General features: G+C 40.1%; 1 protein-coding gene across 1 annotated transcript; it reads left to right on the top strand.

Annotated features, from left to right (window-relative positions):
- The first annotated feature begins 23,309 nt into the window (after positions 1 to 23,309).
- Positions 23,310 to 49,721, top strand: LOC150077264 (ADP/ATP translocase 1-like). The gene is made up of 2 exons (XM_090386406.1): positions 23,310 to 23,534; positions 48,587 to 49,721. Exons 1-2 carry the CDS (start codon positions 23,375 to 23,377, stop codon positions 49,327 to 49,329), a joined length of 903 nt encoding a protein of 300 aa, XP_090242532.1. The 5' UTR covers positions 23,310 to 23,374; the 3' UTR covers positions 49,330 to 49,721.
- The last annotated feature ends 22,368 nt before the right edge of the window (positions 49,722 to 72,089 follow it).

Here is a 72,089-nt window from a genome sequence, read left to right as displayed (position 1 = left end):
TTACCTGTATGACCTTTTCAGCAGTTTGCCATGGACAAACAACATTTTACATGTAACATAGCTGCAGCATTGCGCCCACCTCGTGAATAGCTGAGAGGCTCTTGCTGTGGTGAAAGCAGGTTTTTCTTGTTTAAGTTTGTCAATTTATTAATTTTTTTATGGCAACAAGAGTAGTTAGCTAAATATGTAATATGCTGGTGTTTCAAAATTATTACTTTAACATTGTTTAAGAGTGCTTAATTAAATTAAACTGTTTGTTTATTCGTAAATATACCATGTAAACTTTATTTTTCCTTTTCTTATCTGAAATCTCCTCTCTCTGAAGCAAACTTAACATAAATTAATGGAGGCACTGGTTAAAGAAGCACTGCAGGATCATCTGGACAAGAATTCAGTTATAGCTCAGACACAGCATGGTTTTGTTAAGGGCAGGTCTTGTCTGACCAATTTGATTGGATACTATGATGTAGTCACAAAAGAACTGGATGCAGGGAATAACTTTGATATTATATATTTGGATCTTAGAAAGGCTTTTGATACTGTTGCGCATGGAAGACTGCTGCACAAATTGGAGAAGTGTGGCATTGGAGGCAAATTGCTGCTATGGATAAAGGGATGATTGAGTGGCAGAAGACAGAGAGTGGTAATCAATGGACACTGCTCAACGTGGACTAATGTTATTAGTGGAGTTCCTCAGGGTTCAGTGTTGGGTCCATTGTTGTTTTCTGTATTTATAAATGATATTGATGATGGTGTATCAGGCTTAATGTCCAAGTTTGCAGACGATACCAAGGTTGGCAGGGTTGTTAAGGACACTACTGATACTATGCTACTGCAACAGGATCTGGAAAGGTTGAGCAGATGGGCTGAGAGGTGGCAAATGAAGTTTAACATTGACAAATGTAAAGTACTACATATGGGAAACAGTAACCCCAGATCAACGTATCAACTCTGTGGTACTACGCTGACAGTGGTAGAGAATGAAAAGGACCTGGGGGTAATTGTGCAGGCAGATATGAAGTTCTCTGAGCAGTGCAGACGAGCTGCAAGAGTAGCTCATGGTGTCTTGTCAATGATATACAGGAATTTTTCTAGCAGGGATAAGGATGTGATTATTCCCTTGTATAAGGCATTGGTCAGGCCACACCTTGAGTACTGTATACAGGTCTGGAGGCCTCATTTCAAGAAGGATGTAGAGCTGCTCGAACGAGTACAGAGAAGGGCAACAAGATTAGTGAATGGAACAAAGGGTTGCTCTTACGAAGAAAGGCTTAAGTTTTGCAAATTACAGAGCCTGGAGACTAGGCATCGGCGAGGTGATCTGATAGAGGTGTATAAGGCTTTGAATGGCTTGATCATGCTCAATGCCGATGGGATTCTTCCTCTTGCTCAGAATAATCACCTGAGAGGGCATAAATTCAAATTGAGGAAGGACGGATGTCGGATAGATATACAGGAATTTTTCTAGCAGGGATAAGGATGTGATTATTCCCTTGTATAAGGCATTGGGCAGGCCACACCTTGAGTACTGTATACAGGTCTGGAGGCCTCATTTCAAGAAGGATGTAGAGCTGCTCGAATGAGTACAGAGAAGGGCAACAAGATTAGTGAATGGAACAAAGGGTTGCTCTTACGAAGAAAGGCTTAAGTTTTGCAAATTACAGAGCCTGGAGACTAGGCATCGGCGAGGTGATCTGATAGAGGTGTATAAGGCTTTGAATGGCTTGATCATGCTCAATGCCGATGGGATTCTTCCTCTTGCTCAGAATAATCACCTGAGAGGGCATAAATTCAAATTGAGGAAGGACGGATGTCGGATAGATGTGCGGAAATTTGCCTTTAGCCAGCGGGCAGTTGGTTTGTGGAATAGACTCCCATCGCTTGTTGTTGAAGTTGATAGCCTAAATAAATTTAAGGCTCAGCTGGACAGGTATTTCGAACGAACGGAGGGGTGAAATGGGAGTAGTGGTTGTTTTTTTTTTTTTTTTTTTTTTGGCTGATGCTGAATAAGCTTGCTTTCTTGCATCATATGCCTCTACTAATGCTAATGCTAGATTGGACCACTTAACATAGATGGGTTGACTATCGATGATCATGCTCAGGTAGCTGATAAACTGAATGAGTATTTTGCATCTACATTCACACATGAGGAGTTATTCAATGAGGGGCATGCCAGATGTTTATCAAACGCTAACAGGGAGCTAAGTTATTTTGTAATAACTGAGAGCAAAGTGGAGCAGAAATTTTTGAAGTTAAACTTAAGGAAGGCACCTGAGGTTGATGGTATCTATCCAGTTATATTAAAGGAGGCAGCAAAGGAAGAAAGCAAACCCACAGCCATAATTATGAGAGCTTTCTTGGATTCAGGGGAGGTCACCATGGACTGGAGGTGTGCAAATGTATCACCAATTCACAAAGGGGGTTAAAAAGGTGACATAAGTAACTATAGACCTGTTAGTTTAACTTGTGTTCCTGGGAAAATAATGGAGTCACTAGTTAAAGAAGCATTGCAGGATCATCTAGACAAGGCTGCAGTAATAGTTAAGACAACATGGGTTTGTTAAAGGGAGGTCTTGTCTGACAAATTTGATTGGATACTATTATGTGGTCACAAAAGAACGGAATGTCAAAAATAATTTTGATATCATATACTTGGATTTCAGGAAAGCTTTTGATACTGTTGCACATGGAAGACTGCTGTTCAAATTGGAGATGTATGGCATTAAGGGTAGGTTGCTACAATGGATAAAGAGATGGTTGAATGGGAGACAACAGAGAGTGGTAATCAATGGACACTGCTCTTCGTGGACAAATGTTATTAGTGGAGTTCCCCACAGTTTGGTGCTGGGCCCATTGTTGTTTTCCTCAATGATATTGATGAAGGTATATCTGGATTAATGTCCAAGTTTGCAGATGATACAAAGGTTGGCAGAGTTGGTAAAGACAGTATGTACTCCAACTGGATCTAGGCAAATGGGCTGAGAAGTGGCAACTGAAGTTTAACATTGATAAATGCAAAGTACTGTATGGGTAGCAATAACCCAAGAGAAACATACCAACTGTTTTGTAGTACACTCTGGAAAGTGAAAAAGACCTGGGGGTAATTGTGCAGTCAAATGTGACGTTTGATGAGCAGTGATGACTGGTGCCAGGGCAGGTCATGTAGTCTTGTCAATGATATAGAGGAATTTTGCTAGCAGGGACAGGGTGGTGATTATCCCATTGTACAAGGCAATGGTCAGGCCACACCTAGAGTACTGTGTACAGGTCTGGAGGCCTCATTTTAGGAAGGATGTAGAGTTGCTAGAACGAGTACAAAGAAGGGCAACAAGATTGGTGAAGGGAACAAAGGGGTACTCTTAACAAGAAAGGCTTAAGTTCTGCAAATTGCAGTGCCTGGAGAGTAGGCACCTGTGAAGTGATCTGTTTGAGATGTATAAGAACTTGAATGGGTTGAGGAAGCTGAATGCTGATGGGATTCTTCCTCTTGCTCAGATTAAGAACCTGAGGGGGCATAGATTCAAATTGAGTAAAGACAGTTGTAGAATTGATGTGTGGAAATTTGCCTTTAGTCAGCGGGTAGTTGATCGGTGGAACAGACTTCAATCTTTTGTTGTGGAAGTTGATAGCATAAATAAATTTAAGGCTGAGCTGGACAGGCATTTGGAACGAATGGAGGGGTGAAATGGGAGGGTTTTTTTTTTGGCTAATGCTGCATAAGCTTGCTTTCTTTCCTCTACTAATGCTAATGCTAACTTCTTTATATTAGTAATTATCTATATCTTGTTGTTCTTTGCTACCTCTTCCAGCAGAGTCACAGATTTTCTGAAATGAGTGCTCGAAATCTGTATACAGTACTTAAATTATTTGTGGCCTAATAAGCCTTTATATAGTTGAATAATTACTTATTCGTTCCTGCCCACAAAGTTTCTTAACATCACAGATAAAATGTCACACACTATCTTGGCAAATCATCTGCACTGTTCAGAGAACTTCATGTCTGATTGCACAATAACCCCTAGGTCTTTTTCATTCTTCTCCACTATGCTGAGTGTAGTACCACACAGTTGGTACATTACTCTTGGGTTACTGCTACCCATATCCAGTATATACTGTACTTTGCATTTGTGAATGTTAAACTTCAGTGCCACTGCTCAGCCCATCTGCTCAACTTTTCTAGATCCTCTTGCAGTAGCGTACCATCATTATTGTATTTAACAACCCTGCCAACCTTCGTATTGTCTGCAAATGTGGTCATTAGGCCTGATATACCTTCATCAATATCAGTGATAAATACAGAAAAGAAAATGTACCCCTGGGGGACTGCACTAACAATATTCGTCCACGAAGAGCAGTGTCCATTGATTACCACTCTGTCTTCTCCCACTGAGCCATCCCTTTATCCATAGCAGCAACTTGCACTTAATGCTATACTGCTGCAATTTGTACAGCAGTCTTTTATGTGTAAAAGTATCCAAAGCTTTCTTGAAATCCAAGTATATTATATCAAAATTATTTTTGCCTCTAGTTCCTTTTCGACCACATCATAGTATCCAATGAAATTGATTAGACAAGACTTCCTCGTAACAAATGCATGCTGTATCTCAGCTATAATTGCAGTCTTGTCTAGATGATCCTGCAATGCTTCTTTAACCAGTGACTCCATTATTTTCCCCAGAACAGAAGTTAAACCAACAGGTCTGTAATTGCTCGTGTCACCCTTCGATCCCACATTGTGAATTGGGGACACATTTGCACATCTCTAGTCTATTGGGATCTCCCCTGAATCCAGAGATGTTCTCATAATAATGGCTAATAGTTTGCTTGCTTCCTTTAATATAACTGTATAGAACCCATCCACCCCAGGTGCCTTTTTTTAGGTTTAACTTCTACAAATTCTCCTCCACTTTGCTCTCAGTTATTACAAAATCTTTTAGCTCCTTGTCAGAGTTTGAGAAACTTCTGGTATTCCCCTCCTTAAATAACTCCTTATGTGTGAATGTAGATGCAAAATACTCATTCAGTTTGTCAACCACCTGAGCAGGATCATCAACAGTCGAACCATTGATATCAACTGGACTAATCTGATTCATCCCCTTCCTTCTAGAGTTTACCCAAAGAAGTCTTTGCTGTTCCTATTTGCATCCTCTGCCAAAGATTTCTCTTAATCTGCCTTCGCTTGCTTAACCTTCTTTATATATCCCACATGGTCTAGTGGTTAGGGTACCTGGCTCTCACCCAGGAGGCCTGGGTTTGATTCCTGGCATAGGAATTTATATTTATTTTTAAACCCAGGGGCTTATATCTAGTGAGGTGAATATGGGCTTGGCACACCCAGGGTCCTGAGCTGGATATCATCATTCTTCTCTTTTATTTGCTTTCTTGGTCATTCCCATCTACTTCTGACTCTCTCTCTCTCTCTCTGGGTAACTAAGGATTTTTTTTTTTTTTTTTCAGCTGGCGCAGTAAAAGCCTCAGGCTTTCTTGCACCGTATAGCTAATGATAAGAAATATAAATTATCAGATGATATAGACAACTACAAGTAGATATAAACTAGTCTGTAATCAGTTCACAAAGGAAGTTAGGCAAGATAAGGCAGATTATGAGAAGTCTCTGGAAAAGAAAAGCAGCAAAGATGTCTTTATTTATGTACGCTAGAAGAAAGGGGATGAATGACATTGGTCAACTAAATATGAGCCGACCGGGCTAGCCGAGTGGGTAAAGTACCTGCCCGGCAACCCAAAGGTCGCGGGTTCGATTCCCGCCTCGGGCTTGGATCAAAGTACTGCAAAAACCTTGGGAGGTGCAATATGGCCACAGAAGCCGATGCGCCAACAACTACCAAATCAAAAAAAAAAAAAAAAAAAAAAACTAAATATGAATGGTTTAATTGTTGATGTCCCTGCTCTAGTTGCTGACAAACTTAATAGGTATTTTGCATTTGCATTCAAATATGAGGAATTATTTGTGGTGGTGATGCCAGAAATTTTTCAAATTCTATCTGAGAGCTGAACAATTCTGAGATAACTAAGAGGAAGGTGGAAGAAAAATTGTTGAGGTTAAAAAGCCACCTGGGGTTGATGGGATATGTCCAATTATATTAAGGGAGGCAGCAAAGTAGGTAAGAAAACCTTTAGCCTTAAAAAATTTGTGAGCACCATGATTTCAAGAGGGAGACTCCTTCAGACTGAAGATGTGAGAATGTATCCTCAGTTAACAAAGGAGGATCAAAGGGTGACATGAGTAATTATAGGCTTGTTAGCTTGACCTCTGTTCCAGGGAAAATAATGGATTTGCTGGTTGAAGAAATAATTCAAGTCAGTCTAGAAAGAAATGCAGTTATAATGCAGTCGCAACATGGGTTTGTTAAGGGGCGAACTTGTCTGACCAATCTGATTGAATACTGTGATGCAGTAACAAAGGAATTGTATGCAATACATAATTTTGACATATACTGGAATTTCAGAAATTCTCTTGATACTGTTGCACATAAAAGACTGCAGTACAAATTGGAGCAGTGTAGCATTAGGGAAAGTTACTGCTATGTATAAAGGGGATGGTTGAGAGAGAGAGATTATCAATGGACACTAACGTTGGTGAAGTCCAGCAGAGTTCACTGCTTGGCTCATTGTTGTTTTCTATATTTATTATTATTTTTTTTTTTTTTTTATGTGAACCCCAAACATGAGAGGTATTAGAACCTATAGTACTTAGTACCGTGCTTGGGTTAGGGTTGAAGGAGAAGTATGGGGGGAGGGGGATGCCGGAAACTTTGCTCTAGAGACTAAACATGGGTTTCACCACTTCAAGCCTCCAATAAGCAAAGTGGTGATATTTCACCAGTTGATGAAAGTCATGGATGCCCTTTGAGTTTTTGCTGCATAATTTAATAAAAGAATTTGTCTGCGTAGTTGCAAGGGTGTTTCATATGCTTCGGCGTATAGGCTCTGAACCAGTGACGTGCAGTATGCCCCCAGTGCAGGACAAAGAGCACTGTGGTGTACAGGATCAAGCCAACATAAGGTGCTTGGATCTAGCAGAGCTATAAGACTACAGAACCATAGTCCAAACATGACCATATTAATGCATGGTACAGATGTATTAGTGTGTAACGGTCAGCTCCCCATGTCTTGCCAGACAGAACTCTTAAGATGTTAAGCTTTTTAAGACAGGAAATCCGGAGCGATTTTATATATTCAAGGAAGGTGAGTTTGTGGTCAAATATCATGACTTATTCACAAGTCACACTGGTATGACTTGATTTGCTAGTCGAAGTTTTGGATGTGGATGTAGGTTACACTTCTTACAGAAGCATATTCCAATTGTTTTTTGGTGCAAGAGACGAAAGCATTGTTTTGGGACTATTTAGCTATTTTGTTGATGGCACATTGCAACTGTCTTTCTATCATTCGCATGTTAGGCAAATGGCAGGCGATAGTGAAGTCATCAGCGTGCAGGGTAGTAGATATTGTTTGTGGTAGTTCATCTGTTATTGAATTCATTATTATATTAAAGAGAGTGGCACTTAGTACTGACCCTTGTGGTACTCCTTTTCCTGGATAAATTTTGAGGATAATTGATTGTGAACTCTGACTTGAAATAAGAAATGAGTGGTGGTGTAGGAAATTTCTGATAAACTGTAGTAGGTATCTGTGTAATCCCAGATTGTATAGATTTCACATTATACCATTCTCCAAGTAGTGTCAAAGGCTTTTTCAATGTCAAAGAGGACCATGGCAAGGTGTTCTTTCCGTATGAAGGCATCATGGATGTTCATTTCTGTCTTAATCAAAAGGTTGAGAGTGGATCTACCTTCATGGAAGCCACACTGCACTGGATTTATAAGGTCATTTTGAGCTAGAAACCAGGATAGCCGGGTGTTGACCATTTTCTCTATGACCCTGCACATACAGCTGGTGAGTGCAATTGGTCAATAGTGCTGCGGATTTGTAGGGTCTTATCCTGGTTTCGGAAATGTAGCATAAGCCAAAAAAAAATTCACACAACCATTCCCTCTAAAAGTTTGTTTGTTTGAGGATGAATTAGTTCTTCAACTAATTCAGACACTGTACGATGGTCCAATTCTGTGATGATGCCTTTTGACGAATTTAAGGTATTGTGGGGAGTAACAGATACTGGCAACCTACCAAATGTCGTTGTCTTTAATAGCCACTCAGAATGTTTGGAGGTGGCTGTTTCAACGAGGAGGTCTCTGAATTGCATTCTCTTTATTTTTGGTGACCCAGCAATAGTTTCCAAATGTTTTTGGATCATAAATGGCTATAACTTGCCCACAGGCTGGGTGGAGAGAGAGTGTATAACTAGAAAGTTAGATATGTCAAGAGACTGTTGTTCTCTTCGAAGCCTTTTAGGGTGACTGGATTCATTGTCAAGAGATTCAGGTCTTGAGCTTGAAGGCTCTAATGGTGGAAAAGAGATAAGATCCATGATGGCTCCTTTTGGCCCTTGGGGTTTGTCTTTACCACCCAGGTTACCGGCCCCACCGCGGGGAAGCAGGAGCGTGTGTGTGTGTGTGTGTGTGTGTTATGGGGGTTTAATGTCGCACGAGCTACTGAGGGTATAGTGGGGGCCTATTCATAGAAATTTTTTATTAGAGATGTTTTAAAATTTATGATAGATTCCAATTTTTTTTTGAAAAAGAGAAAAATTCACTGATGTTTGCATCGTCACCAATAATACGTTTTAATGTCATCGGTTCTTGAAGATTTGTTAGGGAATGGAGGATGGATGTTCTGTCCTGATGATAGTGAGGGCAGTCAATGAGAATGTGTTTGACTGTTAAATGTGAGGAACAGCGTGGACATTGAGGAGGTTCCTCTCCTGTAAGTAGATGAAGGTGAGTCAGGTATGTATGTCCTATCCATGCTCGTGCAAGCACTATTTCTTCTCTTCGTACTGTTTTGGTGCTAGAGCACCAAAGCTGTGGATCTTGTTTCAACTGATAAAGTTTATTATTGGTTTGGGTGTGCCATAGCTCTTTCCACTGTGCAAGACATGTTGTTTCTATGATATGATTATAATCAGAGATTGGAATAGGAGTGACGGTTAGATCATAATTTGACGAATTTTTGGCAGTTTTGTCAGCAAGTTCATTCCCCTTTATCCCCGAATGGGCTGGAATCCAGCAAAAGGTCACTGATTGATGACGTTCCTCAATTTTTAATAAGAGACTTCTGATTTGGTTTAACATAGGATGAACCTTGTAAGAAAAGTTAGTTTTCTTTGCTGTAACGGGAAGCAGCAGCAGTGCCATGAGGTGACCAAGTGGCTGTTAGTTGTCTTAGTGATAAATGAAAAAGAAACAGAAAGGTGACTTCCCTTTCTGGGCCTTTGCCTACTTCTTGTAGAATGAAAGAGCTATTGCGATATAAAATGAGGAAAAAACCAGTATTCAGAAAAAAACAGAATCTGTACTGGCAAAAACTCTTTGGATAGTTCGCTTTGATAAACGCACTGAGATCACTTGGCCACGAAATGCTTGGCACCTGGGGCCATAAATGCTATAATTAAACAAACTGCCTCAAGAAAGAAATTCATTTTATCTCTTTCAAACATGAGACATTCTTTAAACACTATGAAAATTGCAAGTCAAAAAAAAAAACAAAAAAACTATCTAAAAACAAAAAAGTTTTTTGTTCTTATATCATGAGAAGATAGTATCTTCTCATGATATAAGTTAAATACAAGGAAGGTTCAAAAAAGTGCAGGAGCAAATTTTTATAGTTAATGATATTAATGAAAGCATATATCTGGCTTAATGTCTAAGTTTTCAGATAACACAAAAAGGTTGGCAGAGACATTAATGCCAGTAATCAGGATATGCTACTACAATGGGAGCTAGAAAAAGTAAGCAGATTGGCTGAGAACAGCCAACACATAGACACTCAGGATAGTGGAATATGAAATTACACATTGTACCAAACTGCACACTGCCTTGAGTGTGGTACCACACAGACACTCAGGGTAGTGGAGAACAAAAAAGACTTGTGGGTAATTATGCAGCTAGATATAAAGTTCTCTGAAAGTGCAGATAGGCTGCCAGAATAACTCATGGTGGTGTTTTGTCAATGATAAACAGGAATTTTGCTAGCAGGGATAAAGTCATGATTATCCTGTTGTATAATGTAATGGTAAGGCTATATCTTGAAAATCAGATCTGGAAGCCTCATTATAGGAAGGATAGAGATCTGTTGGAATGAGTGAAGAGAAGAGCAACAAGATTAGTCAGAGGAACAAAAGGGTGCTCTTACCAGGAAGGGCTGCGGTTCTGCAAATTGCATTGCAATGTCTGCAGACTATGGATCTGCAAAGAGATACATTTGAGGTGTTTAATGCTTTGAATGGAATTCTTCCTTGTTAATCCTTTTTCTGGCATAAATTCAAATTGAGGAAGAATGGTGTAAGGATAGATATGGAAGTTTGCCTTCAGCCATAGGGTAGAACAAACTGGTGTTGTAGAAGCACATAGTTTGAATAAATTCAAGGAAGAACTAGCATACTATTGGAGGGAATGGACAGGTGATATGGAAAGTGTTTTTTCCTTTGCTAATGCTGTATAAGCTTGCTTTCTTGCATCATTTCTATGGATACTATTTCTGCCACCTTTTGCTAACTTTCAAATACCATTTTTGATTAAGTTTTGTTGTGTTGTCAATCTCAATTTCCCAATTCGATGACTCCATTATTTTGAATTTTTTTAATCTATCAAGAGCATCTTTCCACATCCTTTCTAAAATGAAGCTACCAGACCTGTATTCAGTACTCAAGATGTGGCATGACCATTGCCTTATACAATGGGGTAATCACCTCCTTATCCCTGCTAGCAAAGAATTTCTGTATATCATAGACAAACCCATAATAAATAATTGAAATAAATTATAATTAGAAGGTGTTAAGTCTGGACTAGTACTTCTAAGAGATCTGAAAAGTGGAGTGGGGAAGCACCTCCCTTTTCAGATCTCTCAGGCCCCACTAGGGGCCTGGCGGTCAATAAGCCAGACAAACAATGGGCACAACATATCAAACTGCACAGACATGGCCTACACACTTTCAAGTCTCTGGCTTGGCAGTGTACTGTCCTCGATACAGCAAAACACATACAGAGATGAGAGAAATCCCAGGTGCTGTCTGACACGAACATACTTTATACCTTCAGATCTCTCAGAAGTTTCATTGTCACCGCAGTTGTCTGAAACTGGTATTGCCTTGGTGTAAATTAGATGCTTCTGAACGTTGATCTCTACATTTATCATAAAATCAATGTACTTTACACTTTTTGCATCCAAATTATCAGATATTCTTGGTCATTGAGAGTAGTTCATTTGTCATATTTTCACAATATTCGTTGAATGTTTTGCACCATGTATACCCATTTGACTCTGAAAAACATTCATTGCCATAATGAGCTTTAATTCTGGTAACAAATTTCATTCGGTTTTAATTCAAGAATTTTATAATAGTGTACTGAGCCACAGAACTTAGCTTCCATTTCAAACATGATGCTGAGCAATGAATAAACTAAGATTTATTTATTTATTGCCACACCTACTATACTGTAAGTAACAGTTATCTGCTCTTCAAAATGATGTTACTGTAATTATTTCTATTCCTGTATTTCTTAATAAGGCAATAATAATGCAATTCTCGTTCACATGTGAACCATTATTTAGTATCTGCAAAAAGTAAAAATGTTGTAAGTACAAGTCCTAGTATCAGTTCAATACAAAACCAAAAACATTTCAAGAGAAATAAAAACTAGTTGAGCTGAAAAAGATACTTTCAAATAAAAGGCAACCAAACTCCTTAGTTAGAAAAAGTCTAACAAAGAAATGTATCCAGCAGGTTTTTATTAAGACATAGGTAGCAGATAGGACAGTTCAAACACCTACCAAAGCTATGGCAGTATTGGTGCTGAACCATTGTGTGCAGTCAGCATAACACAGAATACACAAAACTTTATAATTGTCCTATTGATATTTGGCACTGTTCATCTCTACAAGGAAAGTCTCAACTTTGCACAGACTGGATGTTGGCAGGTACTTAATCACCTTTGCTGTAGCTGCATTGGCAATGGCAAATAATACAAGAAAGCAAGCTTGTACAGCCTCAGCCAAAAAAAAAAAAAAAACGACACCTCTTGTCTCACGTATTCATTCCCTGTAATAGTTTATCTAGTTCTTCCTTGAATTTATTTAACCTATCAAATTCTATAACAATAGATGGAACTTTGTTCCATCAAGCTTAATGTCCAAATTTGCAGACGATACAAAGGTTGGCAGGGTTGTTAAGGACACTACTGACACTATGTTGCTGCAACAGGATCTGGAACGGTTGAGCAGATGGGCTGAGAGGTGGCAAATGAAGTTTAACATCGACAAATGTAAAGTACTACATATGGGAAACAGCAACCCCAGAGCAACGTATCAACACTGACAGTGGTAGAGAATGAAAAGGACCTGGGGGTAATTGGGCAGGCAGATATGAAGTTCTCTGAGCAGTGCAAGAGTAGCTGATGGTGTCTTATCAATGATATACAGGAATTTTTCTTGCAGGGATAAGGAGGTGATTATTCCCTTGTATAAGGCAATGGTCAGGCCACACCTTGAGTACTGTATACAGGTCTGGAGGCCTCATTTCAAGAAGGATGTAGAGCTGCTGGAACGAGTACAGAGAAGGGCAACAAGATTAGTGAATGGAACAAAGGGTTTCTCTTACGAAGAAAGGCTAAAGTTTTGCAAATTACAGTGTCTGGAGACTAGGCACCGGCGAGGTGATCTGATAGAGGTGTATAAAGCCTTGAATGGTTTGAGCATGCTCAATGCTGATGGGATTCTTCCTCTTGCTCAGAATAATCACCTGTGAGGGCATAAACTCAAATTGAGGAAAGACAGATGTAGGATAGATGTGCAGAAATTTGCTTTTAGCCAGCAGGTAGTTGGTTGGTGGAACAGACTTCCATCCCTTGTTGTGAAAGTTGATAGCATAAATAAATTTAAGGCTCAGCTGGACAGGTATTTGGAATGAACGGAGGGGTGAAGTGGAAGTTTTTTTTTTTTGGCTGATGCTGCTTGCTTTCTTGCATCATATGCCTCTACTAATGCTAAGGCTAAATCAACTACCCACTAGCTAAAGTCAAACTTTCGCACATCTGTTCTGCAACCATCTTTCTTCAATTTAAATATGTGACCCCCCCCATGTGTGTGTGTGTGTGTGTGTGTGTGGTATGAGCCGAGAAAGACTCCCATCAGAATTTTGCTTGCTCAATCCATTCAAACCCTTAAACACCTTGATCCAATCACTTCACAGGTGACAAGACTCCAAACACTGCAATTTGCAGAACTGAAGCCCTTTCTTGGTAAGAGCACCCCTTTGTTCCCCTCACCAATCTCATTGCTCTTATATAATTTCATTCCAGCTGCTCCACATCCTTCCTAAAATGAAGCTGCCAGACCTGTATTTAGTACTCAAGATGTGGCATTACCATTGCCTTATACAATGGGATAATCACCTCCATATCACTGCTAGCAGAATTTCTGCATATCATTGACATACCCATAAGCTCTCCTGGCAGCTTGTCTGCTGCTGTTATAGTAGGATTTTAGGAGTATTAGTAAGTAAAGCCATATTTCTCCATGTATACTGTCTGTACATTGCATGTGTTCTATGGTCGATTTTCTGCTTGCAGGATGAAAAACTTGAGATTCTGTGAGGAAAAAAACCCCTAACCTGCAGTCGATTAACTCAGCCACGTTGTAAAAAAGGCCCACAAAAATTCCTCGTGTCATCGACGGGATTCAAACTTAGGTCACTTCAACCTGGTGTGAGGAGGACAACGATTTTACCAACTGCGCTACCCACAAGGGCAGCCTGTCTGCTCAAATTGAGCTTGCTCAAACCATTCAAAACCTTAACCTTGTTCAGATAATCTTGCAGGAGCCTAGTCTCCCTACACTGCAATTTTTCAGAACTTTAGACTTTCTTAATAACAGCTAAGGGCAATCCTTTGTATCCCTCACCAATCTCGTCTTTCTCTGTACTCATTCCAGCAGCTCTACACCCTGCCTAAAATGAAGCCTCCAAACTTCTGTGCAGCACTCAAGGTGTAGCCCGATCATTGCCTTATACAATGGGATAATCACTTCCATATTCCTGGTAGCAAAATTCTTGTATATGTTCTTGTGGTTTTTACACCGACACAACTACTAGATCAGCAGAGTTTACAATAACTCGTCAATACAAACATTAATCGTATATAATAGTCAAAGGCTTGATCCCCGGCTTGCTCAAAGAATGCATGCTACTGCAATTGCGCTCCTGACCACTTGGCTATATCAGGCCTCTTCATTGAAAAGACCTGATGAGCTGCTCTGTCAGCCTGTGCACTGCTCAGAAAACTTCATATATGACTGCACAATTGACCGGGTCTTTTTCCTTCTCCACTAACCTGAGTATAGTACCGCACAGTTGGTATGTTACTCTGGTGTTACTACTACCCATATGCAGTACTTTGCATTTGTTAATGTTAAACTTCAGTTTCCATCTCTCAGCCCATCTGCCAAACTTTTTTAGATCCTGTTGCAGTAGTATACTGTTATTATTATCATTAACAACCCTGACAACCTTCATATCGTCTGCAAACTTCGACATTAAGTCTAATACACCCTCATCAATATCATTGAAAAATATAGAAAACAATAATGGGCCCAATACCGAACCCTGGGGGAACTCCAATAATAACATTAGCCCACAAAAAGCAGTGTCCATTGATTGGCACCCTCTGTCTTCTCACACTCAACCATCCCTTTATACCATAGCAGAAACTTGCCTCCAATGCCATACTGCTGTAATGTGTACAGCAGTTTTCTGTGTGCAACAGTATCAAAAGCTTTCCTGAAATCCAAGTATATGATATCAAAATTATTTTTTGCATCCAGCTCATTTGTGACCTCATCATAGTATCCAATCAAATTTGTCACAGAAAACTTCCCCTTAACAAACCCATGCTCTGTTTGAATTATTACCGCAGTCTTGTCTAGATGATCCTGCAATGCTTCTTTAACCAGGGACTCCATTATATTCCCCGGAACAAAAGTTAAACTAACAGGTTTGTAATTACTGATGTCACCCTTGGATCCCTCTTTGTGAATTGGGGATACATTTGCAATCTCCAGTCTGTGGGTCCTTCTCTGAGTCCAAAGATGCTCTCATAATTATGGCTAACGGTTTGCTTATTTCCTTTGCTGTCTCCTTTAATATAACTCGATAGATCCCATCTATCCCAGGTGCCTTTTGTATGTTTAACTTCAACAATTTCTCCTCCATTTTGCTCTCAGTTATTATTATTATTATTATTATTATTAGTTAAATGGTGCAAGGAAGCCTGAGACTTATGCTGCACCAGCCAAAAAAAAAAATCCCGACTTACCCTGAGAGAGAGAGGAAGTAGAAGGGAATCGCCAAGAAAGGGAAGAGTGATGGAGAGATAAATGAAGAGAGCTGGACCTTAGCACACCCAGGGTCCTGAGCTGGACCCTGGATGTGCCAAGCCCATGCTGACCAGATGTGAGCCCTTGGGTTTCTGGGGGACATTTACTACACAGTAAATGGATTCTCAGTAAATGGGGATCATTTAATACCAAGTTCCTTGCCTTATTCAGGGAATTTGAACCCGTGCCTTTTTTGGTTGGAGGATGGTGATTTTAACCAGTGTGTTAATCACGAATACTCAATATTTTGGACATAGTGGCATATTTGACAATGAAAATAAATATTAACCACATTTTATTAGTTACGCAAGCTCGAAATACAGTCAACTCAGACGAGTGCATTACTGCAATCTGGTGCTAGCCACTCAGTATGTTCTGAGCTCTGACAACTGACATATGTCACTAAAGGAACCCAGAATATACTGGAAAGCTGGTCCAGTTTGTTACCCACACCCTTAACAACACGTGCATACTCGATGATTTAATGTAAGATATTTTATTAACAAGCATCTCATTTCGATCTGTTGTCGCCTTCACATCAAATCAAACAATTGAGAAGAAAATTCTTGAAGGTGGCTAACTCACTGCTTTTAGAACAATGTTTATAACAATGTTTTTGGCATATTAATTATTCATTAATTGGAGCAGGAACGTGCTGACGTTGGTGGTGAAGATGAAGGGAAGTGACAGTTCCCCCTCACCTAATGGCATATCATCATGAGCTAGAGTCTTGATCAAACATTAATTTTTATATAACTGCTCTTTTCTTTCCCCCCTTTCCACAATGAGATCACGGCTCTTAATGCAGCTGCACCAGTGAATTATACAACACTAATTCTAACTCTTTATGGGGGACCATTTACTTCTGCTTTATCTTTAATCCTAGATGCTTTTCTTTGAAAGAATAGTAGAGTTGCCAACCATCTGGTTTGTTTGGTACCTTTTCATGTTTTTATACTTTTGGCCTTTTTCCTGACTCACAAGTGGTATGAGTCAGGTAAATCTGCAGTAATCCTTCAAGTTAGCTATTGCCATTATCTGTTGCTAGATGAGGTCTGTCAGTCCCCTTCCTCCCTCTTTACAAGCTATTGTCAGTCTCGGGTGGTTGGTGTTGGTGGCTCTTGATTATCATTATTCTTGCCTTTCTCCTGATATCCTTCAACTTGGTATTAATCTAATTATGATCCTGAAAGGGTATGTTAGCACTGCATAGGTGTTTATGGCTTTAACTGTGTTCCTTCCTTTCAGCTTTGCTTTGAACAGGCTCCTGAGTCTGTGATGGTATTTTTCATTCAGGCAGGCCTTGATCTCCTTGTGCTTTAACTACTGAGCCTGTATCATCCCCAGGTATTTGTAGTTCGCTCCCCCTGTTCATGACTTTGCTCTCTTTACCAGTTTATAGCTGGTAGTTTCAGCCGACTAATTTCTCCTGATGTAATCCGTTGGTCTTGCATTTGTCTAGAGATCGTTATATCATTGCTGAATTCTTTGCTGATTCTGAGTAGTGTTGGAGTTGCTTCTCGGTCGGCGCGTACAGCTTGATATCATCCCTGTGCATCAGGTGGGAGAGTGTGTACAGGTTTTTCCTTTCTTCCTTAGGCTTATAACCATATTTGTTATTGTGGAAGATGGATAACGGGTTAAGTTCTCGACAGAAACATAATGGTTTTTTTTTTTTTTTTTTTTTTAGGCCACCCGAATAATTAAATTCATCTGCTGTGCTCTGTGTCATATGTCTGTTAATTTCGTGTGTTGTATAGTCGATTTGTCTGTTTTGCTGGACGAAAAACCCCAGATTCTGGGGGGAACCTTGCTATTTATGCCTGAGACTGACTAACTCAGCCACGGAGTGAAAAAAGCCCATTAAAGTTCCTCGCGTCATCGACGGGATTTGAACCTGGGCCTTTTCCATCCGGTGTGGGGAGGACGGTGACCGTACCACCATGCTACCCATGCAGAACATAGTCGGCTGTGGACAGCTCCCTGAAAAATTTCTCTCCTGATAGAGATTGGTCTGGTTGTGATATTCTCGACCTTTGTGATGGTACTCCATTTCGTCATCACTGCTTCTAGAAAGTTTGTTACTGTCCGATTGACTTTGTAGCTCTTCAGTATCTCTATTAGTAGCTATGAGGAACAGAGTCTAAGGCCTTGCGGTAATTGATGTCGGCCGTGTACACGTTGCAGTGCTTCTTGTAGGCTTGCCCTTTAATTGGGGCGCCTCCGCAGCCAGGTGGGAAGGAGCAGCAGTGCGTAGCACACGCTTCTTGATTAGACCGGGGTTCGAGCCCGTCACCACCAAATACGGAGGATGCGGAAAGATCAAGGGAATGACCACCGCATATTCCTGGAGCAATATGGCCTTAGTTGCTAATTCTCCTAAAAACCAAATAACAAACAACAAAACAAGCCCTTTAATTGTGGCATCAATTCTTAATTACTCTTTACATCCTTTGCTCATCTGCTCTTCATCCATGATGTTCTGCCTCTCCTGATATCTTCTTAGTTATGTACTTGGTTATGTAAGTGGTCTGATATCTTCTTAGTTATGTAGTTGGTCAGAATCTTGTGCATTGTTGGGAGACAAGGATCGATCTTTTTTTTTTTGGGGGGGTTTCTTGTATCTCGGTCTTTAGCCTTCAGATATGTGATTCATTGAGTAAGAAACTCTGGGATTGTCTCTGTGTGACCTATCATTTGGCTGAACTGCTATGCTAGTGGCTTGTGTGCGTGCGCACAAGTGAGCTTCTTGTACCAGTAGTTGTGAACGTTATATGTTCCTGGGGTTTGCCAGTTGTGGGACTTCCTGATCGACTGTTGTACTTCTTTCCCCTGATTTTCCCATGCTGTCAAATTCTGTACATCCTTGATTTTTTTCCGTTCTAGTTTTATTGAGCAACTCAGCTGTTATGTCTTACTTCACTGTTCCATATGTTACCCCAGGACCCCTCGATCATCTTCTTATGGGATTGTCCGTTTCCGTCTTTCCTGTCTCGTCCGATACTCCTTTAGAATTCTCTTTAGTTTTCATCGAAGTTTCGGTTGTTTATTTTCCTCTGGGAGCTCCCTTTGAATCGGTGTAGTCTCTTGCTGAATGCGAGGAGGTTCTGGTTCAGTGTGTCTTGGTATTCTATTTTCTGATTTTTGTTCTCGTGTTTGCTGTGGATGTTGTCTCTCTTGATAATGCTGTTTACTTTTCCAGTCAATTTCCTACTTCTATTAACCCGTTAAAATAGGCTAATTGGCCTATCTGGACTCTTAATTCTTCTATCTTCTGCTGGGGTTTTCTTTCCCAAGCTGATGGTTCCTTGTTTTTTTTTTTTTCGATTCTTTTGTTGCTGGTCTCTCGTTTCTCTACCATTAATCCTAGTGACTTCTACGGCAGCACAGTACACGGCTGTGTGGATGGTCTCTAGTGTTGCACTGTTGTCGTAGGGGTAATGTGGTGGTCGCAGATTGAGATGGTTTGTGATGCTTCACATGATTCTGTTGGGTCTTTGCTTCGGTATCATATGGGTGTATGTGGGTCCATTCCATCGAATTCTGTTTGGGCCTTCTTCCGGTTGTTTTCTGTTCTGGATGTCGTAACCTCCTGTATTTTCACTTCAGTTGCTCTGGGATGTATTTCTTTTTGCTCTTCCTCCTCTGGTTCCATGTTGTCCATATTCTTTGTTCTGTGTAATTAGTCGCTCACTTCCTGCTTTGCTTGATTTTTTTCCCCAAGATTGCAGGAGCTATCAGGTTCTTTTTGACAATGGTCCTTCTCTCTTCCGCTATTCGCTGACCTGAATATCCGGGAAAGGGACCACCAGAAGTGCATTGCTAAAAAAAATACTACTAGGACGCTCGTTCTCCAGAAGACTATATGATAACGCAACATCGACTCTACAATAACTGAACCAGATTTCAGACTCAGGGTTCATAGAACAACCAGTTCTGGCGTTCAGCTCATGGCGAATCAAAATGCAGCGTTCGTACGCATCACAGTATATCTCATGCTTTGGATCTCTTTATCTAACACATTGTACTTTAGTAAGAAACGTTCAAGTTTCATTGCAAAATTTATATTTTTGTTTTATAAAATTTTAAAGAAATCTATTAATTTTAAAGATTACTATTAGTATAAATTTTTAGCAATGGGTAAAATAGATATTTCTCCCTCCCCTTTGATTATGCCATTGTTTCATAATATTAGGTGTATAAATTTCATGATTTTCTATTATGACATTTTTAAAAAAGTACCGGAACGTCGTTCCGGTCGCTCCACTTCACGCGTTGTCGTTTTCTTCCTGAGTGGTCGCTAGCGCGATTGCACAGGAAGCACTTCTAGTTGGTTGGGTTGGATGGTCTTGCCCTTACTTTGTAGTCATATGGTGGGACAGAGCCACTTTCTCCACCGTCTTCCTCATTTCTCACTTAATGCTGCTTGAGTCTGCGAGGGTAGCACAGTGGTATCGTCACCGTCCTCCTCACACCGGGTGAAAAGGTCCGGGTTCGAATCCCATCGATGACGCGAGGAACTTTAATGGGCTCTTTTCACTTCGTGGCTGAGTTATTCGGTCTCAGGCGTAGATAGCAAGGTTCCCCCCCCCCTTCAGAAACTGGCGTTTTTCTTCCAGCAAAACAGGCAAATCGACCAGAGAACACACGCAATTTAGAGATACAAAACACATGGGTAGATGTAATCAATTACACGTAACCCTACTAAATAATTTGATTTAATGCTGCTTGAAACAGTAACTTGATATTTAAAAAATAGTATTATAATTCTAACGCGTACTGTGGTCCGTCTTGAAATATTCCTTTTTGAAATTATAGGAATTTAATTTTAAAAAGAAATATAATTATTATTGTTATATTATTTCTCCCTGATTGGGGTTTCCACCTCGTGACGGGTATTGCTACCGAGTACACAGGATGGTTGTTGTTATGTCTGGTGATTTGAGTGCTGATGAATGCTGTAAGCAATATTGTGGAGCACAATACCAACAGTTTTCTACTACACATTCTTCAAAGATGCATTCAAGCAATCATTACCTACAACGATGAGCCAATACACTGTTAATTTATTTGAATAAATGCATGTTTTTGCCATAACTAAAAGTTTTCCATGACTTTTGGTCAGATTTACGTATTGAATTGGTTCCAATGCTATTGTTCAGGGTGAAAATGGATTTTCATAATATCTAGTTGTATGCACTTCTCAGAACTGGATGGACGCTTTATTTGCGTAGTTTTAAAAAGATACACCCAAATCCTTGTACACTAACAGACGGCCACAAAAGCTTTAGAACTAGGGGGGGGGACAGCATCACCCACACATTTTCAGGAGGGGGCCGCAAATTAATATTTCAATAAATATCGTACACTGGTATGCAAAACTTAAGGATCAACAAAGGTTACCACCACAAATTCAAACGAAACAGCCTGTGGCGATTTGCATAACTGTGGCCGTTTAGTAGAAAGCTGGTGCACATGCAGAAATTTGAATCGTGATGAGAGGGTTCACATAAACAGATAAAAGCAGCAGTTCAGCAGTTATGAGCAAATTACCGAATAGTGAGCACGATTGTTACAGACGTTCGACTGGTTTCATACAGTGCTAGAGACAACGAAATGGCCAGTAGACAACATCTGGATGACTTTTCCTGGGGTCGAATAATTGGGAAGTTCGAGGAAGGTTGAAGTGCCAGGAGTGCAGCTGCAGAGTTCGATATCGCCCGTAGCATCGTCTCACGTGCGTGGTCGGCCTTCAGAACGAGAGGTACAGCTGTTCGAAGGACCACTGGTTGTCGTCCACGGAAAACAACGCCCAATGATGACCGCTATGTATTCCTACAGCCAAGAGGGACTGACAACACATAGCTGGATCCATTCTTGGATCCCTCTATGTGTTGTCAGTCTCAAACCAGCTGCACAGGACGCAGGATATCGCAGTTTACTATGGCCAGGCGACTCCACAAAGGTGAACTGTTTGCCCGATGGCCAGTACGCTGTGTCCCTTTAACACCTTACCATCGGAGACACAGTTTACAGTGATGCATCGGACACAAGGACTGGACAACAGCGTAATGGGGTAAGGTATTCTTTACTGATGAGAATAGATTCAGTCTCAGCAGCGATTCTAGACGTCAGCTAGATGTTGGCACACGGTATCACCCCGCAGATATCACTGAAAGGGATCGATATGGCGGTCGAGGTGTTCTCGTCTGGGGAGGCGTTACCTTGGATGGACGTACACGACTCCAGATAGAAGGCGGTACTGTAACCGGTGCACGCTTCTGTATTGAGGTAATCCTTCCTCATATGCGTCTGTTCCGAGGCGACATTGGCCCAGATTTCGTATGTATGGATGATAACGCCATACCTCTTCGCACTGCAGCTGTTGATATGGTTTTGGAAAGTGAGGACATTCTTCGTATGGATTGGCCTGCTCGTTTCAACGTTCTAAATCCCGTCAAACACATATGGGCGCTTTGGGGAGACTCCTAGCAGAACGTCCACACCCACCAGAAAATGTTCACTAGCTGAAGATGGCGCTGACAGAGGAATGGACGATGTTACCGCAAGAAGTTATCAACAACATTGTTCTAAGTATGTACAGGCGGTGCAAAGCCTGCATCGACGTTAGGGGTGGCCATATCTCCTACTGAGGACCACCACTTTCCTTTGTTCCATCTTTGGCCGTGATGCATCTGTATCATGGCAGCCAGTGCTATGTTGCCATTTTTGAATGAAGTCCCTCTGTACCGTTTGGTTTCCGTTGTTGTATCGGTTTTTGGCATTTCCTTCATCATTTCTGTATCTCACGAGGTTCCTTTGGTATGCTTTTCCCATATCCAGGCCACTCCTATGAGAAGCTACAGGTGAAAACCTGACTGGTCCTTAAGTTTTGCACACCAGTGTAATTGGGTAGCACAGTGGTATCGTCACCGTCCTCCTCACACCGGGTGAAAAGGTCCGGGTTCGAATCCCATCGATGACGCGAGGAACTTTAATGGGCTCTTTTCACTTCGTGGCTGAGTTATTCGGTCTCATTTTATTTCACAAGAGCGGTTACGATTCTCCGTGGTAGCTCAGTCACCGTCCTTCTTTCACCGGGTGGAAAAAGTCTGGGTTGAAAGCATGTCAATGACGTGAGGAATTTCTATGGACTTTTTCACTCCGTGGTTGAGTTAGTTAGCCTAAGGCCTAATTAGCAAGCAATTTCTCCCAGAGATTCGGTATTTTCATCTAACAGGGAACACACGCAATCAGGAATTGCATGCGTTCATTTGGACAGTTGAATTGATATTCTGGGTTGCTGGAATATCAATTCATCAATTTATTTACTAGTGTTTCAAACGAATAACAACATATCACACCCTTTTTCAACAAACAATATAACTTAATTCATCTATGCTAAGGTACTGGGTTTCAGATAATTTGAACTATCAAATAACTAATGACAATTTTGATGACGTTGCACAGGTTTTCATATTAGAACAGGTGTACTTGTGACGCATTTTTGGCACTATGACGTTTAAGAAGAGAAGACGAATGGGAAGAGCCGTTTTGTCTATTACCTCATATCCTGAAGTCTCTCCTCTCACTTTGAATAATATAATTGGTCGATATTTTATATTAAATATATGAAAAGTTTTATGAAAAATTATGGTTCGTATATTGTGTGAGAATTCTTTTGAAATTTTTTAAAAAATTTAGAATTTGTATTAGTAATAGATAATTGCGATTGAGAATTTTTAAGTATCCTGGACATTTGCTGCGGTCCTAACTGTCTTTCATAGAGAACCAATAAAGATTGTGGTGTTGCTTTCGCTAGTCTTTCTGGTACCGGTTCGTGTAAAGGAACAAGTATATTGTAGCAATGGCATCGTTTGATCCTGTGTCTTTTATGAAAGATTTTGTTGCTGGTGGAATAGCCGCCGCAATTTCAAAAACAGCTGTAGCACCTATCGAACGAGTTAAGCTTCTCTTACAAGTCCAACATGCGTCAAAGCAGATAACTGCAGAGCAGCAGTATAAAGGTAAGTTGAGAGCAATTTGTTATATGTGTATCCAGCAACAGTAGAATATCGTTTCGCAGTCCGCCATCTTGTCAGATGTATTTCAAGAGGTTTTAACCTATTGTTTTTTTTTTTAAATTAAACGTAAAACTTTTTAGTTTTGATTGTTTTGTCGATCATCTAAGTAAGGTGATCAATTCGATGACAAACATGTAAGTTTTCAATTTTTTTTTTTTTTTTTTGTTTCAAAATTCTGGAATTAAGCAAAAGCTTTCCAGATTTTTTTAGCTATACAGCCGTCTTGTGCATGCAGCGTGAATTTGTTTAACGTATTCGATTTCATTGGAAAATATAAAGACGTTAAAAAAAATCTTAATTAGCATGTTTCCAGCAGACACTGGGTTTATGATTGTAGAAATGGGGATTTATAGGGGTCTTCGAAACAGATGAATCAACGATTATAAAAGCGCCTGGGAAAATTTTTACATTTTTCTGTGGAGAGGCGAAAATGATATGGTAATTGCCGCACAGATCTTTATCGACTAGATCAACGTTTCACAGAGTGGTACGTGAGAGGATTTCACGCGGAAGAAAATAAATTGCTAAAAAACATTCCGGAGTTCTGTCTTGTCGGATGAACCCTGATTTAAACCAAACTGAATGTCATTTTTTGATTTGATCAGAAAATGGGCAGTACAGCGTCTTTTAATAAATGGTCTTAAATTCAGTCTAGGCTGGATGACAAGATAATCATGAACCATTATTTTTGTTGACATCCTTACTAATGACAACACAGTTTACTCCCAAATTATCATTATCCAAGGCGGCTGGAAAATTGCCTGGATAATTCGCCTAAAGAAAGAACTAGTAAAGGTGACATAAATGGAAATTTATTTACTGGTATACTGTATTCGTTTGTTTAGAAGTAGGTTATGGCATAAGACAAAATGTGGCAAAAGATTTGACATCAAATATGCGTATTTAAGAAAAAAAAAAAAAAAAAAAAAAAAAAAGTTAAACGATAAATTTCCATTTTTTCCCCTGCAAATTGTACTAAGTAAATTTAGAAGCAACAAGATGGTGCTTCGAAATTTACGTCAGCGAGAACGGCGTCTCTTTGTGAATTATTGTCCAAGAGAGACTCATTTGCACTATCACCTTTTTCGTTATTGATCAGCTTGAGTTTTTTTCCCCTCCCAGTACAAAGAACTTTGCCACTGGACCTGTATGTTGCACTTAGTCCTACATTTACTTAGTCCATTGCACTCGATCCTCAAATTGATCCCCAAACTGAATGAACCAGAGGCTGGAATTTATTGCCTGACATTTGGCAGAAAGATGGAATTCTAAAGAAAAAGTAGCAATTACCAGAAAAATTCGTTCCCAATGTAATTACAGTGCTTCCATTAACCACCAGAAAATGGTTTTCCTGTCACTGTTTACCTCTATATACTGAACTGGACATGGTTTGCTTAATACAAAACTTTACTAATTTAGACTTTCTAATACTGTCTTCTGTTAATGCGGGCTACTTGAAGACTCTTCTCAAGACCTTTTTGAATGACATCTTTGAGGATGTAAGTCCCACAGTTCCAAACTTGCCTTCTGAATGTGAGGAGCAACCCCCCAATGTTAAGGAAAGCAATTGAATTGAAAACACATCATAAATTTTATGTAAATTCGACTTGTTGCCTTGTTTGTCGTATTGATGACCTGAACAAACTTTTTTCGGGTTTCTAACTGATATGTTTCTCTGGCTCTTTCTTTATTAAAAATCTCCACAACTCATTTCTCCTGTACATTAATATTGTCATCACTAGTGACTTCTGATACTCCAGATTAACAGATTTATATTTAGAACTTGTTTTTGGATAATTTTACTGCTGTTGTTTAATTGAATAATTTTACCCTTTGGGTAGTGCCGAATAAGGTGCAGCATGGTCATGCAGTATCCTTTTTAGTATTTCAATTTTTTTTTCCCCTTTATGCTGTTTTCCTTTTGGTTTTGTCCTGTCCTAAGTGAAAGGGAATGTGTGTGTACTCATGGGATTCTTTTGAATGGTTCCAAACTCATTTTGGACATTCAATAGTGATAGTAGAGGTTGGCTGAAGGACATGTGTAGTTGGGCCACTCTCCTCGTGTAGAAAGGGCATTGGGTAGGCTTTCCTGGTGGCTAAATGGCTAAACAACTCTTATACTGCGCACACAAACCATTACATGCATTTCTGGCCATTTACAGCATTTTCTATTCATCACAGTATACGAAATTGGAACTGAGTTGCCCTACATAATTCTTCTTCTTCTTCTTCTTGGTCCTTAGCTGGCAGCTGGGGGAGGCGGTTGGCCACGCAACCAGTATGCTGCTGTAGGTGCCGCAGGGTTTCGGACTTGCTCTGTGATGTTCTTCCATACTTTACGATCCATGGCGTCAGTCCTGGCCTGGTTAAGGTCGAGACGTCGGCTCTTCAAGTCATTTTCCGCTTGCTTGGCCCTCGTTTTCCTAGGCGCGATCCATTGGATGCCCCATTGGGTGGGTCGTTGTCTCCAAAGGAGTGTGGATGGTATTCTGTTCGTGCCCATTCTACATACGTGGCCAAACCATCTAAGCCTTCGCTTCTGGATTTAGTCGGCAATGGTTGGTTGCTGTTGGCATCTGGTGCGGATGATATCATTAGTGATGCGGTCACGAAGTGAGATTCCCAAAATCGCCGCAGGCATCGCATTTGGAATACCTCAAGTTTGTTTAAATCTAGCTTGAGACAAATCCATGTTTCTGATCCGTAAAGGAGAATGGGCAGGATCAAAGTCCGGAAGAGTCGGATTTTAGTCTTTGAGGAAATGTTGGTCCTCTTCCACAGACACCACTTGAGCGAGGCGAACGCAGTGGCCGCCTGTCCAATTCTGCTGTGGATTTCCATGGCGGATGCAACTTTCTTCTCCTGGACCAGCGACCCCAGGTATTTAAAGTCCTGCACTTGCTCGATCTTGGACGCCTTCGAGATAGATGGTGGCTTGCGACCCATCTGTTGTCAGGGCCTTTGTCTTATCAGCATTGATCTTCAAACCGTATGGCCGGGCAATGCGGGCAGTGTCGTAGAGGATGTCCGTGGCTTCAGAGTCGTTACCAGCAAAGATAGCACTATCATAGGCAAACATCAGGTCAGTCACATAGTGATCTTTGTCATATTGTATGCCCCGTCTGTTTCTGAATGCTTGCCTCATAATGGCGTCGACCACGATGTTGAAAAGTAACGGGGAGGCTACATCCCCTTGGCGGACTCCAGTTTGGATGGTAAATTCCTCAGATAAATCGTTCTGGAAGCGCACCTGGCTGGTTAAACCGTTGTATGCAGTTTGGAGGAGTGTGATGACTTTTCGAGGTACTTGTTCGACCTCTAGTAGTTTCCATAAGGCAGGCCGATGGACACAGTCGAAAGCAGACTTAAAGTCAATGAAAACAATGACGGTTCGCTGTTCACACTGGATCCTCTCCTCCATCAGCTGACGGATGGCAAAGATTTGATCACAGCATCCTCGCCCGGGTCTAAATCCCGCCTGTTCTTCTCGACTGGTTTGCTCGCGATGTTTTTGCAGCCTTGACTGGATGATCTTCATAAAGACCTTTCTGATGATGGAAAGGAGGCTGATGCCACGGTATTTCTTGCAATCCCGGTTAATTACTATAAATAATGGTAAGAAGAACGATCATTTTCTCTTAACGTGATGGGCATATAAAAGCTCAAATAAAGTGTTAATCATGCAGTAGTGATATTGAAGGATCAGAGGAATTAGGCAGAAAGCAAAGGTGGCCATGGGGTTTCTGAGAAATTCAAGTCTTGTATACAAGAACATTTTGAAATGTAAGCAAATCTGAAATGGATTTGGATTTCACATTTTTTTTTTTTTTTGTAATCCCACTTAGACTGAATTCTACTCCCATGTTAGAAACCCACAGCCATGGTTAATCTGCATCTGGATAATTGAGAATTTGTTGTATTTTTGATTCATGTTTTTGGCCATTTTACATTCACTCAATTTCTGTGTTTAAAAATGCTTTGTGGGGGTTACCTGGTTCATTGGTTACCTGGTACAGCACCTAGGTGGTTTGACTGATTTATGATATTAGTCGAAATTGTCAAGTAGTTGCAAGTTTAAAAACAATATATTCCACTAAATATTTTTATTGTTGTGCCCCTGTCTGTCTGTCCTTTATTTGTGTGGTAGGATGTAAATGTATTCAATAAAAAAAAAAAAAAAAAACTTAAGTGCAGATTTGTTAGAAAGAAAACCATGCCTGATTAGCTGCTCTAAGGTTGCTACAAAGGAGCTGGATGCAATTAATAATATTTACGTTAGTTTTAGTATTGGCAGTATGGTGAAAGGAAGCCTGTTGCTTTTGCTCAGGCTTCCTTGAAAATAGTAAATAAAATAAACCAACTATATGAATGTTAGCCTCCTCCACCCACCCTTGGAGTAATTAGCAACTTGTTGGCAAAAGAAAACTTCTTACAGTCCAGTCCAAACCTCTTGCCCCATAATTTGAATTTATGGCTTCTAGCTATGGAATCATAGCGTGAACATTTCATTTTACTTTCTACTCAGTCTTCTTCACCCCAGTCAGGTCTCTCTGCTGAGGTGCCTAGTTCCCAAACTTTGCAGCTCATATATTCAAAATCCTTTCTGATATGAATGCCCCTTTGCTGTTCTCACCAGGCATGTTGCCTGTCTTTGGACCTCTTGCTTGATGTCATTTTTAGGGTCCATAGTCTAATGAAGGACCCTTATAATGAATGTCATTCGGTTGTCTGTCTGTCACAGCATTGTATCTCTGGAACTACTCAATCTACTGACTTGAAATTTTGTATGGGTTTGCACATCATGTGGGCCAACGTAACACCATATTGATTGTTGTTGACAAAAATGTTTCAGAAATGGGGGTAAAATGTATGGGGGGATAAAATGATGTCGACAACCCATAGCTTATTATACACTGCTGGAAAGAGCTCAATGAGTAGGTTTAAAATATTTTTTTTAAATTAAAAATGGTGCTGCCAGACAAGAAAATGAGTAATTTTTGTGTCCCCCCCCACTATTTCCATCGCTAATTGATAAAAATTTAAAAATCACATTAGCTATGTGTTATTTGATGCTTATCAAGGGAAAACTATTACAATTGAAATCTATCATTTACTTTTTTGTGTTAAAATTAAAAAAAAAACAATTTTTTATTGCCCTTCGATACCACACTACTTTGTACTATGTAACTCTCCTTTGGTGACAAAAAGGTTGCTAAATAGTTAATAATTCTATAAAGGTCATTTATAAATTTTGCGACAAGAAGTATTTTTTAACAAATTTCAAAGTTGGAGTTGTACCGGCAAGGAGATAACTCAGAGAGCCAGTCTTGAGGCAGCAGTGGTGGGGAGTCCTGTACAGAGGCCTGTATGGCCCTTGCCTGCCAGTCACTTCTCTCCAAGACTTTAATAGCTTCTCCAGGAAGAAGTTTAATTCCTTCTCCCACCCTTATTATTCACAACTGGAAAGACTCAAAGAGACAACATTTTCGTTAGTTCCTCAGTTTTAGGCCAAGCCAGGGTACTAGAAGCTTTTTTTTTTTTTTTTTTTTCCCAGTTACCATAAAGCTTTCTGTTTGAGATACTACACTAACGACCATTCGGGACTATGGACCCTTCATCCTGAGTGCCCGGCACTCAGTTGACCAATTTATTTTAAGTGTGGTCTCCATACTTGAACACAGTATTCCAAATGCTGTGTTCATGTTAGTATTTTCCAGGCTTTTGGAATGAAAAACAAACCAAAAACCAGAAAAACCAGCCAAATAAAAAAAAAAAAAAAATAATAAGAAGGAAAAAAAAAGTTGCATTCTTCAGCAGGTAAGTGCTTATCAACCTCAGTTACCTGTGGAGGTAAAACTTATTCCACTGATTTACATCATGCTGGCTTTAAAAAAAAAAAACTTTTTTTTACAGTCCAGTTAAGTATCTCTTAATTTGAATTTGCCTTCTAGTTCTAGTATCACATACTTCATTAATCATTCTTTAAAACTTCTGATACTACTGTTTCATCTGAATGATGTGTTGTACAAATTTAAGCAATATTACATTAGGGACAAGTTACTTTATACGAAGGTATGGTTGAGTGGTAGGATCTGTAGTTAATGCTTTCCTTGGACTGAGTTTGTGGGGGTATAATGTTGGTCTCCTTACTGTTGACATTTATTAACCCTTAGTGGGGCACACCTTAATTGTTGTATACATTGGTGACAGCTTGTGCTTTGGATACTTTTGGTCAAGATTCCTTACTGTACTTGGCAGGCGTATAAATGATAATTTATGAGCCTATTGGCTCATAAATTATTATTTATATGCCTGCCAAGTACAGTAAGCCAATAACAGCATCCAGTTCTGTACAAATTATGTTCTTAGTGTTGCCTTGTCTAGGATAGTTGACTCTTATACTTTCACTAGAAATATTAGTATATGTATAGATTTTTTCCAGCATAACTTCCAGACATCAGTACAATAACAAGCAAAACAATTTAAAAAAACTCAGTGGTGTCTAGAAATATGCAAAACAGACCCCAAAAAGGTGATTTTGTTTATAATGCTTTCTTGATTATAGTGCTCTTTGGGACTAGTCCATTTGAAAGCACAATAACAGAAGTTTTCTGTATAAAGGTGGGTTTGTTTATATTATCTGTTTTGGTTTTTAGTTTCTTATACAGCTCTAATATCTTTTTAACAGTACAAGTTTTTCCAGTGTTAACTTTTTTGAATATTTCATTTTTAATTGTTTCTGCATGAAATTTTTTACAGTTGATAAAGTTATTTGTAGCATTATCTACCCTTGTAACTCTTTTTGGATATCAACAACAGAACTAACCACTCACTTCCCAATATAAGGTTCTAACAGGAGTGACTTATGTTGTCTAGTTCTACAAACTGCACTTGCCTGTGCAGTGGTGTTGATGTCCAAATGTTCTCAAGATCTTTTCCAAGGATAATTTCATTGGATCACCCTCAATGAATTTTTCTTTAGAACTCTTTCTATATCAGTGTCGTGTTCTTAGTCTTGTAAAAAAATCTTCCCCCGATTCATCTCAGCTTATTTTCAGTTCATCATTACTTGTCTGTTTCTAGCAGCATTCTATGAAGTTGTTAGCATCATAAGGATTTTGTAAATTTAAACTGTCACCCTTAAAGGGCTTTTGTGATTTGCTCGGCATAACACAAGTGACCTCCACAAAAAAGGTGCTGGTGCCTCAAGCATACTATATTTTGAACTGAATTTTTGCACAACTTCTTTGGAAACTTGTTTAAACCTCTACACCAAGTTTCAAAAAATTGAAGATGGTTGAGCAGGGACCATCTTCAAAATTAGGCCACTTGACATGGAATCACCCTATATTTAAGGAAGCACAGAAAGCTTCAGTTATTAACCTTGAACCAGAAATTTTTACACAAACTTATGGTACCTCTGACAGAATTTCAAGATTAAAATAATCTTATACACCTGAAGTGATTACCCAGGCTAATTTACACATTAATGATGGACAAAAATGAATTTGACTGACTAGTTAATTTTGTCCTTGGAGAAACTGCCATCATCAAGTCACTTAAATGAATGTTTTGCCATTCAGCACAGTGAGCATTGGCCAGTGGGAATTTAACTGAATTATTGATTCAAGTCATTGAATGTCCAGGAGATTCAATACCCAATCTACCCATGGGAAATGACAAGTAACATTTTATAAGTGAACAGTTCTTTATAGAACTGATCCAAATGAGATTACACTGAACAACAAATTTTGGGTGCATGTATGTAAGTTTAATTTATAGATAAACGTGGAAATAGTGCTTAATATGGCAGATTGGCTCTTGTTTTTGAAAAAGTAGTTTTTTTTTTTTTTTTTTTATATTTATACAAGGTATTTTTTATTTATATGGCAGTAAGATATAGCTACGAACATACTTGTATCAAACACGGGACCCTTTCGCTTGTATTCAGCTTTGGGAGCATCCAACCATAATCAGCTAACATTGTGGCTCTGTTTGCTTTTGTATCTTTGTTCCATTGCTGTGATGTCTTGATGGAAGCACTCACCATATTCATCACTGACTGCACCACAGTTTGGTGGGAAGAAATCTAGGTGTGAGTGCAAGAAATGCATCTTAAATGATATGTTGCATCCCAGTTTTTTGTAAGAAGTAATGATATCATCCACAAGCTGCCTGTAGTTGCTGGCTTTAACGTTACCTAGAAAACTAGTCAAAACATTTTGAAAGGCTTTTCATGCTGATTTCTCACTATCACTAACGATTCATTTGAACTGTTTGTCTTTTGAAAAATTGCCTTATTTGTGGACCAGTGAAAATGCCTGCCTTAATCTTCTGTACTGAGTCTTGGGAATTTCTCTTGAAGTATGTGATTGCAGGACCATTCATTTCCAAAGACTTTTTGAAATTTTTCATGAGCCCAGTTTGATGTGGAGTAAAACTATTTGGATCTACCAGAGGTTCAAATGCTATGTTCTTCATTCCAGGTGTTACTAATTTTCATTGAGGCCAACTCTTCTCATAGTGCATATCCTTGGCATGACTATTCCACTTGCAGAGAAAGTAACAATACTTAGTGTAACCCCTTTTGTAGTACTAATAAAATGGTGATTACCTTTAAATCACCACATATCTGCTCTCTTACTTCTGATAGTGTACACCTAAGAGGATGTTCTCCACATCTGCATATGTTTCTATTTTGTGGAAGGCATATGCAAGAGGTATTGAAAGCATCGTATTTCCATTGTGTAATAACAGCCTTAGGGTTAAACTTAAAGTGTCTATAAATAGTTGCCATTCTTCTGGAATGTGCCTCGTGTTCATTGCTGCCATCAACATCCTTACAGTGAGTTCACCTTTCTGTTTGATAGAATTTATCGTAGTCTTTATTTAGAGTATGAAATGTTGTCACTTTCACAGAATGATTTAAAGATTCCACTGTTGTAGCCTTGAGACCAGAAGCTCTGCCTTATTCTTCGGCAGTTCAAGATCCCTTTCACTTTCTGTGATATGTGGTTCAGAAGTATAAAGGTTTGGACAAAATGGTGGATCCCTTGATGTAGACTGCTGCTGTACTACTTCGTGTATATCAAGTTGATATTCATATTCATCAGTATCTTCATCACAGTGTACAGAAAAACAGTCGGGTGGTTCAGAAATAGGTAGTACTTCACTGTCGGGCATAGGACCAATTGTAGATGGCATATTTGTGTATGTCGCTGTCCACTCTTTCTTCATTGTCATCTCTTTTCTAATAGGAGGCACCATACAGAAGTAAATGACGTGATTTACTTCTGTATTGATGTGATTGACAAAAGGCATAATGTCCCTTTTGATTCACCCATGCATTGAGTTTTGATTAACAGGTAGTGCAGCATGTGTGAAGCCCAGTTCTTGTCCTGGTCGCCTACTTTACACCCGAAGTACAAGGAGTAGGCCTTTTTTATAGCTTGAGTTAAGGGACTTTCTTGAAGCTAATGTGACTTCTCCACATACGTCACAAAGTCATCCGAACTATTCGCACAATTACAGGGAATGTTGATCTTACATGACAAATACTGCACAAAAGGTAGGAATCTCACCGAGGACAACTGTTAACTGAGAACAAATCGCCCAGTATCTAGCTGTATTTGAGGATTACTGCAGCAGAGTTGAAGACTCGTTTGAAGAAAACTTATGTGATGCAGAGCAAGGTGGTAGTTGCTGATCACATGATAAGAGTGTGGTGGTACTGAAACTAGTGTTGCCATGTGTTTTGCTGAGAGCCATAGTTGATAATGTAGAGTAGCTCGCTACATTGAGACCCCAACTGTAATTCGAAGCCAATCGACAAATGTTAATGTGATTTTTGTGTTCAGCAGCACAAAATTAAGTCGAGATTGGGTATTTTTGTTTTCATAACATTTTACGTGTTGACCAGTGTAATTGGAGGAGTAAAAAAGCCGTGCTGGTCTAGGTTTTAGGCAGATAAAAAGTATACTACTGACTCACTGCATACTAAATGTCTGGTTGTTTCTTAAACAGTTGAATGAGAGTTGGTAATTAATGCAGTATTTTTTTAGTACATTATCCATCATGCAAGCGAATTAAAAGCTACTGAATAATTGTTCGGATAACAGTAGGAGATACATTCAGTTATTCATTTCAATATATTGATCCCATCACTAGTACCAAATCTATATTTGAATATAGATTTATAGTATGATTTAGCACTATTTGACTATAGATTTATTGATTTTGAACTGAAATCATGACTCAGACCAGAGCAGCAAAGCAAAAGGCTCAAGGTAGTGGGAATGCCATGGCAGGGGGAGAACTGAGTGGTGGGTGTTGCCCTCTGAATCACAGCCTTATTAAATATACTGCTTTTTTCATATTTGTGGAGCTATCAGGAATGGGACATTATATTGCCAAGGGGAATGTCTTTGTGTGTGCTCGATGTAGTGTGAGGATGTTAAGTGCCAACACAGCATTATGGGCCTTTATGAGAGTTTGAAGAACAGGGTGGATACTTTGAAGAATTTAAATTGGAAACTTATCAAGTTCTCAGCTGCCCACATCAACAGCAGCCATTGCACTTGATCATCAGGCAACACAGCAGCAATACCCAAGGCAGAATGTGCTGATTTCATGGGAGCTAGTTAACTCTATTGTCAGGGAAATGGGAAATATATTGTGCAAAAAGGATAGGTGGAATAGGATCAGGGTATGTCTGCCAGAGGCAAAAGTTGATGTTGTAGAGCAGATGTCTTTTAAGGACACAAAAGGTGATATTGTTGTACATATTGGCAATTGTGACATTAAGAGTAGATCTGCAGACTTGACAAGTACAGGTGAGCATTGAAAAAAAGTAGTTGTAGTTAAATTTGAGTGTCTGCAATTTTGCTCCGACATGATAGGAGAGAGAGTATATGATGAGAGCCTTGTCAATCAATTTGGCCCTGGAGAGATTGTACAAGGCTTAAGGGGGTAGAATTTTTCTCAGCATTGTCTGTGCTTGTTAACAGGAGAGACTGCTTCTACAGGGATGAGATACACTTAAATAGAAAGGGTAAGAATATTTGCTGATGCTATTGAGGCAGTGTTAGGTGGGTTGGAAAACTGCTAGCTTGGGGGATACACAGACTAATAGATCTAACAGTAGCCGCAGGCAGAGGTGGAAATGATTCTTGCACTGCTTCTATTGGAATGAGCAGCAGCCTGGAAGGCAAGTTGTTGGGAGTCATCATGAAACAAGTAAATGCATGGGCTGTGTTAGGGTAATTAAAAACAAGTGCATTTATACTTGCATATGTACCAATGCTAGGAGTATAGTAAATAAATTTGATCGATTTGAAGTGCTGGTCAAGACATCAAAGGCAGATATTGTTAGGATATCAGAGGCGTGGTGTCGCACAGATATGTGGAATTGGAATTTGGGGAGTACAATATGTACAGAAAGGATAGATGGGATGAGGGGGTTATGCTGTTAGTTAAGAACCAAAATCTAAGGTAGTGTATCCAGTTGATATTGGCTGGTCTTGGTGCATTATAGCCTTAGTTGCTAATGTGCCAATAAAATCCAAACCAGTTGATATATTGGTGGACAGTGTAGTGTTGTCAGTTTGGTGTGACATAAGGACTGGGAAAGCAAAAGTGAGGGTGGAAGTGTGTTATAGGCCTAACGTTACTCTGAGTACAACGAACAAATATACAGAGAAATAATGGGCCAGATAATCAAATGTTTTATAATGTGTGAATTTTGTGGGTTGGCCATTTGCACACTAGCAAGACTTATTTTCTACAGCAGCAGCATGTTCAAGAGGCAACCAGAGGAAGTAATACTCTTGATCTGATTATCAGCAGTGATTATTCATTCATTAAGAATTTGCAGATAAAGAAACCATTAGGTGGCAGTGATCACAGTGTACTGATGTGGGATTTACTTAAAGATGTAACTTCCATAAGAGGGTAAAGGAAAGGGTTTTTGCTTTTGTAAAGTTGACTACAGTGGTCTCAAACTTTTTTAAATTATACTCAGTGGCACCAACTGATGATGTTACCAACAGCAAATTCTAATTGGGAAGCATTCGGGAAATTAATCTTGGAAGCTACTAGGCTTTTCATATCAACTAAGAAATACTCTTCAAGGTATAGGCCTAAATTGATGTCAGTTGAACTAATGAGACTTGTGGCAGAGAATAAAAATGTATGGGATGCATATAGATTTTAACAGGCAACACAGAAGCCTATGGTAGATATAAGCTAGTTTGTAATCAAGTCACAAAGGAGGTTAGGCAATTGTAGGCAGGTTGTGAGAAAAACAGCAAAGACTTCTTTACTTATGTAAACTCTAGAAGGAAGGGGATGAATCAGATTGATACCAATGGTTCAACTGTTGATGATCCTGCTCAGATAGCTGATAAACTGAATGAATATTTTGCATGTACATTCACACATGAGGAATTCTGTAGGGAAGTGGAGGATAGATGCTTATTGAACTTTAACAGGGAGCTAAATGATTTTGTAATACCGGAGAGCAAATTGGAGGAGAAATAGTTGAACGTAAGAAAGGCTGGGATGGTGGGATCTATCCATTTATATTAAAGGAGGCGGCAAAGAAAGTAAGCAAACCCTTAGCCATAATTGTGAGACCATCCTTGGACTCGTGGGAGTTCCCCATTGACTGGAGATGTGTAAATATATCCCCAATTCACAAAGGGGGATCAAAGGGCGACACGAATAATTATAGACCTGTTAGTTTAACTTATGTTCCGGGGAAAATAATGGGGTTGCTGGTTAAAGAAGCATTGCTGGATCATCTAGACTAGTGGTCTGAAAATGTTTTTGGTCGCACGTCCTTATTTTACTTAAAAGGACTAGTGCGCATCCCAGAATAAAAAATTAAATATGTTTTAATATTTTTTTATTTATAAATCATTTACATGGAAGGCATATCTAAAATCACAATTTTAAAAGATCACAAATAAAAAAAAAAAAAAAAATACAGAACAAAATTAAATTGAAGTTAAAGTGCAAAATGCTATGAAATCATTAATGTAACAAGTGTAGTAAATGTAATGTTATTTGTTTTATTTATAAATAATTTACGTGATATGCATTATATCTAGAATCACATAATTTGTAAAAACCACAAAAAATTTAAATTAAAACGAAATTGAAATGGAAAATTACAAAGTGGTATAAATCAAATCAACAGCATTTTTTAGTGGGAACAAAGTGCTTGAATATTTTTCATTATTGCTGTGTATCTTGGTTTCATATTTTGGGACACAGCTACCGGAAGATCTGGTTCAAAGTTAAGTTTATTTCTAAACATGGTTTTAATAATAGTCACTGCAGAGGAAGTCAACTCACATAGGTACGTTGATCCAAATGGAAGGATTGCATTGCTTGCTTACTAAATCACCCCATGGATCAATTTGTGCACCCCACTGATCTAGACAAGACTGCAGTAATAATTCAGCAGAGCATGGGTTTGATAAGGGGGTCTTGTCTGACCAATTTGATTGGATTCTGTGATGTGGTCACAAAGGAATTGGGATGCAAAAAAAATAATTTTGATATCATATACTTGGATTTCAGGAAAGCTTTTGATACTGTTGCAATAGGAAGACATACTGTACAAATTGGAGTAGTATGGCATTGAGGGCAAGTTGCTACAATTGATGAAAGGATGGTTGAGTGGGAGAAGACAGTGGTAATCAGTGGAAACTGCTCATCATGGACCAGTGTTATTAGTGAAGTCCCACAGGGTTCAGTGTTGGGCCCATTGTTTTGTATATTTATCAATGATGTTGAAGGTATATCAGGCTTGATGTTGAAGGACAGGTGGCACAAGAGTTTACAGGGTTGTTAATGAGAGTATGCTACTGCAACAGGATCTATAAAAGTTGGGCAGATGGGCTGAGAATTGGCAACTGAAATTTAACATTGACAATTCCAAATTACTGCATATGGGTAGCAGTAATCCCAGAGAAAAGTACCAACTGTGTGGTACTACACTGAGGGTAGTGGAGAATGAAAAAGACTTGGAGATAATTTTGCAGTCAGATATGAAGTTTTCTGTGCAGTGCAAACAGGCTGCCAGGGCAGGTCATGGGATCCTGTCAATGATATACAGGAATTTTGCTAGCAGGGATAAGGGGGGGAGGGTGATTATCTCTTTGAAAATGGCAGTGGTATAAGGCAGTAGGCCACATTGAGTACAGGTCTGATGGCCTCATTTTAGGATGTAGAGTTGCTAGGATGAGTATAAAGAAGGGGAACAAAGGGGTGATCTTACAAAAAAAAATTGCAGCTTCTAGAGACTAGGTACCTGCGAGGTGATTTCATTGAGGGTCTTGAATGGTTTGAGGAGGCCCAATGCTGATGGAAACCTTAGGTTGAGGAAATCCAGCTTTTGAGCTGGATTTCAGCATATGTATTCTACAACTGTCTTTCCTCAGTAAATTAAGACAATTGTAGAACAGATGTGCTGAAATTTGCTTTTAGTCGCAGGTTGTTGATGGCTGGAACAAACTTCCATCTGTTGTTGTGAAAGTTGATAGCTTAAGTAAATTGCAGGAAGAACTTGGACAATCTTTTGGAGTGAATGGATGGGCTAAATGGGAATTTTTTTTTTTTTTTTTTTTTATTTGTCTGATGCTGCACAAACTTGCTTTCTTGCATCATATGCCTCTGGTAATGCTTAATATACAGGTAATTTAAAAAATTTTCTTCTAATACGCTCCCTCAACTGCTCTTGTCCCAGTAACTTGGGGGAGTGGAATAGACTTGCTAAGATGACACAAAAATAGATACATAGAAAACAGTCCAAACTCCAGGTTATAAATAATTGTCAGCCCCTTTCAAATTCCAGTTTTAAATGATAAAAGCAAACATATCAGCATCAGTTGGGGACATTTTTTCCTGATGCATTCATGGTTTTAGTGGGAAAAAAATCATGGACAATTCATGTAATGCCAATATATAATTGTATTTAGAACAAAACAGCATTAAATTTCAGTGCATCTATTAGATGCTATAGCTGCCAGCTGTCTAATTTATGGCAGAGAATCCATATTTTTTTTTTTTTTTTTTTTTTTTCCTTTAATGCGATTTCAACCTTCTGTCTTGCCATCATAATATAGTTGGTAACAAAGGGCCTTCAACTAATTTTTCTCAAAACTGAAATAATTTCTCAGGCATTTTCTTTTTCCAAAAATATAAAAGTTACTGTAAAATTGGATTTTCTTTAATTTTGAGAGTTTCTGTCCATTTATGTTAACAAATTGGCTGTACAGTGGTAGCCTACAGGCATGGTAATAGCATTTGTTCTCTCATTTCATAGTACTGTATTTGTAGTATGAAACTGATTCATACTGTCTTTCAGTAAGATGTCAAAGAAATCTGATCTGAAATTTCAGAAGCCATAATGCAGAACTGTCCATGGATGGCAAAATCTGAAAAAAGTTAACATGTTTGCTGTATGTAAATACAGACTTTAAATTTCAAGTGGTGGTTAACATGATATAAGCAGACATTTGCAAATAAATAAGCATAACAGCATTGCAGCGTCTAAAGAAATGCAAAAAATAGATGTTATTTAATGGTAACAATGTCATTTGCAGTGCATCTTTTTTCATAGAACATAATTTTCCTCTCAGTTGTTTCTAAGCTATACCCAATTGTGGTGACCTTTTATAATAAATAAAATGAATGAAATCAAAAGTAATGCTCACAGTACCAGCATTGGAAGGATGTCGTGCAAATCTGTTTATGTTGATTACCCATCCAAAAAGATTTATCCTTTTCTGTCGGTGTTGAAAATTGATCATATTTTTTGTAGTTAGAACGAAAGGCAGCTATATACAATATTATACATCCAGTATTAATTTCTGAGTGAGTCTTACATTTATCCATGTAACAATATCCTCACTCATGGTCTGTAAATAGTGTTACATCAGCCAAATCTCCAAAAGGATCATTTTGCTCTCAGAAGATGTATAATATTGTGTTTTGCAGTTTGCATTCTCTTAGATGAAAATGCTTGTTGGCACCCACTTATTCTCCCCCCCCCCCCCAAACTGTCACTCCTTTTCATTATCTGTCACCTTATTGTTATTAGTCTCCATCACCCATTGTTGTTTGCTTTCTTCACGTCATATCTAATGCCAAATAGCGTTCTCGCATCTTGAGTTTGCTGTGTGATTCACAAAAATCATTCAAGTTTTTGCTAATTTAAAATATCAGCAGTTTGGATTATATGGGTGTACTATATTATGATGTGATGGTCCTTGTTAAGAATATATTTGTCTATCAATAGAATGCTCACAGTAAACAGGCTGAAACAAAGTACAAAACTTCTGTAACCACAGACCACTTCTTCTTGGTCCTTAGCTGGCAGCTGGGGGAGGCGGTTGGCCACGCAACCAGTATGCTGCTGTAGGTGCCGCAGGGTTTCGGACTTGCTCTGTGATGTTCTTCCATACTTTACGATCCATGGCGTCAGTCCTGGCCTGGTTAAGGTCGAGACGTCGGCTCTTCAAGTCATTTTCCACTTGCTTGGCCCACGTTTTCCTAGGCGCGGTCCGTTGGATGCTCCATTGGGTGGGTCGTTGTCTCCAAAGGAGTGTGGATGGTATTCTGTTCGTGCCCATTCTACATACGTGGCCAAACCATCTAAGCCTTCACTTCTGGATTTGGTCGGCAATGGTTGATTGCTGTTGGCATCTGGCGCGGATGGTATCATTAGTGATGCGGTCACGAAGTGAGATGCCCAAAATCTGCCGCAGGCATCGCATTTGGAATACCTCAAGTTTGTTTAAATCTAGCTTGAGACAAATCCATGTTTCTGATCCGTAAAGGAGAATGGGCAGGATCAAAGTCCGGAAGAGTCGGATTTTAGTCTTTGAGGAAATGTTGGTCCTCTTCCACAGACACCATTTGAGCGAGGCGGGCGCAGTGGCCGCCTGTCCGCCACTGCTGTGGATTTCCATGGTGGATGCAACTTTCTTCTCCTGGACCAGCGACCCAAGGTATTTCAAGTCCTGCACTTGCTCGATCTGGACGCCTTCGAGATAGATGGTGGCTTGCGACCCATCTGTTGTCAGGGCCTTTGTTTTATCAGCATTGATCTTCAAACCGTATGGCCGGGCAATGTCGTTGAGGATGTCCGTGGCTTCAGAGTCGTTACCAGCAAATATAGCACTCTCATCGGCAAACATCAGGTCAGTCACATAGTGATCCTTGTCATATTGTATGCCCCGTCTGTTTTTGAATGCTTGCCTCATAATGGGATCGACCACGATGTTGAAAAGCAACGGGGAGGCTACGTGTCCTTGGCGGACTCCAGTTTGGATGGTAAATTCCTCAGATAAATCGTTCTGGATGCGCACCTGGCTGGTTAAACCATTGTATGCAGTTTGGAGGAGTGTGATGACTTTTCGAGGTACATGTTCGACCTCTAGTAGTTTCGACACAGTCGAAAGCAGACTTAAAGTCAATGAAAACAATGACGGTTCGCTGTCCACACCGGATCCTCTCCTCCATCAGCTGACGGATGGCAAAGATTTGATCACAGCATCCTCGCCCGGGTCTAAATCCCACCTGTTCTTCTCGACTGGGTTGCTCGCGATGTTTTTGCAGCCTTGACTGGATGATCTTCATAAAGACCTTTCCGATGATGGAAAGGAGGCTGATGCCACGGTAGTTCTTGTAATCCCGGTTATCACCTTTCTTGTGGATCGGTACAATAATGGCTTTCCTCCATGTTAGCGGAATTTGTTCAGTGCACCAGATGGTTTTGAGCAGTGAGTGTAGTTGGCGAAGCAGTACATCTCCCCCAGCTTTGATTGCTTCTGTGGTGACTTGGTCCACTCCTGGTGCCCTGCCATTCTTTAGGGATTGTATGGCTGCTTTCACTTCTTCTACTGTAGGCTCAACATCGACCATGGAGACTTCAGGGGGATCAATCGATAGTGCGGCTTCTGGCGGTCCCTGAGGTGGGTCGTGATTATACAATGCTTTGAAGAATTCACTCCACCGTTGCAAGCGTTCGGATGGTGATCGCACGAAGGTCCCATCAGCATTCTTGATGTTGTAACTAGTCAATTTGGTCTTTCCACTCAGACATCTGAGGGTGGGATAGAGAGTGGTACTCGTTCTTGGATGCCGCCACTTCAAGATCGTCTGCCACTTGATTCCAGTATGCTTCTCTTTCCGCTGTCATCCTCTGTTGGACTTCTCGGTTTAGCTGCCGGTACCATTCAAAGTCGACCAACTTTGCCTGCTTCCGTTTGTTCACGAGGTCAAGGCACTCGTCTGATATCCATGGTTGCGTTCAACGTCGGGCAGTTGGACATAGGGGCGTGGCACATTCCAGGATGGCATCAGAGATCTGCTTTTCTTCATTTATATCCTCGGGCACGGCTAGCGTCTCGAAGTGGTTGGATAGGGCGATCTGATATGCCCCTTTGTTGGCAGTATTCATTAGCTGCCGCCAGTCCAGCTTGGCTGACCGAGATGACCTTTTTGCATGCCGTAATTTGAGCTGCACCTTAGCCCAGATGAGGTAGTGATCAGATCCGCAATCAGGTCCCCTCATGGCACGAACGTCCATGAGTGATGAGCAAAATCGGGCGTTGATCAGAATGTAGTCCAGGATTGCTGAGTCCTTGCCAGATGGATTTCGCCATGTAAGTTGATGTTTTTGAGGGTGCTGGAACTGACTGTTTCCGATGATCAGGTTGTTAGATGCGGCAAAGGACAACGAACGTAGTCCATTGTCGTTGATCTTCCCATTGCCAAACTTGCCCATTGTTGTTTCCCAACCAGATCTGTCCACGCCAATGTGGGCATTAAAGTCCCCTGCGAAGATGATCACTTCTGTCTGTGGAATTGAATCCAGCGTATGTTGGAGCTGGTTGTAGAAGTCATTCTTGGTCGGGTCCAGGCTAGTCTCAGTTGGTGCATAGGCGGAGATAATATGGGTCTTGATGGTGCCCTTGACAGTAAGGACTGCCAGGCGGTCCGATATTGGTTGGAAAGTGATCACACTACTGGTGGCCTGAACATCGACCATAAAGCCCACTCCTGCTTCTCGTTTCTCACCACCAGAGTAGAATTGCATAACTGCTTCGTTAGGTTCTTGTGGTTGGATGATCATCGTTCCAGACCCGGTGAGCCTTAATTCGGATAATGCCGCAATTGATACCTTGCACCAAGTAGTTCTTGGCAATGATTTCCTTTTGTCCAACGTGGTGCCCCGTTCGAACATTCCATTCGCCAATGTTAATTGCCCTTTTCGGCGTAGTAATGCTTATTGCTATGGCCAGTGGTCCACTTTACACCAGTACCCTGGGTCCCCAGTGCTGGTGCATCGGCTACCCCAGATGTGGTAACATTGTTATAAGAGCTTGTTCTGTGGCCAGTGGTCCATTTCACACCAGCACCCTGGGTCCCCAGTGCTGGTGCATCGGCTACCCCGGATGCGGTAACATTGTTGTAAGAGCTTGTTCCAAATTTCATGTGGTTTCTTGCCTAGTTTCCCCGGTTTCCCGGTTCTGGTCATTTCGGCAGGATGACCACCCTCCTCCTTTCGCAGCCGGGCTTGGGACCGTCCATGGCGGAGTTACAGACTCCTTATCTGACAGCTTACTAAAGCCTTAATTTCTGGCACTTTTGTAGCTTGTTCTGCACAAAAAGTGGTTGGAAATGATGTAGCTAGGTATAATTTGATGGTACTAAGAAGTTTTTAATTCATTAACTGGTAAAGAGCAATAATATTAAAAATTGCACTCATCTCATTGAGTGTAGTAGCTAACAGTTAGCATTGTGGCAGTAAACATATTAATAAAAAAACATTTTTATTATTCAGTATAGTGACAAGTAAAGAATAAACTTTTAAGAAAATTAAAGAACAATAAAATTAAAGAATGAAGTGCACCATTTTAGACACTTTCCTTTTATCCCAAAGAAGGTATATGGTAAGGTCAACCATGCAGTTGTTTTTTTTTTCTCTTTCTAAACAAGTGACTTATGTTCCCTTGTGTAAAATTAATGACTGTAAACTTAGATTTTCCAGCTGATTGTAGCAAATAAAAAATGTACATTATGAATTAAATTTTCTGAAATTCTTTCTAGTCTTTTTTTCTTTAACCATATCTGATCTTAGTATTGGTATTACTGTATTTCCCCATGTATAAGACTCACCTTAATTTTGGGGCCCGAAATTTGAAAAAAAAAATGTATTACATAAAGTTATTGAACTAAAGTTTTATTCATCGTAAAATTCATACAACTCCTCATCACTGTCAAAACTCCCATCCATTAGCCTATCCTCATCTGTGTCTGATGATGAATCAGTCTTCATATATTGCCTCGTCCTCAGTTTCATCTATGGCATTTGAAATGCCACATTTCTTAAATGACTTGACAACGATCTCAATCTTGATATTATCTCAGGATCTTTCCACCCAGGTACAAACTTCTCCTATAGTTGGTTTCTTCACTCTTCCTGCTGCTGCTATCAAATTGTCCCCAGAAGACTTCATCCATTGGTTCCATTCGTCTCTCATGGCAGCTTTGAAGGGTTTGTTAATGCTGACATTGTGGTTGGAGCTGGGATGTCAAGCTTCCAGGTATGATGGCAAGTTTTTTGTTTTTTGCTCTGCAGCAATCTTTGTGTTTTTTATTATGTGTGCCCTAAACTGATCAAGCACCAATAGGGCAGGTTTGCGTAAGAGCCCACCTGGTCTCCTGCTCCAAACTTTCTCAAACCAGATCTTCATCCCATCCAAATCTTGTCATGAATGTGGACAATCACTCCTCGAGGAATGTCTTCTTTTGGCATTGTTTTGCGTTTGAAAATTTAGCATAGGAGGCAGCTTGGTTCCGTTGGCACAACAATCTAGAACAACTGTATAATGGCTCTTTTCATGTCCACTTGTCTTCACAGTTAGTTTTCACCCCTTTCTTATCAACAGTTCTGTTACTTGGGACATCAAATTGAAGGGGGACTTCGTCCATATTTGCAATCTGTCCCAACTCAAACTTGTATCTTCCGACATTGAATGACAAAATGATGAAATTCAAAGACCTTCTGCTCATAGCTTTCAGGCATCTTTTGGGCAAGTCTGGTGCGTGTACGCATGCTTATTTCATTCCGTTTCATGAACCTGAAGCACCAATGTGTCCTTTGAAATCAGTAACTTTTTTTTCATCAGCAATTCTTCTTGTCTCATGCTGAACCATCTTTATGGACACAGGAATTCCAATTGCCCTTTGCTCTTCAATCCATATCTTCAATTCCCTCTCTAAATCAGGCCATTTTGCTGACTTGCCTCTCATGGTCTTCTTCTGCCGTGGCGTTTTCAGTAGGGTTTCTTCTTCCCGTAACCAGTCTCGGATTGTTTTCTCAGTTGGAGGAGGACCAAACTTAAGTTCAGCAGCACTATTTCCATTCACTTTTGCAAACTGGATCACTTTTAATTTGAATTCAGCACTGTATGAAAATCTTTTCTGAGCAATTTCTAGGCAGAATGTGGCAAAACGTAACCTAATATACCGGTAACAAGTGCGAAACCATGAGCGCAAAGACAAGCACGAAAAAGCAGGAAATGCAAGTAAAAAAAATCTACAACCACTGTATGAGATGCACCCAGTTTTTAGACCCCAAATTTTTCGAAAAAGGGTGCATCTTATATGTGGGAAAATGCGGTAATAATGGCAAATGATTCAAAGAAGCAAGCTTATATAGCATTAGCCAAAAAAAAAAAAAAAAAAAACCACCCATCCATCTCCCCCTATAGTTTGTCCTTCAGTTTATTAAAACTAACCACTTCTGCAACAACAGATGGATTTTTTGGTCCAGCAGTCAACCACCCATTGAATGAAGGTGACTTCTATACCAGGCCCGGTCAAACTATGGCCCACGGGCTGCATGGGGTTCGCCACACAGTTTTGTGCGGCCCGCGAGCTTTAATTGTATTTTCTAAAAAAGTTTACTTATTTTATGCCTTTTGCAATGCCTTTTTGGAAAATAAATTTGTATATATAATACATTATAGAATTTGTCAACTTGTAAATTGTTTTATCATCTCTGTATTGTTCAAATTGAGATAGAATTTGAAATTGTGCACGAACCGGAGCGAGCCAACGGGCACTTTTATAATGGTATAATTTGCGATTATAAACTAACCACGCGAAACTACGGTAACAGACAACCGGTGATGGCGACAACTGCTTCGGCGCCTCCGTAGCCAGGTGGGCAGGAGCAGCAGTGTGTAGCACACGCTTCTTGATTAGACCGGGGTTCAAGCCCGTCACCACCAAATACGGAGGATGCGGAAAGGTCAGGGAATAACCGCCGCATATCCTGGACCAATATGGCCTTAGTTGCTAATGCTCCTAAAAGCCAAATAACAAACAAAACACGACAACGGCTTTGCTGCGGTGGTGGAGTAATAGGATAGGACTGCTGACCGGCCGCAGTTCCAATCTGTTTTCTCTGACTGTCATCTGGCAGTTAGTTTTTTTTGCAGTATCTTCGGTTATCATCTTGGTACCAGTAGCGATAAAAGTAATATTTACGCCCTTTTAAAAATGAATGAAAAACGAAAAAAAATTCAACAAGAGTATCGTGTCTTCAATGCAGAGTGGAACACAAAATATTTTTTTGCTAACATACCGGTAAATAACAAGACTATTTGTCTCATCTGCCGGGAGAGTGTCTCAGTGTTGAAAGAGTACGATATTAAAAGACATTTCACTACTAAACATTCAGAGTATGGTGCCAATTCAACTCCAAAAGCGAGAAAGAAAACTGCTGATGGATTGATTTCAAAATTTATCTAGACAACAAAATGTGTTTACGCGGCTAAGAAACAAGAAGCTACTGTAGAGGCAAGTTTTGCTATTTCTCGTATAATTGAAAAAAGCAACGAGCCTTTTTCTGATGGAGACTATATTAAAGAATGTATGACTGAAGCTTGTGAAATTATGTCCTGACATTAAACACAAATTTCAGAATATAAGTTTATCTCGGCGAACTGTAGTAAGAAGAATTGAATGTATCGATACAAATTTGAATGAGCAATTATTATCAGTATTAGAATCCATAACATGGTACTCGATAGCTCTCGACGAAAGAAACGACCAAAAGAATACTGCGCAGTTATTAATTTTCATACGTGGATGTACCTCTAATTTTCAAATTATTGAAGAGCTTCTTTCAATGGAATCTCTTAAAGACCAAACAACGGGCTGATGATATACAGTATTTGAAAAAGTTGAAAAATGCTTAACAAGATATAATTTACAATGGAACAAAATGGTAAGTGTAACAACTGACGAAGCACCAAGTTAGACAGGTAAAAATGTTGGACCGTTAAAGAAAATTCGGAATAAAATTTGTGAAAATTATCCTGATTATAATTTAATTACAACTCATTGTATTATACATCGACAAGTATTATGTAAAAATGTGTTAAAAGTTGAACGTGTCACATCTTGTATCATTAAACTAGTAAATTTAATACGATCGAGGGGCCTGAAACACAGACAATTCGTTAATTTTCTTCAAGATATTGAATCAGAGTACACAGATATTCCTTATCATAGCCAAATTCGATGGCTTAGCTTAGGAAAAGTTCTTCGGCGAGTATGGGATCTTAAAGATGACATCATTCTATTTTTAAAACTGCAAAATATTATGGACTTTCCCGAATTAACTGATAATAACTGGATTTGTGATTTTGCGTTTACCCTGGACATCGTGACACACTTAAATACTTTCAACACTGTGTTACAAGGGAAAAATTTATACGCCCATGATATGGCAAAAAGTTTGAATGGATTTCAATTAAAACACCAGTTGTTCAATATTTATTGATTAACAAGGTAGACCACTTTCCAACCATGAAGTTGCTGAAGATTCCAGAAAATAAGTTTGAAAAATATTGTGAAATTATCGACGCTTTGAATGACGACTTTTCACGAAGATTTGACGAGTTCCAAAAAATTGAGACAAGTTTGGCAATAGTGCGCGACCCATTTTCAATAGAAATTGGTAGTGCAGCAAGTGAACTACAGCTTCAGATTATAGATCTGCAGTGTGATACCGATTTAAGGGAATTGTGCCGCCGTGAGGAAATCTGTAAATTTTACAATACTCTTAATTCGAACAAATTTGATGAAAGATTTTGCCCGAAAAATGTTGGTTATTTTTGGATCAACCTACATATGTGAACAAACATTTTCCATCATGAATCTAAATAAAAATTCTTTACGATCAAGCATCACCGATGAACATTTACCAGCAGTTTTAAGAATCTCAACTACAAAATTAACACCCGAAATTTAAAAAATGTTAAAAGATGTAAAACAGTTCCATTCATCTCATGGTTGTTAGAGAATAATTTTTTTGTTATATTTCTTCTTCATGATAACAAATAATATATATATCTCTAAAAATAGTATTTTACGTGCGGCCTGCCTTCTTTTTGAATTCCTATTGTGGCCCTTCAGCCCAAAAGTTTGCTCAGGCCTGTTCTATACACATCTATTCTGAAACCATCCTTTCACAATTTAAATTTATGCCCCCTCAAGTACTTAGTCTGAGCAAGAGGAAGAATTGCATCAGCACTGAGTTTGCTGAAGCTATTCAAAGCCTTAAACACCTCACTCCAATTGCCTTGCAGGTGCCTAGTCTTCAGATGCTGCAGTTTGCAGAATTTTGTCAGGGCCAATAGATTTTTATAAATAAAATTTTAGTAGTGGGCTTGTTCCATATTGTAATTGTAGTCAACTTGTTATAAGAAAAACTGTCAGTTTTTAAAAGAAGCTGCAAAAATTTGTTGGGCTTAATAATGAACAGAAATTCAGTATATTTGAATGAATCATCTTGTGTTAATAGAAATTTAAAATAATGTATTTATTTAGATATTTAGTATCTGCTGCATGCCTTATGATTGGTGCAAAAGTTATACTAATTAATTTTTCCTTTCTTTCTTTAGGAATGATTGACTGCTTTGTAAGAATTCCAAAAGAGCAGGGATTTCTAAGCTTTTGGAGAGGTAACTTAGCCAATGTTATCCGATATTTTCCCACTCAGGCACTCAACTTTGCATTCAAGGATAAATACAAGCAGGTATTTTTAGGTGGAGTAGATAAAAAAACACAGTTTTGGCGATACTTCCTTGGAAATCTTGCATCTGGTGGTGCCGCTGGTGCTACATCTTTGTGTTTTGTGTATCCTCTAGACTTTGCAAGAACAAGATTAGCTGCTGATATTGGAAAAGGTGCAGGTGAAAGAGAATTTAGTGGGCTGGGTAATTGCATAGCTAAAATCTTTAAACATGATGGAATTGGTGGTCTTTACCGAGGCTTTAATGTGTCTGTTCAGGGCATTATAATTTATCGTGCTGCATATTTTGGCTTCTTCGATACTGCTAAAGGTATGCTTCCTGATCCAAAGAAAACACCTATTGTTATTTCCTGGATGATTGCACAGACTGTAACAACAGTTGCAGGTATTATCTCCTATCCTTTTGATACAGTTCGGCGACGAATGATGATGCAAAGTGGGCGTGCTAAAGCTGACCTAATGTATAAGAATACAGTTGACTGCTGGTTAAAAATTTATAGGAATGAAGGAGGTAATGCATTCTTCAAGGGTGCATTTTCCAATGTTTTACGAGGTACTGGTGGTGCTCTAGTACTTGTTCTCTATGATGAGATCAAGAATTTTATTTTCTGAGCCAACTGCTACTGTTGCTTACATTCCAGAGGACTGTAGGGTCAATCATGAATTAAGGTATCTAGTGGAGGAGCACACACACACATTATATATGCATGTGTGTATATATGTGTATATAATGTTATTCAGGTGTATTTGTTTATTTTGTGGAGACACATTCCACCATCTCATAGTTTCAGAACAATCCAAACCTTGTACATGTAGTTGGCCAGAAATTATTGGAATAAAACATTAAAAAAAAAGAGAGATCATTGTAAAATTTCATATAATTACCTTTTGATTTATAGTTCCTCTTCCCCCGTTAGTTAAATTATAGACTGAGCCTAATTGCCTTGAAAATGTACGTTGTCTAATTTAATTCTGTTGAACTTGAAATATAACAATGAAATTACTGTGGTCTTAGCCCTTACTTTTTCTTGTGTGTGGATAAGTTTATTTTGAAATAAGTACATTACCACATATTGGAAAATTAAATATTATTAGATAGTAGTTGGTTTAAATTGTTACACTATCTAGGCACCTGCATATCAACAAATAACATATATTTACAGAAAACCTAATAATGTATGGTGAAACCTTTTTAAACAGTCTAGTCTCGATGGAACACCCAGTTTTTTTAGGCATGTTTGCGTATTAAAATCAATTATTTTTTTCCATACAATTAATTGGAGAGAGAGAGAGAGAGAGAGAGAGAGTAATTAAACTTAATGGCTAAGTTTTGAGAACGAAAAAAACTAGTGTTATTTAAGGTTATAATCTTAGTAATTAATTGATAAGAACTACATTAATTTGGTTTTTAAATGTCCTCATATTTACTGCCATTTGGCCTTTAAAGCAGTGACCAATTCAGCTCCTCGAGGTACTCCCTAGGATTACGGTCTGAGCTGGCAGTCCAAATTTTCAGTGCTTGTATCTTCAAACCAGTCTGCCAAAATGAGAGTAGTATGACATGAAGCACTAACTTGGTGATGCATGTGTGTGACTTCCCTGATGTGCTGCCATAACTTAGGTAATGCATTATTAACTAGGACACCAGTTGTTTTGCCCAAAACAACCGGGCCAGGCTAAACACGAAAAACAGCTGTAGACCATCACACTGCCCCCCCCCCCCCACCAAACTTAATTGTTGGGATGATAGCTTAGCAGGTAGCTTACAAGCATTCACCACACCCAGGTGCAGTTGCGAGACAGAGTACATCATGTTCCATGACTCGTTACCTCCAAGCTCAGTTTTCCATTGGTCTATGGTCCAAGAACTGTGGACCTTAAACCAATATGGATGGTGTCTGGCATTAATGGATTGTGGATGGCTACACAACTGCAGTGTCTTGTGCACTGCACTGATGCTGATGTGTGCCACTTGGCTCATTGAGGGCCTGAGTATCTTATTAGAATGTTGATCTGTATTCTAAGTGGTGAGTCTTTTGTAGGGGCTCTTATCACGTTCCATTAGCTTCAGAGATTTTCTTTGCATTTTGGGACAGTTTCAGCATCAATGTGCTTCCATTTTATATATAACATCATATTTCAGCCTATGGGTAATCAATGCCGCTAATGTCATGTTCAGACAGATTGCTTGGTCTGCGTAAGACATTTCTTGTGTGCCATCCTATTATTGTTCTGTGCTTGGATGTCTGTTAACTCTTGATCGCAGCATCTTGCATTTACAATCAACTGTCTTCGAAGGCCTGTGAGCATATTTACAGTTGTGACATGTTTTGGTAGCATGTGACCAGTGGTCAAGAGGCTGTCTGGATGTTAATGGTAGGACAGAGGATCAAACAAATTTCTTATTGATAAATGGAAAGTAATTATAAATTTAAATGTATATCAGAACATTGCAAAAAGAAATTCCCCAATCATAGTGAATGCTTATACATCACTGGAGTTTTTGTACAACCCTGTAAGTTAGTATGTAGTTGTGCTACACATGACTAGATGTGTTAATATTTAGTCATGTTACTATTAAATAAACAAACAAATCATTGTTGGCTGGTTAAAGTTAAAGCATTTCTTTTCCAGATTTTCCATAGACAGATTTGGTCTTCTGACTTGGCAAGCCATTGTAATATTTTTCAGTTGAAACCACATTGCTTAGCTTCCTTTATTGTTGAGGAAGATTGTTTTTGATGTTCAATGGATTTTCAGAAACAATCTCCCAGCATGCATCTCCTATGTGAAGATCACTGTTCTGGGTAATGGTACAGAAAAAGAATTTATTTTGAAACAGCATTTTGGATGTCCAGAATAGTTTTAATTTTGTTGCTTCATGTATTTCATAAACTTTGACAGCCTGGCCCCAGTGTAATGGTTGTTCTCAGTTTGTGCCCAAGCAGCATGATTTGTGTGTTTAGGGTCAAATGGCACCAGGGGTTCCCCCATCTTTGTGTGGTATACATTGTCTTGTTATGCAGAACACTGTAAAGGGCAGAGATTTAAAAGTATATGGGTATTGTTTACGTGTAGTGTACCGTTGTTCCTCTGGCCATTTAGCTGCCAGATCCCTACTGAAGCCCAACGTTGCCTGCACTTTGCCGTGTGGAGGCAGACCAGGTACACCAGTAGTTTAAGGTAGTCACTCTGGCAGATCCTGCCATCTAATTTCCTGAGATTTCATTGGCTAGAAGGGGGGGGAAGAGCGTGCGCGCGCGCACACACACACACACACACACACACACACACACATGGAGCGATTGCAGCAGGGAGCATGCTAGAATTTGAGGGGGCCGAAAGTTGTGGGTGAAGCAATTTGGGTGTAGTTAAATTTGGATGTGGAGGGTGTTCACTGGCATACAGATAGTGGGGGAAGACTGAACGCTGAAATATGGGGACAATAGAGAAGGCAACCCCAGAGAGTCAGTGAGGCAGGCCCATGCCTCACCAGGCAAAAGGAGGGAGATGGCTGGGGGAAGGAGACTGGTCCACTCCTCTCCACTGCCAAGGGAAGGGGATTTGAAAGTGAACCAGGCATGAGAGTCTGGTTCAGATTGCCAATAGTGGCATAGGTCTCCCATCTCTGCTGCCAAATCTTTTGTAGGTAGGTGGCGAGTTGTCTTTCTTCCATTGGTTGGTTCTCAGTTCAGTCTGTGGTATAGTCTAGGAAAGTAGTCTTCCCATTGGACAGGGTTGCCAATATGCCCTGTCGGATGACCTCCAGATCCAGTGGGAGTGCATGCGTTACTGACTGTATGGCACGCGCATGTGGTAGTGAGCAGCATGGAATGCTGTATCACGTCAAGCTTCCTTTGGTTGACTGTAGTGGTTGCTTTTCTGTACCAAACGGCAGCAGAGGTGATGGTATAAATACTACTTTGTTGAATAGGGTGAGGGTTATCCTTTTTAAACCCCAGTCCCTTGTTATTTTTGCGACTAATGAGGTGTAGCTTTTCATCTTCTTTTGTATGTAGAGCAGGTATACGCTGAGGTATTTTAGTTGTGCTAAGAATTTGATCGTTTTATTGTGGATCTTGATTTGTGGTGGTCTGTTCAAGTCGAGATAGCCTTTCAGGAGGATTGATTGGGTCTTGGTAGGGGAGATTGCTAGAGGGTGGTGGTGCATTGCCCAGTCCTGCAGGTTGGAGGTTGCCCTATTGGTGAAGGCTTCCAAAATGGGTTTCTTTGTATAATAGCTATAGCATTTGCCATCCATTTAAAAATTTGTTTGAACCTTGTTAGTGGCAACGGAACTGTTAGGAGGGTTTTATTTCACAGGTAATTCTCAAATTACCAGCACGACCATGGCCTTGGCATTAATTAAGAACTCAACTCTCTGCTACACGACAATACATTGGATTACCACCTTAAAGGCTAGAACATTTTCTGTTGGGGCTGTAGTCAGCTGATTAAGAATCTCATGTGGAGGGAGTAACTTACCCCTGAGTTAGTTTGGATTTTTCACCTTGCACGTGGCTGCCGTAGCTGAGTGGTCAGGTTTGGGGGGTGCATAAGTACACGTGCCTTGAGTGACCAGGGTTCAAGCCCGTGACTGTTAAATATGTTGCTGTTGTTATTATTAGCCTTATAGTGCAAGGAAGCCTGAGGCTTATGCCGCACCAGGCAAAAAAAAAATTCTAAACTACCCTGAGAGAGAATCACCAAGAAAGAGAAGATTGATGATATCCAGCTGTTTCTTGTATTCTGTCTGTTTCACCTTGCACAACATTTAAATTCATGAACAATTGCAGATTTTATCAGCTCATAAGCTTTGTGTATTATGGCCAAAGTAGTCTGTGCAGCCCAATCCTATTAGGATTTCTAGACATATTTGCAACAGCAATTCCATGATATGTATGGATGTCTTTGGTAGAATAATATAGATGGGTATGTAATAGCAACCAAAAAATTAACTGGTGGCACTGCTTTTCTTAGTTAAATTTGTATTTTTTTCCTACTAAGTTTAAATGAGAATCAATGTTCCCTTGAAAGGCATAAGTGAGTGAGAAATTCCAACATAAAGCAGATTGTCAAGACTGACAATCTGCTTTAAATTTGTTTTTGGTGTTTTCTTTATAACAATCCTGAGACTTCTTAATGAAGACTTGCGTTAGATGAATTTTGAGCAGTGAATTTACCCAATGTGGGTATAGCAAACTTGCTGCTGAGTGTCTTGAAGGTGGGTGTTCGAACTTTAGTAATTTTTCTAAATAAACTTTTTGTTTCAGATATTGTCTTGATTGCCCATCATTATAGTGAAATTGATAAAAATTGAAATTAAAAAAATGTAAAAATTTTTTTTTTTCTGTAATATCCTCTAAATCTATTAAATCAATCTTAATTATCTGGTCTGGTACCAGAATTTTTTTTTTTTGGTCCTAATTAGATAATGGTAATGAACAGGATCTGATCTGATTATTTCTGTGCTGCCGTTCCAACTATTGACAGTTGGAAGCAAGATATGTGATGGCAGCAATAAGAGGATTAGTATTAGAATGGCTGCATAATGCAAGGAAGCAAGCCTGTCTTTGACTAGCAAAAAATTCACCTGTAAATTTCTCATTAAAAGGCTGTCCAGTTCTGTTTTGAACTTTACCAAACTCTTCCCCAACCACTGTGACAGTTGCTTTATTCAAGGGATGATGTTGCTGCCAGAAGGTAAGCTTTGGGATCCAGCTCCTGTTACTCTTGAGATTTTAGTAGAGTCAAAAACATGCCGGCCTTGTTCATTTTAGTGACCCTCTTCAGAAAGATATTCATCAGTGCAGTCCCTTGTAATCCATTCTTGTAGAAATAAGCTGCACCACATGATTGGCCTTTGAACATTCTCCAGAAGCTCTTTAGGTGTAGTCTGAAATGTGAAAGCAATATTGCAAATGCCTTGCTATAATCTTATTCATAGGGACAATGACATTCTTTTTCCTATTTTCAGTGCCACAGAATACTGAAATTAGTTTCCAGTATGACAAGGCCTTATGGGTGACACTGCTAAATTTCTTTTCTAAATAGTCTAAACTGCAACTTGTTTATTTCTGTTTCTTCGGGGCATGCATTGAACTGCAGTTACTACCTTAGTCCAGTGTTTCTCAATCTTTTTACTCTCGTGGCACATTTTCCAAAGAAGAAAAATTTCGCGGCACACCTACGTAGTCATGGAAGAAGAAATTTCTAAATTAAATAAATAGAACGAAAAATAATTTTTTTTATTTATACTTATATCTGTGTTATGCAAACAAAACAACCAAAATAAAATATTCGTACAATGATGTTAAAATAAAAACGACGCTAGTTTTTTTTTTAAGATTTCGCGGCACACCCTTTGAGAAACACTGCCTTAGTCTATATCTGCAATTGATCTAAAGTTCCTTTGAAGCAAAATGGCCTAGTTGTCCTAGAATTTAGTAACCACCCTTCCTGCCTTTAAATCAAATTTTTGACAAATTCTAAAGGTTTCTTTTGTGTTTAATGGTGCTTTGGCAGCTCTGACCATAATGCCCTAAGTAAAAAAAAAAAGTTTAGCCTATAATCAGATTATCATGAAATAATAACGTATAAATCCAGTAAAATAACTAATATAAATACTTTGTAGCTTTCGAGACAATCGTCTCTTTTCCAACAGAATTTGAACTTAACGGATACAGTTATGCATGCAGTGAGATGTGTGAAGGTACACTATTCAATCATTAAACTTGTTCATTGTTGCTGCAGGGACACGTGTAGTTCTCCAGCGCTTGCCGAGGTATAAAACGGTTGGCTCTGAGATGCGGTGCAGTCTGCCTTTGCAGTGGTTCGTTGCTCCATATATTGAGTGACTAACCATAGGCAGTGCCGGGAGTGGTCTATTATTTCATAATCTCGCTTGGGGTTGAGGTGGGTAGTACAGAAGTGCTCTGCGATTGCGGACTGGTCGGTCTCAGCAAGGCGAATTGCTCTGTCATGTTCTGCAAGGGTCGAAGTCTATGTAGCAGCTGTCAGTCTTTGCAGGTTATGCTGTATATTACACTGCTGTGTAAGAGGTGTGATAGGGGTTTTTACTCTGGAGCCCAGGGAACCTGGGCTACCAGGCAACAGCATTTTATGTGGTATTCCCTGAGGATTTTTGAGATCCGGCCTAACACACCGGGATAGTAGGGAATGTAGGCAGTAGGTATATTGTCGTGGGTTGGTGGAGTGCGAGCTCTTGTGCTTGCAATAGGCACTTGCCTAGTACGTGTGTTGGGTAGCCACAATTGATTATAAGTCTTTGCATGAGAAATCTTGCTACGCCTGGCTGCATCCGTGCTGGAGTGGCTCCAAGCTCTGGAGAACTGGGCAGTGCTGTTGAGATGACGGGGCATGGCTGGATCTGTAGTTTGTGGATTGCCTGCACCACAGGCTTATGGTGTACTGAGGTTTCCAGGTGTGGGCCCACACCTGGAAACTTGCGTAACTCATGTTACGCAAGTTTCACTAGGTCATCCAGGAATGGGAGTGATCTGTTGACCTCAACTCTAGAGTGAACTGGATGAACCCAGACAAGGAATTGAGATATTCTAGTAATGCTTCAGAGCCGTGGGATGGCTGTGAAGATGTCATCAACATATCTGCACCGTGTAATAGGTATAGGTGGGTTCAGGAATATCTGTTCTTCTAATTCTTCCATGGCGATGCCAGCTACTATGGAACTAGCAGGGGTGCCCATAGCAGTGCCGTGTACTTGTTGGTATATGGAATCCTCGAAAGTGAAGATGCTGCTTGACAAGCACAGATTGAGGGTGGTACAGATGTCTGTAGAGAGTGATGTTCTGTTTGGAAGGTTTGTCATTCTCAAGGAGCCTCTTGGTGCAGTGCACGGCCTGCTGGACAGGGATTGACGTGAATCTACATCACTACATCAAATGATGTAGTGATGATGTAGTGACACTACATCAAATGATGCCATAACAGTGTCAGGAATTGAGAGATCTTTAATAAGGTGAATAAATTTGCCACTGTTGTTGACGGTGTGCATGGTATTTCCTACAAGAGGTGAGAGGAGACGTGCGCTATACTTGCGACAGTTCATACGTAGGTGCATTGCAGCAGGACACTATGGGTCTGAGAGGAATGCCTGGCTTATGGATTTTCGGTAATCAAACCGGCAGTTGGCAGCCTGTGGCATGAAGGAGTTGCCGAGTTGAAGCAGAGATTTTCTTTTCTTTAAACCATGCATGGACAAGTTTATTGACGCACGACTCCAGATGTTTTAAGACCTTAATGGGTGGATTTGTCACAGGTTCATATATGCCAGGGTCTAGTAAGAGGGCCAGGGCTTTCTCTCGGTAGGTTGACTGGTCTAATACAACAGTCAGATGTCCTTTGTCAGCAAGAAGTACGACGATGGTGTTGTCCTTTCTTATAGAGGAAAGGGCGGTGTGTTGACGGCTAAGGTTTGAGCAGGTGGGCTGTGAGCTATGGAGGATGGCGGCTGTTCTGAAACTGATTTCATTAGCAGCCTCTTCAGGGAGGTTGGTAATGCATGCCTCTACTCCCATAGTGAGCTGTGTGATTGGTGGTTTCTATGGCAGGACAGCGAACATACCAGTGGTCAAGACGAGCTGCATGGTTTGCTGCTCAGGTTTAGGATGAAGGAAGTCATGTCAGTCGAACGGGTGTTTGCTCTTGAGGTGTTGGCCTCTATCTAAGTTAATAAATTTTCGTTGTTGCCACAAATGATAAGTATCAGATGTGGTTAGCTCAGCGACAGATGGTATGTACAAGGTTGGTAAATGACAGGTAAGATCTTATTACCTCTTGTAGGAAATACCACATTGACGGTGGGCGTGGTATTTGTAGGGGTACTGATTGCATCGTCTTCACTGCTACATACGGCGATGCTCGTGCGTGTTACAGTGGTGGTGGGCAATGAATCATTTCGTGGTGATTTTTGTCAATCCAGTGACGCAAGTTACTCATGTGTAAACTGCCTGGGGTGCGCCTCAAAATTTCACTTAAAAAAATAAGAAGCTCGAGAGCGGTGAACCATGCTCGATAAAACTATTAAGATCCTGTGGTAAATCACCACCAGCACAGGCCTCACCAAGTGACAGAAGTTGGTTTGTGTGCAATGCAATGGGCGTCCTACACTTGGAATTTAGTAAGCTGCTCATGCTGGCCGTGGCAGTCCGATACCTTCAGTTTCAAGATATTCCACCACTACTTGAGTTATGTGCAATGGCGGTGTCGTGCAAGAAAATTTGAGCCAACCTCACCTCTAAAAAGTGACAGTAGTGTTTGTGAATCTGTTCTCGGTACCTCTCTGCAATTACTTATCAAAAACATGGGGGTTTAGCTGTTTATCATTATTCAGAACTATACGAGAACACTGCCTCCACTGCAAGTGTATCTATGATGGAAAGATGGTACCAGATTCTTCGTTCTCTCCAGATGAAATAATGTTTAGAACCTGTTTAGGCTGAAACGGGACATCCGAGAACAACTGCCCCACTTGTCTGCACTCGTGTTCGTGAAATTTTGACGAACTCTGCAGTGGTTTTGGGTTAATGGGATACAAACTGACTTCCTTGCATAGAGTCCACTTGAATTGAGCTTTCTTAACACAGTCCAGTTGGAAATGTTTTTGCCTGTGGATGCAGCAACCAAAAGACCCACTTGATGGTGGGACATAGGGTTCCCTCTTGTTCTGGTTGACTTAGCTGTTGGGTGACCTTGGCCAGCTTTACAATGTGTGGCCAAAGGTTTTAGATCGATTTCTGTTGGATACCTGGAGTTGGCATATCAAGATGCACGTTATATCATATATTTGGCTTCAGCGATACTGTTCAAAAAATATTCATGAAAAACATTTTATGTTAATTTAATTTTGCTGAGCAATGTATTTGCGATTGGTTGGATTATTGGTTATTGGACATCTCGAGACACGACTGAGTGTAAATTCGAATTGGTTTTTAGGAGCATCGAAAATTAAGGCCATATTTACTACCTGTCTGGGTGTTCTGTGGTCGATTTTCTGTTTGCTAGAAGAAAAACCTCAGTGTCCGGGAGGTTTAACCATACAACCCTGAGACCGAAGAACCCTGCCACGTTTTGAAAAAGCCCCATAAAAATTCCTCCCGTCATCTACAGAACCCGAATTCCGGTTTTTTTTTCACCAGGTGGGGAGGACGACGATCACCAACTCATGAGGGCAGCATTGTCAGATGATTGCGCTATTGATTTGATTTTGCTGAGATAGCGTCAATTAGGAAGTGACTTTATTTGCGTCATTTCTGCTTCTCACTTTCGTGACAACTTGGTTTTACTTCATTCTAAAATTTAGTAGGTGCCGCCAAAGATTTTCACATTAAAAAAATATTTTATATTTTTGAAGGGCCAACAAGCCTTGAAACTGCCGTCTGGGTGGTGGTGCCCTCCCAGAATAAGTAACAATAGTCTTCTCTTTTGGTGAAGCGTTTACTTGTTCGAGGTTGTGCAATACACGGCAAGTCGTGAAGGAGGAGCACAATATGAGATAAAATGATGTCCCTACAAACGTTTTTTTCGTTTACGAGTTTTCTATGGTGTATTTACACCAATTATATAAAAAAAAAAAAAAAATATGTATATCTTCTTGCAGTCACATACTGGAAGAAGTGGTGGCCACCAACAACCTCCAAATGCATCGATCATATGTTATGCAAGTGGTATCGCAAAACGTCACACCCAAAAGTTCACTGATCCCATCCGCCTAGTTGCAGGTCTTTCTTTACAGCAGTTTTTGGATTTGGTTTTGTTATGGGGTCTCTGTGGCATTAGATATGTGGTGGTATGCTATTGCCTACCACATGGCCGATTTTGAAAGGGGCCGGCTTTAATAATAGGAAGAGTCATCATGCATCCCACAAGATGCTCTTGAAGAGGAAAGGTGACTACAGCAGGTGCCACTTAGTGCCTCCCATTATTATTATTTTCTTAATCTTCAGTGAGGTGGTGCATTATCCCTCTTCTCTCAATCTCTAGCTAATAATGAACAATATATTAACGATTTTTGAATTTTCTTAAACATATTTTCATGGCGGTTTGTACAGGCTTAGTCCAAATGAATAAATTTTAAATTATAGCCAGATAAAATGTTGAGTATTTACAATATGCTATAACATAGGCAAAAATTGAGCTGACCGTTAGAACTAAGAACGTTCCAACTGTCAAATAAACGCATATCTATAAGTAGTTGAATACTACCTGATATGGTGCAAAAACACTCAACCCTAACTACAATGCACCTCGTTAACAGGGTGATCACTAAGAAAAATCAAATAACTTCATCCAGGAGCACACAGTAACCGCGTTACGCACAGACAGTGGCCATCAGCCAGTGTGTATAGGGTAACTGGTAAAAATGGATTGATTGTACAGTCGAATTTTGTGATTTGGTGAAGGCGAGAGCGTTTTCTTTCTGATTGATGTGTTTCAATCACCAGTTCGTGATTTAAAATTTGTTTGTTTTTAAATCGCGAGTTTCTGATTTAAAAACATCAAGGGAGAAACACCCTACCCGGTAAAAATATTTTAGGGAGATATTTATTTTTTAATGCTAAAATAATGACAGTATACAATTATTTCGCAAACACCACATTATTGACAATAATCAAGAGTTTTAATTATATCCAAATCACAAATTAAAATTTGCAAAAAATCATACAAATTATAATCAAATGTTTACGTATCTTAACAAGAAAATGGGATATTTTTTCCTGGGGATATTTTTTTCGGGATTCTGTGTAGATATACGAAAAAATATTCCATTTTCTTGTTAAGATACGTAAACGTTTGATTATAATTTGTATGATTTTTTTTTTTTTTTTGTTTTCTTCGTAAAAATATTTTCTGGTATAAGGCGATCGAATCCCGGAAAAAATATCCCCTGTAACAATGTTCCATTTTCTTATAATATTTAAGTAGGTAAAAACTCCAGATCAGTGATTGACAGGGGCCACTCACTGTCCTCTTACATTGATATGCCTAGGGTGTTTCTCCTCACTTGACGATGTTTTTAAATCACGAACTCGTTTACCGATTTTAAAACAGCTGAAAAGGGGGAAAACACCCTACCTCAGCTAAGGACCCCCCCCTCGACGACACAAATCTCGCCTTCACTGAATCACAAAAAAATTCGACTACAATCAATTTGCCCCGGTACCATTTTGGCGGTCTGGGTGCACAGTGTTCTTATTGCTCTGATCTAGCGTTTATTAGAGTGATCTTAGTGTTTTCCAATAAGAGACTTCTTATTGACTTGTGCAGTGACTACTGCTGACAGGTTGGCCTCACTTCCACGCAGTCCGGGGTGGCTGACCAGGGGTCGGCTAAGTAGGCCTTGATCGAAGGACTATTGTCAGCCAAAAGTGATTTGTGTAGTGTGGGATTTTCTTGGAATCGAACATTGTGTTTCCATACAAGCCATACAGAAATCAAAAGTACTGTTGCAAAGTGTCTATTTACAATAATCACGCAACCAAAGAATAAGTTGGTTCAGAAGACATTGGACAGTGAGGTGATGGATGTTGCTAGTCCTGGTGGTTCTGGTTCTGCGGACGGTAGGGCTGGGACAGGTACGCCAGGTTCGGCACAAGTAGTGCTCAAACGACTAGTCACTGACCTGGTGGTTTCTATGGATGGAGATTCATCCAGTGACTCAACGGTTGTCGAGTCAGCTCAGAGGACTGCTGCGAAGCGGCTCAGATAGGACTCCGATGAAGACGAAGGAGATCCGCAAGAAAACTTCAAAGATATGAAAGTTGTGCGTCAGAAACTCCATGACTATATGTTCAATGACTCGAATAAAGTCAACAGAGCAGCTATGCATGCCATTCTAGGAATGTGGGATCAGTGGAAGCAAAGACTATCGAAATGTATGCCGAGAACCAGTCGTTAAAGACGATGCTGAAGAATCAGCCCTCTGTTAGCATTGCGCCCACGTGTGCGAAGTCAGAAGAGCATTATTCCAAAGAAGACGGAAGTGCATGCTGTTCTGATAAATTCTGATTCCAAGACTCTGAAAGCAGACTGTTCTTAAGAGTGAACATCCGTCAGATGTTCACTCTTAAGTCAGATGAGAACTATTAAAGATATTGGAGTAGTACTGGAGGTTTCCAGTAAAGAAGACGCTCAAAAGGTACTAAACTGTGAGACTATAAGGGAGAAGGGAATGAAGACCGAGGTCCCCAAGAAGCCTGGAAAACGTCTCATCATCTACGATGCTGATGTTGGAAAAGAAAATTTTCTTTCTGAGCCGTTTGAGTGGGATCTTAGTTCTCACAGTGTGAGTAGACATCTCTTCCAGACGAGTATCATAGGTCGCTGGCGAAAGTCACAAATAAGGACACCAAGAACTGGATCATCGAGGTTCCCAAAGAGTTGCGGAATATCTTGATCGAGAAAGGCAGAGTGTTCCTGCACCGATCGTCTTATAAAGTCCGAGATATATACTTCACAGTGAAGTGTTTCAAATGTCTAGCCTTTGGGCACCAAGCAAAGAACTAACTTCAAGGCTGTGTATGGCCACTGTGCTGGGAAAGGCCACTTTCTTAAGAAGTGCCCAAAAAAGGCTGAGAAGCCTACCTGTGTGAACTACTTGAAGCGCTGTAGTGACTCTGACCATTCTGTTCGTAGTAGGGATTGTCCCATCTACATGAACTACCTTGAGCAGATAAAAAGTAAAGTTGTTTATGGATAGTACTCAATAACAACTGGCTCTTGGGTTCAGCTTTCTTTGTTGGTCAGTGGCTCCTTCCTGCTGCTCGGCAGACAGTGTAGTGCTCTTTTTGATTGTTTGTCTCCTGTACATGGCGGTTGATAAGGTTTGTGCTTCCATAGAATGGTTGTATAAAATGTACAGAACTAAATATGTGAGTTTTATTTATTCCCGCTTGCTAGCGGATGTTAGTTAGCATTGTGTTTCAACTGCTTGTCGTTGCTTGTTTTATACTGACTTTTGTAAAATATGGCGCAATTGACCTTTAAATTGATGTATAATCTAGTTGATTTTAAACTGATTTAGATTTCTGATTGTGGTTTGATCAAAGCAATCTGATCTCTATAAAAATAGTAGCGACCTGCCCCCATGGGGCTAGGGATGGTAAACTTCCCTGCTGAATTTCAGCGCGGAAGGTTAAATAGGTCGATGTAAATAGTAAATCGCGTTGTTGAGCTTACTGCTCCGGAAACTCTCCAGTGAGTGTACATATGATGATGTACAATCAATCCATTTTTACCGGTTACTATGTGTGTGTGTGTATATATATATACACACACACACACACACACACAGGGTGGGGCAAAAGTAGGTATACTATACTGATCGGGTCATGGTATTTTTATTTTTATTTCTTTTTAGTTTACAGGTAATAAGAAGGATTTTTCAATTATGATTTCTTTTATTTTACAGGTATTGAGAACGATGGCAGGGAAAGTGGATTCTGACGCAGTATTGGAAGATTGAAAATGCCGAAAAAGGTGCACAGAGCGTAGCAAGAGGCATTTGACACTGCTCCACCAACACATCTGACAATTTATCGTATCAGAGATAAATTTGATGCAATGGGTTCAGTGGTTAATGAGCCGAAATCTGGACGTCCTCGGATATCTGTGAGAAGGAGAATGAGATGAGAGTTGCCCTGACATTCGTGAATAGTCCGAAAAAGTCCACGCGACGTGTGTCTCAGGAGCTATCCATACCGAGAACGTCCTTGCCACACTTAATGCGGAAATTGAAATTGAAGCCGTACCGTCCAAGGCTCTTACACGGCCTTTTGGAGGACGATTCAGACCGTCAGTTGCAATTCTGTGAGATAATGCATAACCAAATTTCTGACCAACCAGACCTTGATAAGATCATCTGGTCAGATGAAGCCTATTTCAAGTTGTCAGGCCACATGAACAGGCATAATTGTGTGTACTGGGCAGATGAAAATCCTCGTGTGACTATCACAACTGAACTGAACCAGCCAGGCGTCACTGTGTGGGGGTGGACTGTCCAGCGATAGTGTCATGGGGCCGGTTTTTTCGATACAACTGGATGGTAACAATTACCTAAACGTGGAGCAACATGGTGGTGCCACAACTCACAACCAGAGCTGACTTCGCTGAACTCTTCTTTCAACAAGATGGAGCTCCTCCTCATTTTGCTTTGACACGATCGGGTGACGTGGCAGCATTGAATGGCTGCCAAGTTCATCTGACTTGGCACCTATGGACTTCTTTTTTGGAGGCGTAGTAAAGGAGGAGGTTTTTAAGAGGAATCCCCACACAGTGGATGAATTGAAGGAGTTTATCTCTGAAGCATTTATCGACATTGGTGGTAACCAGAATTTGTGTGTCACAGTGTGGAGGACAGGTTCCAGAAATGTTAGAACGGTGATGGAGGACATTTTAAGCACCTACGAGACTAAACATGACCTGATCAGGACTGTATACCTACTTTTGGCCCACCTTGCATATCATATTAGGGTTACCCAGGAACTAACTTAAATGCTTAGAAAGACTTCAGATTGCAGCATCTCGAAACTAGGAACTGTGGAGAGATGTGATTGATGTGTTGAATGGATTGAGTAAGCTGAATGTTAATGGTAATCTTCCACTTGCTGATGGGGCAGGCATAAATTTGGTTGAGGAAGGGTGGTTGCAGGATACATGTGTGGAAGTTTGCATTCAGCAAGTGGGTGGTTGATCGTTGGAATAGGCTCCCATCTGTTGTGGAAATGGATGGGTTGAATAAATTCAAGGAAGAACTAGACAAATTCTTGGAGGGGTGACAGATGGGTGAACTGTAGGTTTTTTGACTGATGCTATATATAGCTATATGCTATAGATTGCTTACTTGCATCATTTGCCATTATTATTATTATATTACTACTACTACTATACTTGGACTAGTTCCGTAGCAGTTCTACGTTAATAAACGTCATAAACGTTAATAAGACGTATTACACATGTATCTAGGTTCCAATTCACATATATAACCCGACTTTCTACATCTCTTCGCAGATCGCTAAATTTCCTACAGTGGATGTTAGTACTATTATCTTGCATATATGTCTTTTGCCAACATGCCCTTCACTACTCCGTAACAACACGAATTCTCTTGCATTTCTGTCTCCAAAATTCAAGTAACTCAGAATTGTACAATATTACGAAGTCGGTTTCTTGAATAAACAAAACTTTTATACCAAGTAATCCACAAAACATGACGTTGAGTGTGGTTGTGGGCAAAGCCCTTCACATTGAGAGTGCTAATACCTACCGTACCAGGTGTGTGGCACGTGAAACAATAAGAATGCAACTAACTGGGAGAAGGCTCCTTGAATTCCCACTCATGTTGCTGTAAAACCGCCATCCCAGAGATGATAAGACCTGAGTTCGAATCCTCAATAATGTGAGGAACTTTTATAGGTTTTTCATCAGTCGCTGAGGTATTCGGTATTAGGGAGGGACAGCAAGACTCTTTTCGTCCAGAAAAGAGGCAAAATTTGTGCCTCTGCTTTGCTCCTTAAATTTGAGACAATAACCAATATAACGCTTGGAACAGGCTTATATCAATAATTGCAGTTATTTTTCCGGATCAAACCGGAAGCTCGTGGACATCAGTGTTTTTAATTTATTACCGTTAAGTATTTAGCTCAGTTCGCAGAGGTATAATGACATCTTAATGGATAATAATCTAGTCTAATCGTCCTCCTAAACCACCCCTCCCCCCATTATTTCAGACATAATGTTCTCATGAACTACACAAAACTTTTACAACTGTTGATTCCAGGGCAATATATCCCTACATAATACATTATTCAGACTGATATGAACTAGGATATCCGTGGCAAATATTTTGCCAAAACTGTTTCAGAGAAGAAGTAAAGATTAATATGGAAGTAATTAAAGCACCTTTCCCTCAGCTCCCTTCGCTTCTGACTAAGGTGTCAGAGGGACGGACTCTGGTAAAAATGCATCATAATTTTTTACATATATGGCTATATCGTCCTTTAAAAAATTATTGCGCAAAAATTATGTGGACCTGGAAACTGTTACGTAAAGTCGTTGTCCATCAGCGAAAACGGCAGCTTTGTTGACAGGCTAATCCTGAGATTTGTTGATTGTGATGACAACAGCTAAGAAATTTTTTTTTTTCTCTTCAAAATAAACGGCAAGTTAGTTTTACTGGGAGCTAAATAAATTCTCGGGATTTCAAAAATTGGTCGGAAATTTTTGGATTGTTTTTGTTTTATTTCTCAATTTTGCTGCTAAAAATAACCATTTCAAAAGGAATGACATTAAAATCAAACTTGTTTAGTCTTTGAGTTTAACGAAACAGGCCTACGCGCTCTGGATTCATTGAGGAATTTATTGCTTAAACACAGAGCGTACAGATAAAGCAGAAATAATGAGCTTTCGGCTATATGGCAGCCTTCGTCAGAATTAAAATACATGAATGGCAGTTGGAATGAAGATGTGCACTGCCAGGTGCGTGAGACGCGAGGTTTAATTGTTTGTTGACGTCTGTGGCTGTGACGCATGATGACGTGGCCAGCGCTTGTCCAATGACAGAACTACTGACTCCGTGATCGGGTTGACTTGGTAACCACTGTTCCTGTTTAAGGATTTATCCGAAGATTTTATATTTAATGATTCCAACCAGGTACGCTTTAGGTAATGGTGGGATCTGTCTGACGAAGGCTACCATATAGCCGAAAGCTCATATATTTCTGCTTTATCTGTACGCTCTGTGTTTAAGCAATAAATTCCTCAATGAATCCAGAGCGCGTAGGCCTGTTTCGTTATGTTCGTACTATTCTTGGCCAACCAGCATACGACATGGTCGTGAGACTACAGAAAGATTTTATCTTCATAGCCCGTAGTAGACAACACCTGAGGTTTGCGCATAGGTGCAAAGCTAACGAGATTATACCGAAAGGGTTTCGCTACAAACAACCGTTTTCTAATGAGCGCATGAGACGTGCCTGTCGGAACTTCGGCCTCAAAACCCTACGTATATGGATCGGCTGCCTCCATCATGACATACAACGTGCTTCAGCGAGCAAGGCAACCCTACTAGCCGACCTTAAGACTCTGATTCCCGATCCCGTTTACACCGATGTGGTCTACACTTTATGTCACCAGGCCATCAGAGAATCAGATCTTTATTGTACCCGACAGAAACGTAAGTTTTGTAATTTGATTAATGAATCCCGTCAATTGCGCAGCCAATGTAATACCCCTCTCACTAATTCCACGGACTTCGTATTGAACCTAAGCAGCAAACAGTTATCTGCGGACCAAGTAAACTTATTGACTCTTGGCATGACGTTTGCCGTTCTTCCTAAGCACCCGCCGATCACCGACATCGCCTTAGGTGTGGAAGCCAGCTTATCACGCCTCCCAGAAGATGTAGCCAACACAATCCGCTTGAAGACTGCAGCAGTTCTACACCGTGCTCGCCCCGTCTCTTCTAACCTCAACCGTACACAGTTCTCTGCCCTCAAGGCATTGAAACAGGATTCGTCCATCGTCATTCTACCGGCAGACAAAGGCCGCCGTACGGTTGTAATGGATCACACTGATTACATGGCGAAAGCGCTACTACTTTTGCGGGATACTACTGTATACAAACCCCTGACCATCAACCCCAACAGAGTTTTAGAACGATGGGAATCAGAGGTGAATATCCTCGTCAACAGTTGGCTGAAACAAGGGAAGATCACACAGTCAACCCGTAATCACCTCCGTGCTTCCGGATGTCAGATCCCACGGTTTTACGGCCTACCGAAAGTGCACAAAGAAGACACACCACTGAGACCAATTGTATCCTGCTGTGGATCACCGACTTACGAGCTGTCTAAATTTGTCTCGAGACTTCTTTCTCCTCTGGTTGGCAAGACCACCCACACCGTTTCCAACAGTGTTGAATTCATAAAGAGGATTCGCACTGTATCCATCTCGCAGAATCAAGTTATGGCATCGTTCGACGTCATATCGCTCTTTACCTCCATCCCTGTGGAACTTGCCATTTCTTGTGCAAAACAACTCTTGGACAATGATAGAACCCTCAACGAAAGAACTGGTCTCACACCCGATGACATTTCCACCGCCCTCAGACTGTGCTTAACAGGGGGTGCGATCATATTTAATGACTCAGTCTACCAGCAGATACATGGCACGGCCATGGGTTCCCCGGTCAGCTCAGTCACAGCAAACATCGTGATGGAGGAGTTAGAGGGACGTGCGTTTGCACACGCACCTGATCACATCGCCTTTTGGTGTCGCTATGTTGACGATGTGTTCGTGGTCATCCCTAGAGACTCAGGTCAGCGACTTCTATCATACCTCAACTCACTATCGCCCTTCATAAAATTCACGATTGAGCTGGAGTCGAACAACTCTTTACCATACTTAGACACACTTGTCCGACGTGAAGGCACATACCTGAGGACTACAGTTTACCGTAAGCCCATGTGTGCTGGCCAGTTTACCAACTTCCGGTCAGCACACGCGCGAGGCCACCTCCTCTCCACGGCCCGAACCTTGCTTACTCGCGCCTGGACACACTCCAGCTCCGCTGATGAAAGACGCAAAGAGGTCACTAGGGTCAAAGTAGACCTTACGAGGTGTGGCTACCCCATTGACGTCCTCGACAGGTGTGATCTACAGACACGTGACATCGTGACGACCAGCTACAACACCAACAGTGACGAGCCATCCACAAGGGCATTCATCCCATACTACCCCAACCTGTCACAACAGATCGGCAGAATCCTGAGAACGCACGGAATAAAGTGCATCCAGCTCCCAGGCAGGAAACTGCGTTCTTTCATTTCCAACGTGAAAACACCTGTCCCCACCCTTCTGCAGAGCGGTTTAGTCTACCGCATCTCTTGCCGTGACTGCACTAGCTGCTACTTCGGAGAGACTGGACGTCGACTCGAGAAACGTCTCTCGGAGCACAAAAGAGCGATCCGTTTAGCGGATATAGAACACTCAGCTATCGCCGAACATGTCTGGACAACCCACCACGACATCGACCCACACCGCGATGTCGTGGTGGTAGACAGATCCCACCATTACCTAAAGCGTACCTGGTTGGAATCATTAAATATAAAATCTTCGGATAAATCCTTAAACAGGAACAGTGGTTACCAAGTCAACCCGATCACAGAGTCAGTAGTTCTGTCATTGGACAAGCGCTGGCCACGTCATCATGCGTCACAGCCACAGACGTCAACAAACAATTAAACCTCGCGTCTCACGCACCTGGCAGTGCACATCTTCATTCCAACTGCCATTCATGTATTTTAATTCTGACGAAGGCTACCATATAGCCGAAAGCTCATATATTTCTGCTTTATCTGTACGCTCTGTGTTTAAGCAATAAATTCCTCAGTCTTTGAGTTATTCAAGTTCAATGAGCGTTCTGGACGGAGGGACATAAGCAAATTATTATATAGATTGTGCATTTGCATTAAAAGTAGGTTGAATTTAAAACAATGAGGTATTGTAAAATGTCTTACTTCGGTATTTATTTCGTAGTCTCAATTTAATCTTAGCTTGAGGCTTATAGCCATAAAATTTTTATTAGTCTGATGTAGACCTTTTTTGCGTTCTTCATATTGTGTAAATAAGAAACAAACTGCGTTGTCAATTTTCACACTTTGGGTACAAGCTCACTGATTAGGTTATCGTTTCTTGTTCACATGGTACTTGTTTCAGTTCTATCACCAGAAGTGCTGTTTTTGGCTTCTATAGGGCCCAAGAAAACGGTAGGAACTCAAGTCGTATTTTTTTTTATTTGCTTGTCCGACTTATTTTATTGATACCCGCACAGATTTGGGGGTTTGGAAATTTTTATTGTGCTGTAAGTTACACTAGCATTTATATATTTTTCTTTTTTCTTCAATTTGTAATTTGCAGAGGTAAAGAATGAGATTTTTTATTAGAGAACACACTCTAGAATTTGTTTCCAGCAGCGCATTATACTAAAGATATAATGGAAGGCATTGCTAAGATGGTGAATCGTAGAGATATTAAACGTTTTATGGATTAAGATGGTGAATCGTAGACATTAAACATTTTATGGATATGTCGAATTTTAGATATCACGTGCTTTGGACAGATTGTAGAACGAAAGATTTTTTACACGTATAACTATATCGCCCTTTAAAAAATTATTGGAGGGTATCCACCTCGTAACGAAATTGTGAAGACACTCTTAGTAGATAACTTTAAGAAATATATTACCATTGATCACTGTACCATAGAACTACCAGATGAGCATATTAAAACTGAGTTAAGGAAATTCGGTACAGTCAAAACAGGTGAAGCGGAAATTTACGGGTCTAAGATTAATTCATGAGGTTGGTGTGGGAAGGCAGTGGTGGAAATAGACATTAAAAAGGCAGCACCTATTCATGTAATAGGACACCGATTAGTACTTAACTGTAGTGGATTACACAGTTTCTGAGATGCAAGAGCAAAGAACACCTGGATGCTCATTGCAGCTAAAGTCAGTGCTACAGTTGTGAGAAGGTACAGCAAATGCAGAAAACTAGACCATGAAGCAAATCTCTGTCCGTCTCGAACATATGCAAAGGCAATGACAGATAAATCAAAACCTGGGGGAAGAAGAGTGCAGGTACAAACAACGATGCAAGATTTAAAGCTTATAAAAGTCTTGCCAAAATACTCTTTCAGATCTAGTAGAAGACATGGATTCCATGTACACTCAAGTCAGACAAGTTTTGACATCAAAAATGGCAGCGAATCAGGAGATTATATGAGACTGGGCTGAAGAAAAAAAATGCTCCCGTTCCGATGGAGGAAAAAAGAGTGCGAGAAACTCTTCAAACCTACTGGCTGACTTTTAAGAAATGATAGATTCTCGGCGAAAAGTAGCAAAGGCAAGACTAATGCAGAACACACAGAAGAGATGGACTTTTCCGGCAGAGTCGCACTATTCCGGCTTAGTCGACTCGAATTGGACGAAGGTACTTTGGAGGGAGGACAGAAACTGGAGTGAGTGAGACACTTGTTGCTCCACTTGGAGGACGACGACCTAGATTCATTTGGTTAAACATTCCTATCATAAGAATTCGATTTACCTAAACCACCAAATTACTATTTTTCTCATTAATAATAACCTATTTTCATACTGTGCAGGGAATACTGCATGCTGAATGCCTCCGAAAATGCTATTCACAGTATCACATATGTGTTCACATGCCAGTTGGCGTGTTTCATTGCAGGAAAACATAGATTAAATCATGGGGCAAAACTATTGGTGAAACTGCAAATTCTGCCTCCACCCTCCCGTGCCTGAACAACAACCTAAAAAGCCGTCTAGGCTACCTTCGGTGGCAGATCTCGCAGTACGCCAGTATAGCCACTGCAAGAATGAACTCGGTGTCTCATGGCCTAAAATTAAAATCAGTCAGTCGATCAAACCTCTGGGCTTAAACTTTTAAAAAATTTCTCCACTTAGCATGGAATTTGAATTCAGACTTTTCCCAATGGATGGCAAATACAATACAATTAAGCTATCATATTCTAGAGGCCCCATTTACTATTTTTTGTTCCATAATAAACATTTTTTACTATTTATCTGGCCACTTATTTTGTCCTGTTAGTGCAATGATTCCGAAGCAGAATTCAAGAATCCTATAATAATGACTATGACCAATCAGGACAAAAAGGAATCCTTTTGTCCTGATTTGCTTGAGGATTCCCCCACATACAATTGGAGATCCCAGAATTTAAGGTTCTCTATTAATCAATAATCCTAAAACATTATTTTCTATCTCACTCGAAATATATATTTTTATACTTTTTCCGTTTAATCTTTGAAATTTATTATTATTATTTATAATTTTAGTTTACATTGCCTCTAGCTAGCTTGTTTCGCAAGTAGGGAACTTCATAACGTTCATGACTTTGAAATTAAATACATCGTCATAACTAAATATATAATTTATCAACATTACTTTAACGATATATGTCAACTGTAATACATATTATTTTCAAATTAAAATGTAGTCACTTTATACAGTTCACCCACCACGGCACTTCTGTACGTCCTGTCTGAGCACATCCTTCCATAGTTTAAAGAATTGTACATTTTAGTGATATTTACTGACTGGGAGATGTTATGTGGGAAAGTCTGTTTATCAGTTAAACTGGAATAACCCCACAACTCTACTCCCGGTTCGGCATGATCCAAACAACGACTTTACGTCAGGCACATCCATCCCATAAATTAGAAACTGTACCAATGTAATGATATTTTTCGTTAACACTGACTGCCTTCAGGGTACTACTTCCAGTTTGCATAAAGG

Source organism: Mastigoproctus giganteus, chromosome 12 (genome assembly GCF_048544385.1).
Source record: "Mastigoproctus giganteus isolate SK-2022 chromosome 12, ASM4854438v1, whole genome shotgun sequence".
NCBI lineage: Eukaryota > Metazoa > Arthropoda > Arachnida > Uropygi > Thelyphonidae > Mastigoproctus > Mastigoproctus giganteus.
This window is presented reverse-complemented; position numbering and strand designations above follow the sequence as displayed.

Bases quoted from the DNA above. Each gene is read 5' to 3' on its own strand.
- LOC150077264 (XM_090386406.1), top strand. From the start codon at position 23,375: ATGGCATCGTTTGATCCTGTGTCTTTTATGAAAGATTTTGTTGCTGGT. The intron at 23,535-48,586 runs GTAAGTTGAGAG...TTCTTTCTTTAG, and splicing joins TGCAGAGCAGCAGTATAAAG to GAATGATTGACTGCTTTGTA.